General features: G+C 45.4%; 2 protein-coding genes and 1 pseudogene across 3 annotated transcripts; 1 reads left to right on the forward strand and 2 right to left on the reverse strand.

Annotated features, from left to right (window-relative positions):
• Positions 1-18,313: 18,313 nt before the first annotated feature.
• LOC133892472 (uncharacterized) lies at positions 18,314-23,677 on the reverse strand. Of its 2 annotated transcripts, none has more exons than XM_062333282.1 (4): positions 23,484-23,677; positions 20,626-22,136; positions 20,167-20,382; positions 18,314-19,088 (listed from the first exon to the last, which is right to left on the reverse strand). In XM_062333282.1, the coding sequence occupies exons 2-4, from the start codon at positions 22,134-22,136 to the stop codon at positions 18,950-18,952; spliced, it is 1,866 nt and encodes a 621-aa protein (XP_062189266.1). In that variant the 5' UTR covers positions 23,484-23,677; the 3' UTR covers positions 18,314-18,949. The 2 variants fall into 2 exon arrangements, with proteins under 2 accessions (XP_062189266.1, XP_062189265.1); XM_062333281.1 differs by having other exon boundaries at positions 20,167-20,385.
• A 13,725-nt stretch (positions 23,678-37,402) lies between these two features.
• LOC133892119 (pavine N-methyltransferase-like) lies at positions 37,403-39,467 on the reverse strand (annotated as a pseudogene).
• Positions 39,468-40,221: 754 nt separating this feature from the next.
• Positions 40,222-42,812, forward strand: LOC133893612 (reactive Intermediate Deaminase A, chloroplastic-like). Its single transcript, XM_062334680.1, has 6 exons — positions 40,222-40,552; positions 41,394-41,509; positions 41,628-41,672; positions 42,077-42,150; positions 42,236-42,285; positions 42,446-42,812. The coding sequence occupies exons 1-6, from the start codon at positions 40,384-40,386 to the stop codon at positions 42,538-42,540; spliced, it is 549 nt and encodes a 182-aa protein (XP_062190664.1). The 5' UTR covers positions 40,222-40,383; the 3' UTR covers positions 42,541-42,812.
• Positions 42,813-72,089: the final 29,277 nt, after the last annotated feature.

Genomic DNA, 72,089 nt, shown 5'->3' on the forward strand with positions numbered 1-72,089 from the left:
TCTTTCATGAAATATTGTGACACATATTGCCTTGGAAGCATATGGTGCTCCGTGCACGCAGCTATGACGTATGTACAAGGTTTGTGGAGTAATTGTAGCTTCTGACAACTGCATATGCATGTCCCACTCCTTAGCACACACTCTTGAACATGCCGCTCACGTCTACCCCCCCCCTCCGACCCTTATCCCGACACAGGACACTGAACCTGTGCTCTGCTGTGCCCTCTTGATTTGCGCGATGCATGTGGGCCTTCCTATTTGCCTTCTTCATGTACTCACATAGCATCCGGCCATGAAGCATATGATTGTCCTCCATTACAACCTTAGCAGCTGCAAACCGATCAATGAAGTACTTGCAGGTGCCATGCAAAATGCCTTCTACAATTCCAACTAGTGGTAGGGACCTCATTCCTCGCATGACCCAGTTATAAATCTCTGCAAGGTTTGTAGTCATTACTCCATACCTGGCACCACCACTGTCGTACAGCAGAGCCCATTTTTCATTCGGCTCATTGCGTATCCACTGTGAAAAGCTCCTAATAGATGAGCCCGATCTCCTTACAATCTGCGGAGTATCGGGTGGGAGTCGACCGAGAGCTATTGGTTCCTCACGGTTAGGTGCGGCCTCCGCAGTTTGTTTAAGAGTCAGTTCATCAAGTCTTGCCCATAATGCATTGAACTTACGTTGCTGGTTCTGACTGCACAACTTCTTGAAGAGCTTCATTAACTCTCTGTTTTTAAACTGTCTGTAGAAGTTCGCACCCATATGGCGCATGCACCACCTGCTTTTGAGATCTGGCCACTGTACTGGTACACCCCGTCGCACGCTACCGTGTTGCATATCCAGCAAAGCCTGCAACAATCCTACATGTCTATCATGAATGAGACACACATCTGGTCGGTCAAGAACAATTGCATGCTTCACCCGCTCTAGGAACCAATACCAGCTGTCCCCATTCTCACTCTCCACGAACGCAAACCCTAGTGGCAGGACTTGGTTGTTACCGTCGACCCCTATTGCAGACAATATCTGCCCTTTGTACTTCCCAGTTAGGAATGTTCCATCTAGGCATATGATGGGTCGGCAATATCTAAATGCTTTGATAGTTGCACCGAATGCAAAGAAAGCACGTTGCAACACTCTTTTTCCGCTGTACTCCACATCAGTAGAGGGGTAATGCTTGATATCATAGTAGTTGCCTGGATTTCTTGCACAAATTGTGGCTAATTGACGAGATAGATTGTGATACGAATCTTCATATGTACTGAACCTAATCTCAATAGCCTTTTGTTTCGCTCTCCATGCCTTCGCATAATTAATTGTGTACTGGAACCTTTGCTCAATAGCACGGATTATTGATCGTGGCTCATACCTTAGGTTGTCCACAATCTCTCCGTACATAACATTTGCAATGAAAGCAGAAGACAGGTTCCGGTGGGCGAACTCTATTTCCTCAATATGACAATTATGTTCCTTAACTATTGAGCATTGCCAGTAGTCTGCCCATTTCCCTCTAAATGCGTGCACCCGCCAAGGGCACTGAGGAACCAAGCACTTCACATCGTACTCTCTTTTACTTGATTTAACAACCTTGAATTTCCTACGAAGAGACAACGACTAGAATTTCACAGCATCAATAACTGCCTCTTTTGTAGGGTACATAGCACCCTGTGACATCTCATTCTCATGGTATGGCCACGGTGTCTGGTCAACCTCGCTAACCACCAACTTCGAAAATTCTTGATCCCGCCACTCTGCAGGAACTGCAGCATTACCCTCCTCATCAGAAGAATCCCCATCGGCAAGGCCTTCCTCCAACTCTTCATCCTCCAAATCCATATCTTCAATGATGCTAGGGATGTGCTCCCCTTCATCAGCTACACCCATCGACTGCAGGTCTGGAATATCACCAACCTCCTCTCTGGACCCTACATTAGCCGCCTCTGACTCATCTTCCACTGCCTCACTTGGTCCTGCTACTGCTTCTGCAGAGTTCACCTCATTTTGATCTTTTAGGTACGCCGCAGCTAATAAAACAAGCGGCATGCCACGTTCACAGCATATATCTACGTACTGCCTCCAAGTTGATGTGGCTTCGATGGGAACAAGCTCACCAAAGTATCCATGACTAGCACGGCTCAGAACACCTTTCAACTTCAGCTCATATTGCTGCGAATCCAGTTGGAAAAACCGCATGAGCCATTTGCACACCCCCACAATAGTACTCTCATTAGCCTTACTAAGCCCCTTCATAACATGGCGAAATCCAGAGAGATCTACACCGTTGGGACCGTACATAATTTCACCCTCACCATAATATATCTGAAAAATTAATTTATCTACCATTCCTGGAAACACCCGCAAATATAACACATGTTAAGACAACAAACTATATTTCTGATTATCGGATAAAATAGTTTTTAAATGCTACCCTAGGTTCGTAAATTATCATCTACTGTTGACTCATACGTCCGCATGTACAAGTAATATACTATAAACTATATACTACAAACAACATACTGAAAATAATATACTAAAAATAATATACTACAGGTAACAAATTGAAAATAATATACTAAAAATAATATTCTATATTCAACTATTATCGTGCAATTTTCTAACTAAATTTTACAATTTTCTAAACCCTAGATCTAAATATCTAAAATCTATGTCATATACTACTACTGCACTAATTAACAACAATAAAAAGGATAAAAAGATTTACCTGAAATTTTTTTCCAAATCCGCAGCCCAAATGCAGCAGGGCTTCGCCGATCTCTCTTCCTCCCCTCTCCTCTCCTCTCTTCTCCTCTCTCTTCTCAACTTTTCTTTTTTTCCGAATTTTATGGTTTTTTCTCCATTTTTCGAGGTTTTTATAGACTCCAGGGCGCAGGGGGCCGGCGAGGGGCGGCGGGCGGGAGGAGCCCTTACCGCCCCCTGAGAGGGCGGTAAGGACCTCTACCCGCCCCCTTAGGGGGCGGTAAGGACCTCTACCCGCCCCCTCAGGGGGCGGTAAGCTGTGGGGCCCAGGCGGGAAGGCCTACCGCCCTCTCAGGGGGCGGTTAGCACCCGTACCCGCCCTCTCAGAGGGCTGCAACCCTCTGAGAGGGCGGTGGGCACCTACTTTTGTAAATCTTTTCGTCGGAAATCTATTTATTTAAATTTAAACTAAAAAAATATAAAAAAAAACTCCCAACCAGACTACGCTGCTAGTTGGGTTGTGCCCCAGTCGATCTTCTCTACTTGATGCACACCACAATCCACTGCCCAAGCCACTTGACTCACGTTTCATAGATGTGCCATCTTCAACCAATTCATGATTTCACAATCTCCCTATTGATGAAAACATTGGCAACTCTTATGTGAATATAGCCAATACCTTTTCAAACATGCTTTTAAAAAAATCAAGAAACAAAGTGACAGAATGGATCAATAAAAAGATCCAAGAATTCTCTCCCTTTCTTAAAAACAAAATTCTTCATAATGAGCATCATAAATCACCCATATATGTAGCAAATACTTGACCAAGTTGTTCTATAAAAAATAATTACACTAACCTGTCTACACATGTAAAAATATAGTGTAAGCACAACTTGTCAAGTATAATTAATAATTTATTTGCAAGACATTATCTCCTAATCTTAACTATTTTAATTTAAAAAACATTAAAACTTTACAACTTTATTGTGCTTGAAAAATTGATTGATTGCTTGAATGCAAATAAGATAAAAATCATTTGTAAGAAATGATATGCACTATCTTGCCTTACTTTCCAACCAAGTCAAGCCTATATAAAATAGACAATCTAAAGCTTAAGGTCAATGGTTTTGGTCATATATAATTTTTTTCAAGTTCATATTAAAGTGTAATGATAATCAGTCTCGTAAAGAGGAAGTATAAAATGCATATTTCCTTAATCTTTTATCTATCAAATAATACTCTGCATTTAGCACATGACTTTGATACTTCAAATTTAGCACTTCTAGAAAAGATCAAAGTAGTAAAAAAAAGTTGAACAATGAACAATATTTAATTTAAGTTCTTATTCGAATTATATAGCCATGATAAAAACTACACCATACATGCATAGATATGAAGATGCAAAAAAACTTGTAGCATTAACATGGCTTCACATGTCATATATGTATAAAGTACAATGATCATTACCTTTATTATTGTTTTCTATTTTTTTTTTGTTTTTTCCTTTTGAAACACACAAAAAAAAACATTGTATATCTGTGAATATAAAAATATGAGTGTATAGAATAACTCACAAAGTAAGTGGAGATGCTATCATGTCCAACAAGCCTCTTGAAGACCTTCATAAGGGCATGGAAAACCATCCAAGTCTCAATCACGTCAAGAAAAGAATCGAGATCCATCAAACTTTTTTTCTCCATCACTCGTTCTAAAAACCTACATAGCACTAGAGAATGTCAATGCCTTAGTATTATTGTTAGTAATAAAACATTTAGGAATCCAGTACTAAGACGCCCGACCAAACGTAGGCACAACACGAGTATTCTTATGAGCAAAATCAATTTTAGCTTTTCTAGTAGCAAAAGGTGATAAAGTTACTCGAAGCATAAAATAAGATGTCACAGCCTCACGACGAATAAAACGTGCCCTTCTCAAATTAGATCTAGCCTTAAGGCTTTCTTTCCTTTTGTTGTTTAGCTAGTCCAAGGCAAAAATATACTAAATGTCTATCTCTACCACAACAAGTGCAAGTGTATTTAACATGATGCTTAGACTAAGAAGAAGCAATATTTGTATTCATTGTAGAAAATCAAAGACAACCTTCTTAGGTTCAACAAGTGTTTCAAATTTACCACTAATGGTGGGTGCATTTGTCTTAGAACGAGCATATGCATAAAAACCTAAACCTTCCTTACATGTATTTGACTTAGATGAATCTAAAATATGGTTTAGATTTTTTTTCTTCCCTTAGAAAAGTTTTCTAAAGTTTCTTTTAAGTAATCAACTTGTTTAGAAAGAACTGGACACTTGTCATAAGCAATATTCATGAGTTTCTTTTTATTACGATAATTAGAGCATGAAAAAACCTCATGAGTAACTATGTTATTAGCTATATGAGAAACTCTAGTATTAGCATCATGCAACTTTAATTCAAGAAATAAGGAAGTAGAAAAGGAAGTTTGTCGAGGGTTAATCCCTGACAGTGATTTCAGGGTGTATCGAACGATGGGTGCGAGATCTGTGTTCTAGGGGATGTGCCTGTGTTAATCTAAGAACACCAGAGTTTATCCAGGTTCAGGCCCCCCTTGGGGTAATAGCCCTACGTCCTGTGTATTCTTCTCATTGATTATGGTTTCTCCTTTGCCTCTTTTTTCGATGGGTTTCCCCAAGACGGACTCCCTTCCCCTTATAGCCCAGGAGGAAAGGACTCTTACATGTGGGTCTATCAAATAGACCCATGCCTACCTAGACGATCTAAATGGGCTATCATTACAGGATACGTATACGATGTGCCAACCCTGGAGTGCTGCAATGTTTGTCCCATCCATCGGACACGTCTTCGCTTGTCACACCCGGGTCATCTGGCCTCCACAGTACCATCGTCGGTTTCCCACACGCACCTGCCACACCCCCTGTTGTGCTTGCGAGCCCATCTCGCAACAATTAATGTTGTGGGATGGGACACGGTAGCCCTGCGTTGGTCATGCCGCCTTAGCCAGGGTGAATTGCCTGGGGAAGGAAAACGACATGAGTAGCGATATTAAATGAGGTTTGACTAGCTTAGACGAGTACCTGCCTTGCGACCATCAAGGGCTAGTCGTGGGAAATCCTGTGAAGGCTAGTGCTGTGGTCGCACTAGCGTCGACTGGCCGTGCGGTGGGCCTAGGCTGGAGAACGAAAGCGGATAATGACAAAAACGTTCGTCACGGGCCATCTCGGTGGGGGACCCCTATACTCTTTACATCGACAGTAGCCTCCAAGCTCCCTCGCGGATATGGTGATCCAAGCTACTTTTTATAAGGGCATGGTCAGACCTAGTCGTACCACTGGGTCCCTGGTGAAGAAGAGCTTTATCCAGGGAGTGGTTGGCGACATGGTCCACCACCGTGGCTGGCTTAGGAAACCGCATCCTGAGGGGAGATTAACCATCCATAGAGAGGATCGTGGGAGAGAGAAAACTTGAAGGCCGCCAGACTTCGAGGGAATTTTGGTTCCCCAAAAGGCACTCGAAATCCGAGGCAGCAGAATCAAGTCGATCTTATAAATCGAAAGACGGAACCCCCCAAAAATCCCTTCGCACTCTAAAGCCCTTGTGCCAAAGCCCATTGCTCCCAATCTCCTCCCGTCTTTCTTGTCCAAACCACCGTTGTGCTCCCATGGCACAGTGCACCGGAAAGGAGCCTAACTTCCCCAAGTCCAAGTGCACCGCTGCGAAGCTGAAGTAGATGTACGAGAATTGTCTTCTTCTGCGTCGTCTGTCTTCGAGATATTTCCCTGGGGGGAGGTCCTTGCTCCCCACCATGGAGAGATCATAATCTTCACCTCGTTCTTCCTGGCGAGTCTCGTCCCCTCCTTTTCCTAGTTCTTCTGCATTGTCATCTCATTCTATGATATCTGCCACCTCCATATCAACCACAACTCCATCATCATATTGAGCATATTCGCTCATATGTGTGAAAACTTCATTGGGATCAAGTCGTGCCTTGATCTCTTCTGATTTTTCTATACGGCCAGGGTGCAGCCCGGGTCGGTCACTGGGAGCTGCAGCTTTCGTCTCTGTGATGGTGTCGTTAGCTCATATATGGAGATGAATCTCAAATCGTCGTGGTCGGGCTGGAGGGAGGAGTGGTTCTACTTCACGACCGACGACTCTTTTGACAACCTTCGCATGCCGGAAGCCCCAGCGTGCCTCGCAGATAGCTGGGGAAGCTCTCCCACGCCATCCGCTGAACTATTGTCCCTTGCCGGATGGGTTAGAATGCTTGCGGAAGCTGGCCTGTCGGGGTCGGATGTCATCCTCGACTTCATCAAGCACTGGCTGTGTCCCCTACGGTGGAGAGCACACCCGGTATATCTGTACATCATGAATGATGATGACATGTGGGAGAGATCCACAAGTAACATCACAGCCATCCCCCTGTCACCAGGTGTTGGCCGAGCGGTGTCTTATTCCCTTTGATCAGATCTTCTCGATAAGGTCATCGACTTGCGGGTCAGGTCGCTGATGGCGGTGGCTGCCAGGAAGGGTGGTCCTCCGTGTGTCCTCTTGTGTGAGCTCCTTTGTCAGAGAGGGCTCGAGTTAGACTGGTATGTTTAGCATTTTTCTAGAGTTTCCTACTCAAGCCTTTTCCTAGGTCAGGGTCTTATGGCTCAAGTCATTTTCAGGTCTTCCCGAGGTAGATGTCTTGCGACCGATAGTTGACGAGGTCGAGGAGGTCTTCCGGGAGATTGAATGTGAGGGCCGTCAACCCTCACCGTCACCTATTGCTACCCCCGACACCCACCGACCTAGTCGTGACATCAACCTATTGGGTCGTGGAGGCGACCAGTCTACTCAGGGTCATGCGGTGATTGCGTGCAGCAACTCTACGAGCGGTGCTGGCTAGTAGGAGGCCGACCTGCAGCGCCCCAACCACACTCGCCATGATTCGGCACCCCGCGACCAGACCCAACCAGGCCAGGCATGCCCCGACTAGGTTAGGTCCGACCCGAGGCCTCACGACTAGGCCTGCGCCAACCAGAAGTGCTCCGACCAGACCGTTGTGGACCAAGCATCTACGCAGTGTGGGAAGAGGCTGGCGGGGGACTCGTCCACCACGAAGTCATCCAAACACGCTTGCGGGACCCCGATTACTGGCCACCCCATAACGGGGTTGTCCTCCCCAACCAGTCGGTCCGGTGGCTTCATGAGGAATAGACTTGTGCTTAGCTCCCCGTCATCGCGGTAAGTTTCTTTGACAGGTATTGATACCTTGAATTTCCTTTCCTTCCTGATTCAGTAACTCTGTTGTTTGCCGCAGGCCCGTGGTAGCAACTGTGGCTCCCATCATGACTCCTCCGGCTAGTTTTGTCCTTTGGAGCGTCGGTGGCAGCTCCAGTCCCCATGGCCCCAGTCAAAGAGCTCGTGCTGGCCCCTGACTTGCTTGCTCTGGTCAGCTGTATCCCCTCTTCTATTTGTAGACTGGTCAAGGAGAAGGAAGCAGTGGCCAGTAGGTGTGCCAAGCTAGAAAAATAGCTGGCTGAAGAAAGGGAGGTCAGGTGCTTGCTGTAGCAAAGTTGGGGCGAGATCCAATGGGAGAAGGCTGCACTTTTCGCTGAGCACTCCGCGCTTTCCGCTGAGCACTCCCAGCCCAAGGAGGACAAATCCACAACCCTCAGCATTCTCCAGAACGCCTTCAAGGTGCTGGCAGATCCCCTGGGAAGCCTCAAGCTGGGAGCCACTGAGCCGAAGGACAGTCGCACCGCTTGGGCCTAGGCCTACGCCATTAGGGTCCTAGCGAAAAACTTATCTAAGCTCCCTACTACCCTAACACTGAGTGGTGTAGAGGACATGGCGCAAGCAGTGAGGTCGACTGCGGAGTACATTTTCTGGTGCTACCGCAGCTGTGACCCAAACTTCAACCTGGACCTTGTCCGGGAGGGAGTCGTCGTCGCTGGACCTGAAGTTGAGGAGAGACTAAAGCGGGAGTGTCAAGGGGCGGTGGACCACACGACATCTGTCTTCCGGGTGGAAGGCATCGAGGAGTAAAAACTCTGATTGTAACTTTTGTTCTGTAATATATTTGAATGAAGCCCCCCTGTCCTGCTTTTTTGCTGTCTAATGAGTTTGTGTTATTTGTGGTCGTAGAGTTCCTGGAGTGTCTTGAACCATCCACTTGTATTGAGCCCCCATTTGCGCCGACTAGCCCCTAAGCTCTCGGCGGACCCCCGATCATCCCACCAACAATCCCACCGATCGGCGTATTTTGGGGGCGATGGCCGAATGTGAGCTAGGGTTTGCGGTCGAGCGAGAGAGTATACCGAGCGATCTTCAAGTTGTGTTATTCCAACCACCTAAGCCACATGCTGGTCCCAAGTTACCCATGCAGGACTCAACCAGCTAACTCTTGTGTGACTTACGACTTGTTTCTTGACCAGCCTGCCGGGAGGAGCTACTCGTGGCGCAGAGGGATCTAGAGCGGGTGACCAGGGAAAGCGTCCTAAAAAGAGAGGAATTCTACGACCACCTTTGCCATTGTCGGAAGGATCTGTTCGTAGCCAGGAAGGACCTAGAGCAGATGACCAAGGAGAGTGACGAGCGGTGAGTGACATTCTATAACCAACTCAGCCGGGCCTTTACCCCCTTTGACTCAGTGCTTCGGTCCGCCGGTGTTCAGGTTCGCCTGACACCTGGGAACATCGTGACTGGTCATATTGAGTGGTTTATGGTGGCCTCTGAGGAGACATGTGGCCTTGAGCGGAGGATTCGCGAGACCGTCGGTGACCACCTTTTTGAGGTCGGAGTTTTTAGCGCCTACCTTTCCCTTGCTTGTGTCCGCGACCACTTTCCCGACCTAGACATCTTGCTGGTAGTCGGTGCCAGTTTTGAAGGTACTCAAATGAGCATGAGGAGCTCAGCGCCTATGCCGACTCATTTTTGTATGCTATTCGTTCATGCCTTTAGACTATCCGGTTCGACCCGCTTAGTGGTATTTTTGAGTCCTAGGAGGAATGTCCTGAGGTCGTTTGGAAATAGCCCCCGGGCTTTATCTAAGTGGTCGCTTTGTAATGAAGGGTGCTTGTCTTTATGTGGATTTTTTCTATGATCGGGCGGTGAGTAGCCTCGGAGTGCTCGTAGTGCCCAGGGAGGATCGCGTCGACCTGCTCACTTAGCAAGGTTCCCGACACTAAGGATGACCTTTAACACAATAAGCCTTTTGGTGGCGACCAGCGCTCGTCTCGAGCTAGGGCCTGCGGCATCTTGGTTGTTAACCCTCGACCGTCTTTTCCCTGGCAGCGTGCAAGCGATCAATTTTGGATCATGTCCCATAGATATGAACGAGTGGTCTAAACAGACCTCAAACCTAGCTGCAAGAAGACAAATCACATATCCTAGTAGTTTTAGCCCCCGACTGTATGGTCGGTGGAAGAAACGGCCGACCAGGCAGTCAAGTTATTGAAACGAAAACGCTTACAATTTGGTGCGATATCGTGCTTGTATGTTAAGTCCTTCAACACAGAAATCTTAGTTTTTTGGATTTAAAATACTTACAAGTCATGTTCCACGCTCGTTCAGAAGGTCCTACAAAATAGACAAACAAACTTGTCGTCGAGCAGCCTTATACACAGAACTGACGCTTCGTGAGTTGTGTAATTTGCGGTCGACCCCCTGGCAAAATCTGACCCCATGAGGTCAGGAAACTGAAGGTCGCCGATGACCTGCATTTAGCCTCACGCTTGGTGGTCGCAGCCGCGCCTCAGGCCCAGTTAGGACCTAGATGCTCGTGCCATAGAGCACGCTCGCAGAACTGTTCGCTCGAGTTTTCATTGTTGTCTTCGCTAGGTCATCTGGTCGGGCCCAAGTAGCTAACCATCCAAGACAACCACGTGCGACCACCGACTGGCGAATTGGGTTCCGTTGTCTGTATCTGTGCCAAGCCGCACTACCAGCGCTTGTATGGACTTTAATCGCTACTGTGATGGTGATCTCCCTAACGGCCTCGGTTTCGATCCACTTCGTGCATTTTGTTGATTGCCACGCGTAGGAATTTAGAATCAACTAAGGCTTCAGGGAATGGTCCCACGATGTCGATCCCTCAAACAGCGAAAGGCCGAGAGAGTGGTATGGGTTGCAGTGCCTAGGCTAGTAGGTATTTCAGTTGTGGTACTAGCACGACTTGCACCGTTTCATCTGCTTGCAAGCATCTTGGATGGCAGCGCAAGGTTCGGCCTCTACGCGTGCTTCCAGGGATTTTGGGGAATGCTATTTTCCCCCCATCCTGAACGATGTATTTCAGTAAAGAGTCATCGCTCCCTTTGGTAGAGGCATCCCTCTACCAAAGAGAATTCTCGTGGTCTGCTCGTATGACCCTTTCTGCTGACACATCGTCGCTAGGGGTTGCTTGATTCTGAAGGTAGTCCGAGATTTGATTTATCCGGGTCGTACCCGAATCGAGCAGGGCAACCACATGATGGCCACCCAAGGTCGACAGCACCAAGGGAGGCGTTGCCTCCAAAGGTGTTGCCTATGGTGTTCCGTTTCTAAGCGGAGCATCCCTTCCACATTGGCTTGAGACCGCGGTGGGTGGTTGTGTGAATCTTTTTTCAAAGACTCCAATCGGGGCGGATTCGCAAGAAGAGGCTAGATGAACCAGCCCATCGACCAAGGAGGTAGACCTTGCGAGGGACATGCGTGACTTCCTGGTCGATGGCACGTCGCTCTAGCTTTCTCACTTCGGAGTGGTATGTCACCATCATCTGGTCTGAGCACTGAAAACCCCTTGGTATCAGGGTTACACCTAGTAGCGAGTCCCTCATCGCTAGTAAGCATTTTTTTCCCCGCGTGGGTGATGCTCGTGTTCTAGTTAAGAGGCCCTCATACTCCGCTACACATTTAATAATTGGAAAACATAATTGAACCATGTACCTGACTATGCAAGATCTTGTGCTCGTTCGTTCTTGGTCGGAGGAAGCGTGCCTCGCTTAGCGACCAGTACCGTTTTGAAATTCTGCAAGGTAGGACAAGGATTCCCCCTTCCTATCGATGGGTGGTGAGTGCCTGGGGAGAAGAGGGTTACCTTTCTGAGATCCTTGTATTCAACAAGAAGTGGTTGTTACCCATGTCCGAAGTGCAAAGTGTGGACCCTTCTGTTCGTCCTCGGGTTGAACCTGCTTGAAGAAACAACACACCCGATTAATTTTTGGGTACTTTTTTACCTGATCGGATCATACCTGGCCGATGGTTTTGGTTTGCACCACAGGGATGGGTTGTTGGTCGTCCCGACGTGGTGAGCGTTCTTCCGAGTGGGGCTGTCATTGATGAGGCTGGTCCCCCGGGGCTTATGGTCCGTGAGCCCCCGTCAGCGCTGAGAACATGGATGTTTCTGCTGCTCTTCGTCGAATCCCAAAGCCTTCGAATCCTAATCCAATATCCTGAATCTGGAACATATTAGGTTTGTCTGGGTCATATCCCATGAATAGCACCTTGTAGCAACTCGGATCCTTAGAGCGGGACTCGCCGATCATCGGGGATTCGAACATGGGTAGCCTAAAATGAATTAACATCACTTACCAGAACTCAAAAATGCGTCCCCTACCTAGCGCGCCAAATGTCAAAGGTTAATCCCTGACAGTGATTCTAGGGTGTATCGGACGACAGGTGCATGATCTGTGTTCTGGGGGATGTGCCTGTGCTAATCTAAGAACACCAGAGTTTATCTAGATTCAGACCCCCCTAGGGTAATATCCCTACGTCCTGTGTATTCTTCTCATTGAGTATGGTTTCTCATTTGCCTCTTTTTTTGGGGGGGGGCGGGGGGGGGGGGGGGTTCCCCAAGGCGGACTCCCTTCCCCTTATAGCCCAGGAGGAAAAGGAATCTTATGCGTGGGCCCATCAAATAGACCCATGCCTACCTAGATGGTCTACATGGGCTATAATTACAAGATGCGTATGCGCTGTGCCTGCCCTGGAGCGATGCAATGCCTGTCTCATCCATCGGACACATCTTCGCTTATCGCGCCCGAGTCATCCGGCCTGCACAGTCCCATCGCCGGTTTCCCACGTGCGCCTGTCACGCCTCCTGTTGCATCTGCGAGCCCGTCCCATAATAATTAATGTTATGGGACGGGACACGGTAGCCCTGCGCCGTCCATGCCGCCTTAGCCAGGGTGAACTGCCTTGGGAAGGAAAACGACATGAGTAGCGATATTAAATGAGGTTTGATTGGCTTAGACGAGTACCTGCTCTGCGACCAGCAAGGGCTGGTCACAGGAAATCCTGCTAAGGCCAGTGTCGTGGTCGCACGGTGGGCTTGGGCTGGAGAACGAAAGCGGATAATGACAAAAATGGTCATCGCGAGCCATCCCAGTGGGGGACCCCTATACTCTTTACATCGACAAAGTTGAATCGAGCAAATCAGAAGTTGAACACTAGTGTCTTTAGTTTGTTTGCTATTCAACCCAACAAGTTTCTCTCTCTTCGCATTTTCATCTTTAAGTTTCTCAACAGTTGAAGTCACATGATTTGCATGCATCATTGTCGAGAATAAAAAGTTTTAAGTCTTGTAATTTTAGACTTAAGAGATTCAATCAAAACATCATATTTCTTAATTTTCTTGTTACGCTTCTCTAAGAATGTACAAAGATAAATAACATTACATAAATCATCATAAATAGTAGTACTTCATTACCATCGTTGTCAAGTTTATTCTCAGTGAAGCTTTCTTTGTTGCTTACCATGAGACACAACCTTGTCAAAATATATACTGTTTTGCCCTTAGATGTTGTGTCATATTCACTACTCTCATAATCAATATCACTCAAATTGACTTGCTCAATTGCCAAAAGAACTCATGCATGATTGTTTCACTGGAGTAGTCTTCACATGATTGTTTTACTGGAGTAGTCTTCACATGATTGTTTTTTGCTGCTGAGAGTGGGATCTTTGGAAGTTGTATTGTATTAGGGGCTTCTCTCTCAAAGTAAAAGTCATACAAAAATTTTCCCATGCCACCTTCCACAACAGCAACCACCTTAGTAACATCTGTGCACCAACGAGCAACCTCTCATAATCATGTTTGAAAACACTAGCACGATCTAGTTGCATAGTCAACCCAACTAGAGAGCCAATGTATTATAAATTCTCATCTGATCTGGCATCACGAAGAACACCTCTGACTCTAAACCCGGCTTCCTGTAACTGCCCCTTTGAACCTATAGTAGGATTCCAGAGACCTACATTAATTTTGGCATCAACCTGAAATGTGACCACTCAATACGCTTAGCATTAGGAAACCTCATTCTGAAGACTTTTCATCCCATTGCTTGGCCTGGCATCTCCAAGAGGAACCAAAGATACACTGGAATTCCTGCTCAATCTGTGTAGCAGTTGCATTACACTCCACCACAATAATTAAAGCAGCATTGGCTCTATCTCACTAGGAGTATTCTCAATGTAAAAGAAACCTTGCCTCTCACTCTGAAAACCACACATAGGAGCAATGAACTCCCAAGGCTTCCTATCAGTACATTTCTTGGCTACATGCCCATCTCTACCACATCTGATGCATCTCACGGATAGAGGGTAGGCAAAGAGAATATGATCTACAGACCCACAACCATCACAAGTATTACCACCTCATGCAATACCCCCATGATTTTGATTCCTACCAGCAACTTGATTGTACCTTTGGTGAATTGGTGCATGTTGATTGAAATGTTGACTGCCTCTGAACCCTTGGTTAAACTTCTGATGACCTTATTCGTGGAAGGAAAGGTTAGGAAATGTCTTATCGTTGAAATTGTTCCTGTTCTGCCTGAAACCCTATGAGCTGGAACTCTGACCACCTTGAAAGAATCTACTTGCTCCCAAAGATTGATTCCCCTGATTGAGGCTAACATGTTTGCCATGAGGCAGGTCAGTCTGAAATGTATTGCCTCTGTTGATGTATGATTCCCACACCACCCTGAAGGTCGTGTGTAACTGCAGCAAATTGATCCGGGTTACGCTCCGACCTCATCTCCTCTCTATGATCCCATCGCCATCCTTGCTCATCCCCCACAGCAGCTGTGATCTCCAAAGATTCCCCCACTTCGGTGTTCTTGTCTTCGTTCGGAGATGATGCCCCAAATCCAACAAGAGCCCCGGCACGACCCTGCTCTCTCCCAAATCGGGAAGAACCAAACCCCTCCTTGCGATTGGTATGCTTCCAATCTGATTCTCTTCCGGTCAAGACTACGGGTGCGACTTGCTGAATCTTTCATGGCGACAGCGCAACAACACGAGCGAAGATACCTTTTGATGATGTGGATTCTTATAGACAGCTGATGTGTGCTCTACCACACAAATACATACCTTAATTTTCACCTAGTCATGAAAATCACGTTACAACCTTTTGCCGAGGGCAGTCACTATGGTCAGAAGTTGGTAGAGTGGTTATGTCCATCCATGTGTGTTATCATGGTTGTTCCTAGTGGGAGAAGAGACGTTTTGAAGTGCCCTACTGCCCTGTAAATAAACAAAGTTATTTAGATTGAGGGATTAGAGATTTGGTCAATTGTTAGGCCCCATGAGATGAAATAAATTGATGATTTGCCACTCAAAGACTTTTGGCGTCCCCAACAGACCCAGCTGAATTTATTTAAGTGCAACTACACCCGCCCATCAAGGCGCATAGAACTAGAAATAAATAATTATTGATGTATCATTTTCATATGTATTGTCCCGATAAATTATATCCACCCTTGTTCTTAGTACGGCACAATGTGATTGTGATGGTACTAAAAATTGACATCGCCCACTAATTTTGTACTCTCTATGGGCATGTACAACTGTGTCAAAATTGACATAGTTCTCCAATAGATATCGTTTTAGGGTATGTGGAATAAAAATTGTATTAACGGATTTGTTATGACAAAAATACTTTCACGTCATTATATTTCCAACAATGTTTACTAATAAATACTTATTAAAAAATAACATTCAAACATGTGTTCTGAAGACCATGTCAATGTACTAAACTGAAGTAGAAAAAAAAAGATAGTACATTATATTTGTAACAACTATAGCATCATATATTAGGCGCACGTATTTTCTTTGACAGCAAACGTTATTATGATCAGGCCAAAGTATTTTTCAAGTAATTTGTGAGCATCCGGTAATTAAGAAGTCAATACATTGTTTGTTTTTGGGACCAATTTGTTGATGATGCTTTACATTGTGTTAAGTTGTTATTGTGAAACCTATTAGGCTTGCAGGTATCCAGAGGTAGAGGACCTCTGGAGGGTCCCACCCGCCTAGGCTGGAACCTAGACGCCCACCTTCTTCTTGATAAAAACTGGAGCTCCTCTCACTATTTTTTTTTTTAAGTTGGAATTCTATCTCCAAAAGATAACTCGAACAATGCATAACACTAGTGGGAATGTAACTAATAAGGATATCTCGACGAAAACATCAAGATAAAAACAAAAAAAGTAAGTATCTGCACGCTAAATCCAAGTCACTGGAATGAAACCATGTCTACGTTGAGCTGGAGCAAGCGTTACTTGATCGTTGTTCGAGTTCTTCGATTCCTTTTGTTCGGTTCTCATATTTAGATAAAAGTACTGACGAGCGACCTGAGAGGCATCAAGTTCGAGTTCTCCGATTCCTTTTGTGAATGCAAATCTATCAACCGCTGATTCTAAACAAACGACGATACCTTGATCCCATGGTTTGCACACACGTCGCTCGTTAAATGTCTGATTATAAGGCACCTAAAGATGTATGGATATAAGAACCACAATTCTTCGATTATCTATACTAATATAAAAAAAAATTGTGGACACCAAATAATCAAACTCTCCTACACAGGAAGAAAGGTAGTCGAAGCATGGTATCCACGCCCCACCTCCACCTAGGGGCTAGGGTAGTGACGACCCATGTGCAAAAAATTGCCCTGTAAGATCATCTCAACCATGTTTCTTTTATTTTATTCTCTATCCTTTTTTCAGCTCATATTCTCTTTATTTTCTCTCTTATTTAACAACTTCCCCTAAAAAAAATTGTAAAGGAAAAAGAGAATCATATTTTAAAAGTAATAATTTTAAGAATCTCTTCGTGAAAGAAAACCGTTAAAGAACTGAGAAAAAAATACCTTTATAAAGAGAATCAGTTGAGCTTGATCTAACAAGCTGGTTTTTAGAGATGGTCGGTATGGGTAATACCCGCATCATCTTGAAGAACAGCATCGCCATATGTGACTAAGGTTCAGCTTACCGATCGGAGCTCGGTAGTCAAAAAGTTGCGGTTACCACGGTAATCGGTCAAAATTTCAAAAAAAATTAGACTAAATTTATTTTGGAAAATTTGAAATTTGGGGGAAAAATCGCGATTTAGCCGCTTGTTAACCGGTCGAATTGGACGGGTTACCGAGCGGTTTTTGCGATTTATCAAACAGTTTTCTTGAATTTTTCGTATTGTCGGTAACCGCTCGGTTTTCTCGATTTATCGAGCGGTTTTCTCGATTTTCAGTAAAGTTCAACAAAAACCCAAAAATTATCTCAATCTTGTAAAATCAATAACTAATTCATCTGAGCTTCAAATGAAGTGAAACAAATTTTGTTGGTTTTCTTGTAATATGATCTACATGTTAAAAGTATTTATACACGTAAAAAAGTTCAAAAATTTATGTGAGAAAATGTATTTTTTAAACCAAGTTGAATGCATAGTTTACTCTTTGCTAATCCAAAAATCATGAAACTAATTTTATTAGTCTTCTTATATGATCCTATGTCTTTTAAAAATACATGAACTCATGAATTAGTTATTGTAACATACAGAATTATGTAAATATGTTGCGACTAGATTAATTCATAACTGACCCATCACACCTCAAAAATTAGTGAAACCACTTTTATTAGTTTATTTATATTATGATTTACGTAGGAAAAATAATAGTAGACATGAAAAAATTAATTACAGTGTTGTTTCTTAACGTATTCACTTTATGCTTGTGAACTTTATAAAAATCATAGAGAAATTAATAAAACTCTAAATAAAGTGAAATCAGTTTTAAAGATCCTCTTAAGATACGTTCTACACAAGAAAAATATGTGTTTGTATGTTAAACTTTTACTTAACCTGAGTTAATAACTGAGCCGCACGCTTTAATTTTTTGCAAACTTCCTCCGTATAGAATAAGATGCAAATGACATTATTTTTGAAAACAAATTTCACAGAGGTCTTAGAATTGTGTCTAGTTTTTTTAAGAGTTTTTTGAATTTTTTATTTTTTCAAATTTTTTAAATTCAAATTCGATTACTATTCGATTTTTGAAACTGAGCCGGACCGAGATGGCTAGTTATTATGATTTTTGCTCGGTTACTGTCGGTTTTTTAACCCTGCATGTGACCAGAGATCGCAAAAGATTTTTGGACCTTCAAGATCGAGTCGTCGCAAAAAGATTTGGGCCTTGGAGACCGAGCTGTCGTCGTTGAGAAAAGCATCCTTAGTGTATCAACCACCGTGACGACGTTAACACCATAAACTGAATACGACCTTGACAGTTCCACTTCCACCCAAGCACACAAACACTGGCATCAAAGCTCCATTTCGATCTCAGTAATGTCGCACGGATAGATAGCTCGGAATTCAGGTACAGGCAGAAAACCATGTCAACATTAAAAGAAAATGCAACATAGGGGTATTAATGTAGCACCATATTCAACATAAAGCATCTTGAATTCAAAACACAAAATACTGGACTCTACGTCAAACCCCTCACTAAGAGGATGCAAACATATAAAACCTATATATAAATGATTAAACTACTAACTTAATTGTTTAATAGCAACAGCCTCACGAGCTTGAATTTTTTCCTGTATCCCTTTGGGCCGTCAGAGAACCACTTGTTCATCCATGTCTACCAGTGATGAAGGTGAAGAAGAGTACTGATAGTTCATGGACATCAGGCAACAGTATCATAGTGCATGTGTAGAGGTTGCAGGCACTAAAAGGTACCATTAAATCTCGCTTATCAGCAGCAGGGCCCTGAAACAAGCTAAGGTGTGACGTTACATCTTATTCTTTATAACTGTCAGCAAGGTAGCCAAAGGAAGTGCATTATTACTCTTAATCCTAGTACTGCATCAAGAGCTGGGTTTGGGTGAATTTCCCACATGTACCGAGTATGTCATACCGATAATAGGATAATTTTTGAACGGTAAATCTGTGCAAAATGAAGCAACGAGTTCCCTCTTGACAATGGTGTGCGGAGCTCCAATGTTGAAGATTCACCATGTAGGCGCCTTTGACTTCTCCACAAGAATGATCCTTCCATTCCACTCTGTCTCGTCACAAGCACGAATTGCTGCATCAGCATCCTCATCCTTCTCCAAGGATAAGAATCCAAAGCCTCGAGAATCTCCAGATCTATCAAGAATGTAAAAGGTGTTGAGTAACTTCATTCTAACGAAGTAGCGAATGAAGGTGTAAAAGAACAGCACAGCTCCCCCAAGTTATAACACATATTGGGAATTTGGCAAAGGTTAAAAAGTACTTCTCATGTATCATAGTTAAAATAATAATGTGTATCAATCTCATCGATGCAATAGAAGCTTTCTTATGGTTAATCAGTAAAAGGGTAAGCCAGGTCACCTCAAATGATTGACTGCTTCAAGTTTATAGTAGATTTGGCAGGATAAAATTTACCAATTATGCTCCTGCATGCTGAGTTGTAAGTATAATAATCATCAACGGAATACTTAAGCAGGAATGGATATAACCAGCCAAATAATTTCAATTTTCTCTCCACACCTAAGTTGATCATTTCCACACTACTTTTCATTGTTTTCAATTCCATATAACAAGATTATTCTATCGCAATTTGCTCCAATGTAGACTTAAAGGTCCGATGTTTTGTATGATTTCACAAAAAAGAAGAAGAAGAAGAAGAAGAAACCATGGTTGTGTCTTAAGCTATACATTTAGTCAAGAGAAAAAAAAATTGCTCCCATCAAGCTTCAGGTTTTTAGATGTCAACCTGCCGAACATTAGGTATATGAGTATAGGAACAACATAGATCTGCCTACCAAATGTACGAGCTTCTTATTCTAGACTTCTTTGAAAATATAGAACCAAAACTAGAAGAATGCGGTCTAAATAACACACTTTAATTCCGCAACAGCTTCACAAATCACCCAAAAGAATTTATTCAATTTTGAAACAGTTTCAACTTCACAAATCACACAGTAGGCCTCCCCAATTCCCAGGTGTGAGCTATCCATTATTTTTTTTTTTAGCAAGGTGCAATTATCTAAACTTGCGAAAGAAAAGTTAATAAAATTACATATGAGTTTGAGTTGCACAGAAAAAGGAGCGTTTCATCTGATGATGACATTACACCATGAAGCAATAATATATTAATGTGCTAAAATCAGGAGTATTGCCATAAAGATTGCGGATAACATTAAACTGAGAAGCACAAATAACCCAATATGGAAGTAATTACCGTTTATCCCGAACAACACGCGCACTTGTAACACGTCCAAACTTAGAAAATTTCTTCTCCAAATCTTCCTCGGTGGTGGCATAGCTAAAACCTGCAACAAAGAGATTCCGTCCAGGCTTACCCAAACCAGTCTTCCTGTTGGCAGGCGGTGACCAATGTCTTCTTGGAGAATGATGGCGATGACTTGATGGGGATGATCTGCGCCTTGGTGAATGCCTTCTACAATATCAAAACAAGCAAAAGAATAAACTAGCAGTAAGACAACATAATGAAGTGAATGCATGATAAGTACTTCTACAATCGAACTAAGAACGGCAGGGAAATTAACCTATTCAATGATGCATGGCCAGACAATATCTAATCATAAATATTGTTGGATCAAAAACATGAACATGGTGCAGTCATTTAAAGGAATTCATAATTTCAGAAGCCAGTAAGTTATTCATAGCAAGGAATCACCTTGGAGATCGTCTGTGGTGATCCCTAGAGTGGGGAGACCTTGACCGGGATCTATCACGTTCCCTTCTATGTCTGGAGGCATCAGTTTTCCTTGAAGGTGACCTTGATTTTGACCTATCCCTCCGCATTGGGGAGTCCCTCCTCCGTGGGGAGTCCCTCCTCCGTGGGGAGTCTCTCCTCCTTGGCGAGTCTCTCTTCCTCAGTGAATCCCTCCTCCTCGGTGAGTCCCTCTTCCTAGGTGAATCTCTCCTCCTTGGTGAGTCCCTCCTCTTGCGTGAGGATCTTCGAGGGGATGACGATCTTCTTCGAGGGGGTGTAGATCTTCTTTGGGGAGAAGCAGATCTTCGTAGAGGTGACCCATCACCATGTCGAGACTCTCTTCGTCTTTTCCTTTCTACAGGAGATTTCTGTCGTGCATGCGGAGATTCCCTTGAAGAAGCTCTTTTGCGGTTGGTATCACGCTTTTCAGGAGACCGGGGCCGATGTCTTGCTGGTGGGCTTTCAGAACGAGTTAAATCATAAACATCTTTGGCAGGACGTTCTGACTCCATCTTCTCAGAATGATGGGCATGCGGACTTTCAACTGGAGGTGATACCCTCCCATCTGGAGATGGCGTGTCCCTTTCCAGTCTTGCAAACCTTTCAGGAGATACCCTCCTGTCTGGAGATGGTGTGTCCCTTTCCAGTCTTGCAAACCTTTCAGGAGAATCAAATCGATTGTCTGGAGTTGAACTTTCATTTCTTGTACCACGATTTTCTTGCTCTGCCTGTTCCCAAGAGGAAGGTGCAGCTGAAGCATTGAAGTTCTCCTTGTCCCAACCATCAATGGGGCTAGATTTCCTACCATTCATTCGATCATCCTCTGACCCATTCTTTTCATTGTGAGAAGTCTCGTGTAACTTTTCAATGTCCTCATTTTCCATCTGAAGCACTGGAGAGTTTGGAATTTCGTTATCATCAGCACCACTAATGTTAAGTTGGCAATCTCTACTATTATTTTCATTTAACAAAGAGTCACCATGATAGGCATCAGAATGTGCAGTTTCTGGTTGAAAGTTTGATTTCTCATTACCGCTGCTTTCAGGAAGCTCTGGAGGCAGCACTGCATCAATCACTTCTGTGTTCTGATGTACATCACAATCCACAGAAGTGCCCTGTGATTCACTGTTACTACTGTGAACATTCTGTTTGGCTGCATCATTCTGAATACCAGGTTCTATATTAAGAGGTTCTTGAGCTTGCTTCAGCGAAGATTGTGGACTAGTTGAAGCAGATTTCATAGTGTTGCACGTGATTTGATCGTTCATGAATGGTAGAGAATCTGCAGACAAATATGGAATTGTATCGGCTGGATCAACTAAAAGTCCTTCATCCAGTGCTGAAGATCCATGTTGTGGAACTCCTCCCTGAGAATCCAAGTGGTCCAACAGGCTACCATCTTGTTCTGAAAATAGCGGCCCAGGATCTCCACAAGTTCCCTCCAGATTTCTCTCAGGGGATATGTATTCCATCTGAAAGACAAATTTGAAAAACATAAGCATACAACATAACTGGCTCAGTTATACAGCTGAATAACTCATTAAACCCTAAATTAGCAAGAAAAAAAATAATAGATACAAAACTAACATAACCGGAAGCAGCAAAATTATGACCTTGATGTGCTATGTTCGGGATTGCCGTATAGCAACTAATATAACAAAGCCTACCTCCCTCTTTGCATTTCAACGTTTTGCTGTTATTTTGAAAATGATGCTGATTTTCTGTTGCAGCCAATTTGTGGAGATATAGCCAATCACTTACTGCCTCAGGAGGAGGCATTTTTTTCTAGCTTCAAATTACCCAGGTTTGCATTATGCTTCAAGAAAGAGCATACCTTAATTAAACTACAGAGGACAGTAGCCAAAGAGTAAAGACACTACGGATTAATTATGAAGTGGAAAAAGGAAAAGGCAATATTGTGTGTTGTGTTGATTTCTCAAAGCCAAACAACAAACCTAACCAGGACACTCAAGAGGCTTGTTAGGTTTGTGCCCAAACCGACCTTGCCACAATTCAGCTAGCCCCAAGAATATGGCACCCATCTGGATCTTTACCATGTTTTGGCAAGCCAAAATTTGACAGGGTAAGTTTGGACCTAACAAGCCATTTACTGCTCTTTGCGGCGATCCCACACAAAATTCTACATATTAAAGAGTTCAGCTTCATACTGAAAAAAACTAACAAGTTCCACGATGGTCAAGGTATGACTATGGTTCCATACTTTCATGGTTATAAGACTCTAGTTCCACTTCTAGGCCTTCAAGTTATTCGTAACAGAAGCAATGTGACAAGTTACAGAGAAAACAACAATTTGGACACTTCAAAGAAACACCCAGTTACTGGTCAACAACAGATGATTTATGGTGAACCTCAGCTTTTATTTGAGAAAATCTTAAATTCATTGTAACAATTACAGCACATTAATACCGTTCCCACGCTTAGACATGAGAATGACTAGGACCCAGCACCCTAGCATCCTCCCTAAGATAGAATCCCAAGTGAAAATTAACGGCGCCGAGTGCCAGAGATTTCAATGAGAAGAACTGGATAACCTCCAATCGGTAAATTCTGACGTGATCCCTCACCCAGATCCCCACTCCCCGTTCGCCACACATCAACCAAGCGCAACAATGCGACAATTTACCACGCCTACAACTACCCAAAAAAACTAATCACAGTATATAATCCGGGTACCAGCCAATCCAGCACGAAAACAGCACAGGCCGGATCGAAACCGCTACCGCATCTAGCCCCCTCCCCCCCTTTCCGGATCCCAATTCCAAGCGAGCGAGCCCGATCGGAAAGAGCGGAGCCCTCACCTCGGACGGCCACGGCGGGAGCCACCTCCTCCGGCCGAGATCCTTCGCCTCCTCCGGTCCCTCTCGCCCCCGCGAGGTTTTCTTCCCCCCTCTCCTCTTCCTTGCGAGCGACAGAGAGAGAGAGAGAGAGAGAGACGGGCTGAGATTTTTGGAAGGCCGTACAAAACGGAGGGATCGGGATAGTTTGGAGATGCCGCTGCGGTGAGGGCGTGCGGCGTGAGTGATATATATGGGCACGGTGGGTCCGCTCACCCCCTTCTTCGCGGGCTCCACCGACAGCGTGGCGCGATTAGTTGCGGCGTGGGTGACCTACCCGCACGGTGACTGTAACGGTGGAGTTTTTTATTTTTATATTTTTATTAAAAAATTAAATAAATAGATTTTCTGGAGAAATTGTAGAACTAGGCGCTGCAGCCCTCTCAGGGGACTTAACCACCCTAGAGCCTTTTTTTCCTCTAAAAATGTAATTTTTGTGTAATTCAAGAATAAAAAGGAAGGGCTTTAAGGAAATTTAGAATTTAAATTTGGAGTAGGTTATGTAATAGTCGGAGAACAAAAATAGTATTAAACATAGGGTGAAAATATTATAATATATTGTAACCGCGACCACACGATGAGGAAATAAAGGTGGCATGTACAGTTCGCATTAAGACCTACTTATTAGTGCGCCGATCCTAATCATAACATGCCTTAGGGAGGAAAAGTATGTTGGGTTACATTAGATATTCTCTACCGAGTGCATCTAGGATACTTTCCCTTTTGGAGGGTATCGGGACCTGCCGCCTTAGCACGACGGGCTCTCTCCCGCTTCCTTTCCTTCTCAGCCTCCCGAGCCTGAGCCACGGTATGGTCGTGCGCCGTCTTCCTCATGCGCTCTTCTTCCTCCCGCTTGAGGCGAAGTTCCTCTTGATGTTGCTCGTACTCCCGATGTGCATACGCTTCCCTTCTCCACCGCATGTTCATGTCGACCCACTGCTTCTGTGCGTCATTTTGCTCATTGTCGAGCCATTAAATAAAATCACAGAGCGGTGGAGGGGACTGAACAAATGGAACAAGATGAGCGGTTAGTAAAAGAGAGTGCGAAATCGGAAGAGATGAGGCTGATATCTGTTGTCGTACCGGTCGATAACCAGTTGTTGCATGTTGAGGCTTGTCATACTCGTAGTTGGCACATATGAAGAAGTGCAGCTCATAGGTGTATGAGATGTCCTGCGACTCGCGGGGCTTACAAAGGTCACCACAGAAGCACATTGGTGGTTCGAGACCTTCAGGTATGATAGTCCCCCAATGTTTCTTTGGTGGGCTTAATGGAGCTGAGGAAGACATTGCACTTGAGAGATATGAGAAATGAGTGATGCATCAACGTAAAGAGGTTTGGCTATTTATAGTTGTGGGAGGCAAGAGCATTGGATTCGCTCTTGAAGAAAGAAGTGAGTGCAGGGGCGTAGCTGGTGGCAGGAGTATCGGATTCCATCTTGAAGAATGGGAAAGTTGTATCATTGATCATGGTCAAAGATTCCACATTTATTGGCACCCGTGTTGTCATTTATTGTTTGGAAAAAGCTGGGTAGTGTTGTCACTTCTTGTTTAAAGCCTGCGCAATGAAGCATGTGTTGTCAAGTCATGGTTAAAGTTCAGTAGTGTGGTCACTTCTTCATTAAACGTGTCTGAATACAAAATGCAATTACGACATGCTAAGTCGACCATACAAAGTAAATGTGTCTGAATACATAGGAGTACATCACGAAGCGAATATGTATATGTAAGTTACATAAAATGTAAAATTCTACTGCTGCCTCCCTCGTTGCCATCGCCCGTGCACCCCATCGTGGTCTTGATGCCGCTGGTTAACCCTCACGTGACCCCTAGAGTAGGTGAAGGGGTCGGGTGGACCGACGTGTCTGGTAGGCCTAGTAGGGAGCACTGGTGTCGAGGCCTCGTCCTGCGTGGGTTGTGTCCGAAGGGGAGCACTGGGTACTTGGGACCGCTGGAGGACGTCGTAGTCAGGTGTGCCCCCGAAGAAGTCACGAACGAGGTCGTATGCGGCGTCCGGGCCAGTCTCATCCTCCTGACTAGGGTAGGAGGATTATGAAGGCTCCGCTGGCGTCCATGTGTACTGGCTGGAGGGGCCTATGAACAAATAATTACGTTAGATACGAACAATGTGGTATTAGAAGTAGTAGTAAAAATTGTATAATTGTACCTGCGTGGTATGACGGTGCAGCAGAAGAAGGTCAGGCTGTCGTGCCGTAGTATGGCTCGAACATTGCGGGTGGGGTCGGGCGTGGGGCTGCCGAAGACGGACCGGCCTCATCACTAAAGTAACCTGAGCACAATATTAACTTAATTTGCTGAAAGTATTAAAAACTAGGATGAAAGGTGCCGCCAGTACCTGAGGGTGCACGCACAAGGCTTGATCTACGAGGCTGCATCGAGACTTGTGTAGGTGGACCTAATGAAAGTTTAATAATCAATGCAGTAGTAAGTAAAGGATATTGTTCAATATTATTCAAAAGTAAAATTCGTACCAAGTTGCTCCGAGCCTCCATGACGCGGTAAAAGGGGTCGTGTGGGTGCCGACACGGATAAACGACGATGCACGTCTAACCACCAAGATGACTCGGCGTGGACACCACTGGACTTTGGAGGCGCCCCTTCTACATCTGTGGTAGATCGGCAGGAGGTTAGCTTTAAGGCATGCGCTGTCTTGTCGAAAACCCGCTTGATGAAGCTCGCAACATCCGACGCACTGAGGTGCTACCCTTGCCGGAGGCGGTCCATGGCACCAGCTGCATCCCTATGTACATCATAAATATTTGCCTGCGGATACGAACAGAAGTAAACAATTACAGTATACGGTTTTGTTCATTGAGTATAGACTACTGACTTCAAAAAATAACTTACCGCTAATGCAGCGTCCTCGTCCCAATGCACCGAGTATGCCTCCGTTGTCGACGCGATGTGGGGCCGGACACCCTCTGGGGTGTAGGTGACACGTGTGTGTGTGTGTGCGTGGAACGTACCATCGTAGGTATTCGTTGAAGTTTCGCTCGGTGTGGGGACGAGCCTCCTCCACGACATCCTGTAGCGCTTGGGCCCATGTTGCCACCTAAGGGGCCAAGCGCTCTGCCCAGAGGTTGCCAGCTGGCTGGCCTTTCCGTATGTACCTGCATTTGAACCACGGTAAATGTAAGTCATAGTAAAACGAGAGTTACGAAAACTGTAATTTTGCATATGTACCTGTGGACTTGCACGGGAATGGTACGGATGTGGACGAGAGGGAATGCCTGGTGACGGCCAAACTGCCGCATGACGCGGTGTGGTGAGTACTCTTTGACGTAGATGTTGAAGACAAGCGGCACCTTCGTGAGCCAGTACTCCTCGTCATGGGTACACAACGATGACAAACCCAATCCTGCACACCCTTGCACGGCCAAGATGTTGTATGGCTCTCATACCACGTCGTCCGGACGTAGCCTGTCGAATTGGGTACAAAAATGCTCGTAAGCGCTGCGAGGCTGCTCATGCGTCCAGTGTGGCTGCGTGACAAACATCGTTACAAATCGTTAGAGGGAAAAAGAACACGAAGCAAAGTGTTAATATAAAATACGTACCCGACGATGGCACCACATTGAGGCCATAGTAGGCGCGTCCTCGTCCGGCTCGTCGTACCATCATCTGGGTACGGGGAGCGGTCCACCACCGGCCTCCCTATGGCGAAATACTCGTATGACCTCATTCCTCGCATGATCCAGTTATAAACCTCTGCAAGATTTGTAGTCATTACTCCATACCTTGCACCACCACTGTCGTACAACAGAGCCTATTTTTCATTTGGCTCATTATGTATCTACTGTGAGAAGCTCCGAATAGATGAGCCTGATCTCCTTACAATCTGCGGAATATCGGTTGGAAGAGGTCCGAGAGCTATTGGTTCATCACCGTTAGGTGCAGCCTCCGCAGTTTGTTTTAGAGTCAGTTCATCAAGTCTTGCCCATAGAGCATTGAACTTCCGTTGCTGGTTTTGACTGCACAACTTCTTGAAAAGCTTCATTAACTCTTTGTTTTTAAACTGTCTGTAGAAGTTTGTACCCATATGGCGCATGCACCACCTGCTTTTGAGGTCGGGCCACTATGCTGCTACACTCCGTCGAACGCTACCATGTTGCATATCCAGCAAAGCCTGCAACAATCTTGCATGTCTATCATGAATGAGACACACATCTGGTCGGTCAAGAACAATTGCATGTTTAACCCGCTCTAAGAACCAATACCAGCTGTCCCCGTTCTCACTCTCCACGAAAGCAAACCCTAGTGGCAGGACTTGGTTGTTACCGTCGACCCCAATTGCAGACAATATTTGCCCTTTGTACTTCCCAGTCAGGAATGTTCCATCTAGGCATATGATGGGTCGGCAATATCGAAATGCTTTGATAGTTACAGCGAATGCAAAGAAAGCACACTGCAACACTCTTTTTCCGCTGTACTCCACATTAGTAGAGGGGTAATGCTTGATATCATAGTAGCTGCCTGGGTTTCTTCCACAAATTGTGGCTAATTGACGAGGTAGATTGTGATATGAATCTTCATATGTTCCGAACCTCATCTCAATAGCCTTTTGTTTCGCCCTCCATACCTTCGCATAGTTTATTGTGTACTGGAACCTTTGGTCAATAGCACAGATTATTGATCATGGCTCATACCTTAGGTTGTCCATAATCTCCCCATACATAACATTTGCAATGAAAGCAGAAGACAGGTTCCGGTGGACGAACTCTATTTCCTCAACGTGACAATTATGTTCCTTAACTATTGAGCACTGCCAGTAGTCTACCCATTTATCTCTGAATGCGTGCACCCGCCAAGGACATTGTGGCACCAAACACTTCACATCGTACTCCCTTTTACTGGATTTAATAACCTTGAATTGCCTCCGAAGAGACAACGACCAGAATTTCACTGCATCAATAACTGCCTCTTTTGTATGGTACATAGCACCCTGTGACACCTCGTTCTCATGGTACTACCATGGTGTCCGGTCAGCCTCGCTAACCACCAGCTTCAAAAATTCATGATCCCTCCACTCTGCAGGAACTGGAGCATTACCCTCCTCGTCAGACGAATCCCCATCGGCAAGGCCTTCCTCTAACTCTTCATCCTCCAAATCCATATCTTCAATGATACTAGGGATGTGCTCCCCTTCATTAGCTGCACCCATCGGTTGCAGCTCTGGAATATCACCAACATCCTCCCTGGACCCGACATTAGCCGCCTCTGATTCATCTTCCACTGCCTCACTTGGTCCTGCTACTGCTTCCGCAGAGTTCACCTCCGTTTGATCTTTCAGGTACGCCTCAGCTAACAAAACAAGCGGCAGGCCACGTTCACAACATATATCTATATACTGCCTCCAAGTTGATGTAGCTTCAATGGGAACAAGCTCACCAAAGTATCCATGACTAGCACGGCTGAGGACAGCTTTCAACTTCAGCTCATGTTGCTGCGGATCCAGTTGGAAAAACCGCATGAGCCATTTGCACACACCCACAATGGTCCTCTCATTAGCTTTACTAAGACCCTTCATGACATGACGAAATCCAAATAGATCTACACCGTTAGGACTGTACCTAATTTCACCCTCACCATAATATATCTGAAAAATTAATTTATCTGCCATCCCTGGAAACACCCGCAAACATAACCAATGTTAAGACAATAAACTATATTTCTAATTATCGGATAAAATTATTTCTAAATGCTACATCCTAGGTTCGCAAATTATCATATACTGCGACCTCTACGTCTACAGGTACAACCCCAATATAGTAAAAATAATATACTAAAAATAATATTCTACATTGCACTGCTATCGTACAATTTTCTAAGTAAATTTGACAATTTTCTAAACCCTAGGTCATACATGTCTAAAACCTATGTCATATACTACTACTGCACTAATTAACAACAACAAAAAGGAAAAAAAAGACTTACCCAAAATTAATCTTCAAATCCGCGGCTCAAATACAGCAGGGCTTCGCCGACCTCTCTTCCTCCCCTCTCCTCTCCTCTCTTCTCCTCCCTCTTCTCAACTTTTTCTTTTATCTGAATAAAATGACATTTTGGGCTATTTTTGGCCCCTTTTATAGGAGAGGCCGGGTGGGGGGGGGGGGGCGGCAGCCGAGTGCGGCGGGCGGGGAGGCCCCTTACCGCCCCCTGAGAGGGCGGTAAGGACCACTACCCGTCCCCTTAGGGAGCGGTAAGGGAAGTGGCTCGGGCGGGCATGCCGTACCCGCCCTCTGAGGGGGCGGTTAGGCCTGCCGCCCTCTCAGAGAGCTGCAAGCGCCTAGTTTTGCAATTTCTCCTGCGGAGAATCTATTTATTTAATTTTTTAATCAAAAAAATAAAAAAAATAAAAAAAACTCGTAATGGTGTACCCAGTGGGGGAGCGTGTGGCTGGGCCAGAGAAGCGCGCAGTTCATGGGCCAGACGAGGGAGCAGTCCATCGTCCCCGGTTGGGCGCAACGTGTCTCGACCGGAGGGTGCGCCTGCATGGGCTTAGACTCCGTCTCGCCAGGTGGAAAGAAGAAGAAATATTTGTAAAAATATATACCTATTTCAAAAAATAGTATGAATACCTTATCGTTGCCTGCTGGATGGGCGACACCTTAACTTGGCAGGCTAGTATGGCAACACGTCAAGATGTCGCTCGTTTGATGGCTGAAACCTTCCTGCTGCCCTACCAACGGGTGACATCTTGCGGAATTAGGATTTTTGCCTCATATAGCTTTGGTTTTTGGCAGAATAAGTGTCATTCGTATATCGTCATTCGTTGTTGTCGATGTATTTTAAAGTCCATTGCCATTCAATATTTTTAAGATATTTTTTATACGTGGAATTCACAGAAAATGAAGGTTGAATATGATGATTTTAATTGGGCTGCAACATATATAGTGGTATGTGCAGTGCACGATCATTCAACCTATCCATGTACTGCTTCAAAACCTAACATACTTTAGGGAATGTAAACAACATGAGTACAATATCTAGTCTACTGAGTGCAATATGGGTACTTTCCCTTCTTCGCTGCTTCTGATCCTGCCTCACATGCCCAACATGCCCTCTCGCACTTCCTCTCCATCTCCGCCTCGCGAGTCTCCTCCATCATGCGGTTATGTTCCATCCATCATCTTCTGTTGGTCCTCCTGAATATGTTTGCATGTAGCCTCCATCCTCTCGTCAGCTTTCATTTTATAGAAGCGTCTCTAAGTGGCTTGGTGCTAAGTGTGTAGGAGAAACACATCTGCTTGTGACTACTCAGTATCCAACTATTGTAAGAAGTCACAAGTCACATAGTGGTGGCGAAACTACAACATAGACTAAATGTTCAATGGTAAATCTTAGTTGTACTTGGAGTAGTTTGGCCAGAAGTGTTTACCTAGCAGCGGTAACCAACATTGGTGCTTCCCTGAGGTGAATCATACTTTGTAGTTCTGGCACATGAAGAATCATCTTTTGTATGTGTCAGAGAACTCAAAAGACTTCATCACCATATAAATATCTCCACACCAGCATATGGGCACTTTGACCCCAATAGGCATAGTATTTGGTAAGTATTTCTTGAGGAAAGGATCGGACACTATTGTAGTAGGAGTTATGGAGCTTGAGGCTAGTGGTTGGTTCTATATGTGGCCAGGAGATCATCTATTTACATTGTGGTTTCGTGCTGGTGCATGGACTAAGTCCATGAGAATTGAACCTGGAAAAGCAACTGATTCCACTGTAAGAAGTGGTCATGTGAACTGAAAATGCTAATTTTTGAAAAAACTACTTCTGAAAAGGTTAGGTTTGAAAAGGTTACTTCTAAAAAGGCTAGTTCTGAAAAGGCTGAGTTTAAAAAGGCTACTTCTAAATGGGCTAGTTCTAAAAAGGCTAGATCTGAAAAGATTGTGCTTGAATCGAGTACAAGTTTATTAATGTGATGAGTTCTAGTACAAGCCATCAATTTTATTAGCACTGTTAGATGTCTATGGGTAATACAAAGTTCACGATAATATTACATTGATGCTTATAGAAAAAGGCTTCTACTGGGTGGACCAGGGATGCCTCCCCCTTCTTTGACGTTCTGCTTTGCACTCAGCCTCTTCTTTTTGACGTAAGAGCACTTCTCACCTTTGTAGTTCTTCCTCACGGCGTTGAAGCTCGGCTTCCTAACTCCTTAGAATTTCATGTCAGAGACGATGTTCCTCCTCACATCTATGAAGTTCCTCGGCATGTCGCTTGTGTTCTTGTTCTCGATATTGATGTTCTTGTTGGCGCTTGTGCCATGTCTCCTGCCGCAGCCATGCTTTCTCCATCCTAATCTCATATTCACGTTTAATTTCAGTCTCTCTGATGTAGCCCCATTATATGGTGTCCTAACAAGGTCGATCCATTCCTTAAAATGATATGGCTTAGGATAATAAACCTGACTCCTTAGAATTTCATGTTAGAGACGGTGTTCCTCCTCACGCCTATGAAGTTCCTTGGCATGTTGCTTGTGTTCTTGTTCTCGGTGTTGATGTTCTTGTTGGCGCTCATGCCGTGTCTCCTTTCACAGCCGTGCTTCCTCCATCCTAATCTCATATTCACGTTTGATTTCAGTCTCTATGATGTAGCCCCCATTATATGGTGTCCTGACAAGGTCAATCCATTCCTTAAAATGACATGGCTTAGGATAATAAACTTGGCGTTAGAAGTGTTATGCGCAATATATAGTTTAGAGGTGTGAACATAGGGCAAAAGAGGGACGCGCCATGAAATCGTCATCAAGCTCCGGACTCATGAAGAACCTCCTACCAAAAGTCTTGACCTTGAAGAACATTGACATTCGAGCTCAGTCGCTACACCTGCACAATGGACGCTCATGCCATTATTGAACTCCCATGGGGTGGTTCCTCCAGGAATCCATGACGACATGTTTTGAGATGGCACAAGTAACCAATTAGCATGCGAAAGGAAGGAATGTGCAATAGAAAAATAGTTGCAGATTTATGCATATTTCTTATGTCATTTTTATGTTGCTTTGAGGATTCATTTCGGTTGGACAAGTAATTTTACATGGTGTCATATATTCATGAGAAGCATAGCGATATGCCAAATCCTTTCATATGAAAAGACAATTCCTATGACGCAACAAAAACAATTACTGTGCTGTAAAAGGAGCTATGTTGGTAGCACGTATCTATAAAAAGCTCATGTATCTTCAAACTGAACCTATAGCGATCAATAGAGCTAGGGTGTGCGGTACCGTTTATATACTACAAAGGTGTTGCTCATTCAATGGACGATACCTTTACAGTGGGCCCGCGGGGGCGTGCATCGATGCTCATATCGCCCGTTGGATGGCTGACATGCAAGGTATCGCCCATCCAATGGGCCACACCTTGAAGTGGCACCCAGGTCTATATGAGTATTTAATTTCCTCCCGTTTGACCATGGGGCCCACAAGGTGTCGCTCATCCAATTGACGACACCTTGCTGTCGCCCATCTAACGTGTGGCGTAGGCTATTCGTGTCATTTTTTTTTTTGAAATGGGCATGTATTTTTGCAAATATTGAAAATATATAAAAAAAAATCGAAAGACGAAAGATGTCGCTATGAGTCTGCATAGAAAAAGGGAAATTCAAATATATGTCATTATAAATATCACAGTTTTGAAATACGCCATTACAAATATAGCATTTGGAAACATGCCATTTTAAATGTCTTGAAATTAGATCTATGCCATTACGAATCTCCTGAAATTAGATCTATGCCATTATAAATCTCCTAAAATTGGATCCATGCCATTACAAATCTCCTAAAATTGGATTCATGCCATATGAAATGTGCCTAGAGACTAAGGTGATGGCATGGATCCGATTTAAATAGATTTGTAATTGTATATTTAAAACAATGATATTTATAATGACATATATCTAAATCTCCCTAGAAAAAGACGAGAGCACGCTGAGATGTGATGACCTTTGACTGCCGCTGCGGTGGCTGACCAGAGACAAATGCGAGATCAGGGTCAACAACTACTCCGTGTGCTCTCCTCCTTGGACCCTCCCTCGATGCTCCAATCCACCCCTGCACGCACGCTGCACCGCTGGTGAGTTGCTTCCACACCATCGCAACCACATCGTTATGCTAGTCTTAAGGGCCAGTGTTAGTTAATCCCCATCCGCAGCTGTGTTGGGCACTTGGTTCTCTATCAGCTTTCTCCATTCGTGGCATTTTGGATGCTTGTTTCGCTATGAAAAGTTGTTTCTTTACCCAGAGGGGTGAATTTGTGGATGTCTTTGGGATTCCTACAAAGGTATTTGCTATGATAATATGATTCCTTATCATATGAAATTGTTGGATTGATCTCAGTTGTTGAATCCTAACTAATTTCAAGTCTAAGGGGCTAGGCCCACACCCATACGCACCCTAATCGGGGGTGCAACAAACTTTGGGTTACGTCCTGTTCCGTGCAGCACAACAGATAAAAGGGGGGAGCCGACACCTCATGCGATTAAGATTCCCATGAGGTTTGCCTCGCCCCAACATCCCACTAAACCCTAATCGATCATCAAGTGCATTGTTAACAGAGTGAATGCCGCCGCCATGACTACATTGAGCTCACCACCGCCCCGGTGACCACGTCCACACCATCGACCCCTACGCACTGCACCAATACTGCAACGACTAGAAGCCGACGATCATCTTCACCAACCAAACTGATGATCATTGATTTGATGACTTCTTGTAGCTCGGGTACGCACAAATGCTTCCGTATTATGGGTATTCAACTTCAGGGCTAGGCTATTAGATCTAACATTTGGTAACAGAGCCTATCTAGTGTAGATTGAATCCAATTTGGATTATTTTGTCTTGGGTCAAAACCATTAGCGCCATATAGTGATGTATTAAGCTTAACCAGTTCATGTTTTAGTGTTGATTATTAGTGATTAGCCTTAATTGGTTTCTAATCAATGGTAATTAGCCTCAACTCACATTAATCAGGCCCAAATTAGTTATGGTTTAGCGCTTTTGTTGTAAATTAAGCATGTTTGGGCTCCAATTGATTCTTGTTAAGGTTCATTCATCTCAAATTGGACAATTTTTTTACTTATGTTCATGATTTATGATCAGTCAGTTCAATTGAGGCATAATAGGTCTTGCATTAGGCCTAACATGTGCATATTCATGTTGACCTTAGCTCAGGTTTTAGGGTTTTTTTTGTCTTGAATAAGGACAACTCGACTCGGTTTTTGCAATTTGGGACTTAGATGGGGTTAATCTAGCTCGGTTAACACATAGGAAAGGATTCATGTAAAATTCAAAACCCTAAAGCAAACCCTAAGTTCTCTAGCACCTGCATGTTCATGGTCATTGAGCATTCTTAGCTCAGGTTGTTGTAGTTTGTTAGTAGTTCTCAGCACAAAGTGCTCCTGTAATAGGCCATAAATTTCTTTGAACGATAGCAATACATGTGTGAGTTCAATCGCAATCCTCTTTTAGTAAAGGATCTAGTTATGTTAAACTGTCTAGTGCCGCCAAGTACTACTTATATATACCTGAGACACATTGCATAATGGAATACATCTCAGGACAAACAACAACACGGGGAATAAACCCGGTTCTTTCTGATACTACAGCTACACTTGCTGCTTTTGCGCTGCATGCCTAGCTCAGGCACATGATGTAACGCCCTACTCTACGACTAACATATATTTTAGTCAAAAATTCAAAATATCGGTGGGACCTCCTCTGTATATTGAGGTATAACTGACTCAACAACATAGGCAATGACAATAAATATAATACATGAACATAAAATAAGTAGCAACAATGCTCCTTACGACTCGACCAAGCCGCACAACTCTTTACAACACATATGAAATTAAAAACTCCTTTACACCAGGAGCTTATCTCAAGCAGAGGCGTCAAATTCTTAGCTAAATTCGTAGTGATCTAGATTACAAACAGTGTGGGTCGTGTAATCTTCTAACCCCAAGTCTATTATGCTTGTCAAAACGACCTAAGCATACCTGTAAAAAAATAACAGGGTAAGATAAACTCAGCAAGTAACGGCTATAAGTATATACATATCTCACCTATAGTTTAAATAAAAACTGACTTGAAAGCAAAATGTTACTCTCGAAGATGGGCCAAGACATGGGAAATTAAAAAGTATTCTTCCACGTAGTACAATATCTGCTAATACAATCTCCCGTAATGTCTTAAAACAAAGACAATTCACAATGGTATAAAAAACATAATCAAATAAGGGTGTACAACCTTTTGACACAACGATTGCCAAATGAACACCCAAAATGCCCATATATCATAGTACCAATTCTCTAGGGTTTCATATTCTTCAAATGGTATGGGAATATATGAATGCCACGATGCAACTCCATTTGAGAGTTTAATCATGCAACTCCATGTACCTGTACGAGTTACGGCATGATGGCGGTGACTAGCCTTTATCTCCATATGATATGCATTTGTATGCATACGATAACGAAATTTAAAAGCCATTCCCATAACGCCATGATCATCACAAATTTGAGGTTTATGCGAAAAGCATGAATAATGCTTATGAGATGGTATGGTTGCAACATGATGCATATGATTAATCAATTATCATACACCAATAAGCGAGTGCATCATATATTCTAAAATAAAACATAGGTAAATATCAGTCGACACACTTCAACTTACTACGATAATTTATATAACAGAATAGATAAAGATTAGCGCCATCATAAATGCATTCTCATGAGCTACAAAACACCGATACGCCCCTGATCGAGCGTATCCATATCGGATACGGTATCCGATATGGATATGGCTTTGATATGGCTAGGATACGTATCTGTCGCATATCAGGAAAAAAAGAAAAAAGAAAAATTGGATACGTGCTGGATACTTGGGCGATACATCTTCGATACAGCACAGCCCAAGTCGTCAGGGTCCCTTTTGTCCTCCGGCCATCTTCGCATTCGGTACCAGGGCCACTACGGTGGCATGCAGTGGGGCTAATCCCCTCTTGTCTCCAGCAGCAACCACCTCCTCTGATGTGGTCCCACCACCCGACTTCACCCCTGCAACAGGTCGCCTCACGAACCCTTCCTTCGCATCGACCACGCCGGTAGCGCCGCCAGTGATGGCGGCGGCCTCCTCCTCTTCCACCAAAGAGGACCTCATGGAGGTCGCTTCGGCCACTCCATCGCCGACGCCGCCTCGCTGCCTCAACCGCACGGCGACGCTAGTAGCCAATCGACACCCCGACCTTCGTCGGCTCCATTGGATCCTGGAGGCCCTCGGCCTCCCTGCGGGCTTCATCTAGGCGCGCCTCCGCGCGCGTGGGAGGGCAGCAGCCCTCCCTCTCCTGGCACCGATGGCGTCCCTCTCCGATGCCGCTCCTCGGAGCGACGGATCGCCAACAGCGGCAGCGGTGGTTGTGGGTGCGGCGGTTAGGGCCCCAAACCCTAACCGTCCCCACTCTCTCCCTTTATATGGTGTGGGGAGGGAGAGCGGGCCCAAAGGCCGCCTAGGCCTTAGCCCAGGTTGGCTTGGCCTGTTTAGGCCAGAAAAGAAAAAAAAACAAAAAAATTTGAAAGCATTGGATTTTATTTAGCCTTGACTGTTGACTACTTGGATCATTGGATTGGCTGTTGGAAAAGGGAGAAGAAATAGCACAAGACCAAGGTAACTTGTTCATGCTATTATAGTTTATGTGCACTATATTACTTTTTTTTTTAAAAGTAAAATGTATCAGCGTATTGGGTTTTTTTTTAGAAAATAGCGTATCTGCGTATCCATATCGGTGCTACATAGCTCATGAGTAAATTATCGACCACCGAATAGTACCAAAGGCACCTACAAATGCAAACTAAGTTATTTCTCTTAATAAATGTACACTCCATTTTAATTAATTTAAAAGAATGTAAGACATGAATTTAAATAAAGCATTAGTCACATCTCCATGTTACTTGCCTTGTTTCAATGGCGGTGGAGGGGGCCTGTCTAAACACTATAGGAGATATCACCACCTCATAGTCCAGGAAATCATTCAATCTTTTACCGGGATGAGACGTTGGATGACTTTGATTATATAAGCTGAGAAGTACAAAAACTTGGGAGGGCCTTTATACATGGTGAAAAAAGAGCACACTGCTAGTTCTTGCATAATGTGTGCCATTGACAAGCCAATCATTGGGCGCCACATATACATCTTCCTGAAAGTAGAGAAGAAGGTTTTGCTGATGGCATTGTTCCTCCAGTGAAGAAATACCTTGTGATCCAATCCAATCATCATCATTGTTGTCCTCAAAGTGATATGCAAATGTCTTGTGGCCGAAGTAGTGACCAAATAATTAGCTGTCCTCTTTCATCTACCAGGATATCTTCTTAAGAAGCGCCTTGTAGTTTTTCATGTACTCAAACATCTATATGGATATGATCCTGTCAAAAGAACGCTCCATCTCAAACTTGCTGATGTCTGCCACAATTATCTCAACGTTTGACAACTCATTGTCCCTACACTGCTCTTCGATAAAAGCCTTTTGTGCAGTTGAGTTGCATATCCCTGTAATACTGCAGTTCCTGTATTTCTTTGCTATGTGCAGAGAAAGGGATCCCCATCCGCATCCAACGTCAAGGATGCTTTGGCCATCTTGTAGTTTTGTCCTCTCACAATACAGCTCCATCATTGCAACCTCGTCGTCTTCTAGGGTGCTTGAGTCATCAGGGAAGTAGCACGAACTGCATTTGAGATTTCTTCCAAGCACTAATTTGAAAAACGTGGTCGGCAACTCAGAGTGTTGGGCTTTCACTTTGTCCGTTTCAATCGCAATTGGCATATCTTCCAGGGAGTGGGCGAAGAGCAGCTGGTGGAGCTGGAGCGGTGCGGAGGGGAGGTAGCTTTGGCGGAGGCGCTGCGCGAGCAGGAGCCGCGTCAGGCGCCGGGTGACCACGTCCGGGAGGAGGTTGTGCTCCAACGCCGCTAGCGCGGACCGTACCGCTACCTCGTACGCCTGCGCGGTCACGGCCGGGCAGCACGGCGCGACAGTCAGTCGGCCCGAGGGCGAGCGGCGCAGTCAAGCAGGGGCAGGCAGTGGGGTGGCACGACGGCGGCACGGCCGGGCGGCGGTGGCCAGCGGCTTACGTTCGGTCAGACGAGCGATGACCGGGTGGTGGAGAGTGGCGAGCGGCAGCGGTGAACGGCGGGCGATAGCCGCCGAGCTGGGTGGCGGATGGCAACGGCGACACCAAGCAACGGCAGCCGAGCGACACGGCGGCTGGCCGACGGTGACAGCGACAGCCAGCGGCCGGGAGGTGCGGGGCAACGGCGGCGACGCGGCAGGAGCACGCCGGGCGGATGCGACGACGGCTGCGCACGGCCGCCGGCGGGGGCGGCACCTCAGCGGTTGGTCGGCAGCGGTGGCGGCGGGCCTTCTTTGGATAAAGAAGGCAGAGATGTCGAGCGGGGTCTGGATAGGTTCGTCCTGGCCGACTCCCTGTAACCACGACGTCGTCCGAAGTCGTAGCCGAGTTGGTCGCTGCTGACTCGGTTAAGACTCCCTTTAACCACGACGTTGCAGGAGATGTCGTCCTTGCTACCTCCGTGGAGCGCCTCGTTGACGAGCTTCATCGTTGCCTTCCGGGCCGTGCCGTCGCCGCCGTCGACCCGCCTCGCCAGCGCCGCCTTCCACCGCCCTCACTGTCATCGTCGCGCGCCTTCTTATTGAGCACCTTCCGGTCCGTCCAGTGGTATGCGCGCGGATCGCCTCCATCATGTCCGTCCAGAAGTCCGTCTCGTCGAGGATGTTGTCGAAGAGGAGCTCGCGAAGGCACATAGCAACGTCGGAGCCAGAGTGGCCGTCGAAGACAGCGAAGAGGCCGACCTCGTTGCCACCGTCCAACTCCCGGAACTCAACGACGTGGTAATCCTCCATGTCGTGCGGCATCCGGCCCTCCACCAAGTAGAACCCGTACGTTACCTTCCAGGTGCCGGACGATGCTCTGGCCTGCTGGTCGTCGTCGCTCTCCTCTTCCCCAACCAAACAATTGAACGGTACACGAGCAGTTTTATGATCAAATTAAGGCCTTTTTTTCATACAGCTTATAGGCCAACTTCTTTAAAATAAGGGCTTGTGATTCCAAAAAGCCCACTTTTTGGTAACTTTTCTCCAATACACTAGAAACGAAAAGCTATCTGCTTCTTCGACAAGTCATGATTTTTCATAGCCTAAAATAGAATTACCCTTAGTTTGGAGGGAATTACATGCAAATACCATTGCTATATCCCGTCGCTCAGCCCGCCTTCACTCTTCGACTCGTGTTGCACCCAAGCTCTAGCGTTTAGGATTTTGCCCCTCTTCACTGCATTGTCGCCAGCCCTCATCGAATGCATTATCGCCCCTCTCACTTTGTCGCCTTCTCCCTACTCCATGAAGCCAACCACGCCATCGTTCTACTCCTCGATAGTCATCATGTTGCCAGTCTCCTCGTGGATCCTGACTACCGCCTCCTGCTCCGTCATCCCACCAAAGCGGAGATCTCGACACCCATGCTGCGGCCACGAGGTCACAACTCGATCTGCCCAGCTCAGGGCCAGAAAAACTCATGAGTCATGAGTCATGACGCCAACTCAGGCCGGCAGGCCCAGTCAGGATTATGCTTTACGTAACCGTGCCTCGAAGGCGGAACTCCACCTCACCCTCACCCACAGACTCAGGAGGCCACTACTGGTAGGCAGTAACACAAACCAGGCAGACGGGCTCGGATCATCTCGCGACAAAACCCCCCGCTGTCTCCAGACCCGTGACCGCCGCCGTCTCGAAGCTCCCGCCCGTGCTCGAGGTAGTAGGGTTTCTTCCAGCCATGGCCTGGAGAGCCGCCGCCGTCTCCAGGTTCGCCGCCGCTGCCTCCCCGGCCAAGGCGCCCCTTCCCGCCGGGCTCGGCGCCGCTGTCGCCGTTTCCTCCATATCATTCACCGGGCGACGCCACCACCTGGGCCCCGTCGCCGCGTCCCTCTCCACCTCCGCCACCGGTACGCGTCCCATCCCGCCTGCCCTTCCCCTCCGTTGGCAGCGTCTCTCTCATCTACGGGAGCTCTTCTGGTCTCGTTCATACCGCCGACTAACGCGGGGATTACCGGTAATCTGCTTGGATTGTCTTGGTTTCTCGTGAGATTCGTGCGCCGTTTAGTTGCGGTGTGCCAAGTGCCTGGTAATCTGATGACTAGCTCTTGGTTGGTTACCTCTTCAGATAGAAGGAAAAAAGGGATTTTTAAGTGAATTTGGTACAGGAAAAAAGATTGAAATGCTGTTGCAATTAGACTTCAGTAGCTGTAAATTGATAGCAATAAGCAGCCACCTATGCAAATATGCAATGCTAATTGGCATTTCCTCTCGGCATCAAAAGTGATAAAAGTTTGGTTGATGGGATGAAGTGCAAGCCTAGTCATCGTTAGCCACAGAAAAAGCTATAGGATCTCCAATCGTTGATTTGGCCGAGTGGGCAGTGTGTCTGACAGAAGCATCACCCAATAAGTATAAATAAATAATGATTCTGCATTCCAAAAGAATAATGAAAAGAAACTGGGAGGTAAGTGATTCTCAAATGCAACATTACTTAAAAAACAGCCACATGAGCAAAAGTAAGGCCGAGTGAGACTAAAGGTCAACTAAAAGCCCCAAAAGTTTGTTAAAATGCTTCTTAAATTGATGTTGTTGGACCAACAACCAAAATTGCCTATTCTCCTACTCATGGCCGTACTGCTTGGCCCATCTTTTTTTTAGAACTAAGACACGTAAAAGAATTTGAAGTGTTAAAAGTTTAAACCATGCTGATATGCTAGTGTATTGACTATTTTTTACAATTTTAATTAGTTATCAAGGAGGCTGTTCAGACAGAGAAGGCACCAGCAGCACTAGGACCTTATTCTCAGGCCATCAAAGCAAACAATCTTGTGTTTGTGTCTGGAGTTCTTGGCCTAAATCCTGTGGTTTGCACTTGAACTTTTGCTGTTTGGTCTTTATGGTTTCTCTGGATTGCTCACACCTGCCAGTTTACTGGTTTCCCCGATGCAACTAAATCTAAATGAGGATACCTTTTGTTTTTAGACTGGGAAGTTTGTTTCTGAAAGCGTTGAGGAGCAAACTGAGCAGGTGAAAATCTTTACATTCTTGAATCTTGCTTACAATTTTGAGCCACCAGGAAGCTCATGCTCGACATGGATGGAGCAGTGTGTGAAATGTAAATACTTTGCAGCTTAGTTTCTTAGTTGTTCCTTGTGCCACAGTAGATTGATCATGCATCAAACAAACTGTTATGTGTTTCAGAGGTCTCTGTGGAAATTATTAACATATTTATCTTGTGCTATATGAAAGTATATGCTATACTGTTGAACTTGGATACTGAATCTGTATCTGGAAAACACCCTTTTCCCTTACGACATTCCATAGGACCATATATGCCTTTGCAAGTTTGCATTTCAGTGAACAGCCATATACTGTATCTGCTGCAAGGTGCACTTTTCTGACATCTTTGTTTTTCTCCTGTTCTGTCACAGGTTATGAAGAACATGGGCGAAATACTGAAAACAAGTGGTGCTAGCTACTCTTCAGTTGTGAAGACGACAATCATGTAAGTACATAGTCTTTTCATGCCACTTTCTTCTGCTCTAAGAAATCGTGAATCTCCAGGGGTAATTATGTTCTTCAATCTGCAGGTTGGCTGATCTAGCGGACTTCAAGAAAGTGAATGAAATTTATGCCAAATGTAAGTTTGAAATTTGTGCCCCCTTCTAAGCGTAGTTATTCCAGTCATTTAACAATGGAGCTGTGAGGACGTTGTTAGCTCAGATCGCCTGATGGTATCAGAACTTTGGATGTATTATAATGATAATCTTTTTCTGAAGATATTCACGTTCTTCCTGCAGATTTTCCAGCCCCTGCGCCTGCACGCTCAACATACCAAGTGGCGGCTCTGCCATTGAATGCCAGAATTGAGATCGAGTGCATTGCTGCTCTCTAGTTTGATTGAGTGCGAGCTATCAATAAGCATTTCAACCGTGTCAATGTAGTTGTTCACTGTCCTGGAATGCACTACCCTTAGGAATTCATAGTAGGAAGTGTCACTCCGATGAGGTCGTGTCCCGATTAAGGTCTTGAACTTCCTGTAATAAAGCATGGCGTCCAGGATAGCTGGCATGTGTTAAGTTTCAGCAAAGGGTTATTGGATGGTTGTTACTTTGGATTTTGCTTTTAAACAGATCACCATGGTATCTTAGCATGATTTAAACAGAAGCCCTTGCTCATAACTATATATATACAAAATTGATGGTACAATATCTATCCCAAATATATGTCCATTTAGGATTTTCTTAAGTAAAATATTTTGAGCTTTGATCATCAATTTCTATAAAATCATATAGATTGGCAACATAAAATTGGTGATATTAGATTTATCATGAAAAATACTTTTATATTATGACACTTTTTATTTAAAATTATATAGAAAACATGTGGCTTCGCCACTGTTTTTAAAGCTGCCACTGGATGCCTATGATCTCATCATCTCTTCCCAGTTAACAGCGACTCCCCATAGTTTATCCAAAACCAATCAGTTGATGCCACTAGATGGCTGTTGTTCGAAAAAAGAACAATTAAAAACCGCTTGTCTGCTCTGCTAACACCAACGCTCCGCCCTCTCTCTCCTCCAAATACGACGCCACCAACCCGCATTACGCCGATCCACCAAGTCATATTTTTTCATATTATTCATTTAGTCTTAACCCTTTGCTGAATATGGTTCATTTTGCAGCTCAAGTCATATTTTTTCAACTCTTCTGTATGGTTTGCCAGTTTGTTGTGCCATTTTTCTCTACAGTCCAAATTTGTCAATACATGGTTTGAAGCTTCAACCGAACTCCTAGACATGCAAATATAAAAGAATCTGAAGGTGAAGCTCCCTGACTGATATTCTCTGAACCTCTTAGATAGAATTCACTGATTTCACTTACCATAAAGAAATTGGAAAAGTCATTAGAAAAGATGATTACGGATGTACTTGCTTTTTAAATCACAATAACATTGCCTTCAAATAATTTGAACCAATGCGTGTGGCAGGGTATGAGAACAATAATTTAATTCCTTTTTCTTTCATTGACCTATCACTTCAGCGGAAACGGTTCCAATTAAGAGATTATGGTTGCTCTTCCGTATGAGAACAATATAGAAATGACCAATAGATGGAGTGTATTGAAGGAAGAGCTCACATTTTCAGGAGTAATTCCGTTCTTCTGCCTGCAGGTTAGCTGATCTACAGGTTTTCAGAATGGGATCTATGACAAATGCAACCACGTAGCCGTGAGGCTGCTATTACCTCAGATAGCCAGGGCCTTGGACCTGTGTCCATCAGAATTACACAGGTTAGAAGTTCGAATTTTTAATTTCACTTCCTAATTCTCAGTTTTTCTAAAGATCTCAAATCCTAAATCGAAGTTTGTAGAATTCCTGGTTGAGTGTGCCTACTTGTGATTCTGAAGTCGGCTGGGGAAACTTGTTCATTACACGGTTGGATTGGGCCTGGATTTACCCTTTCCCAGTCCCAACCAAACGAGTTTTCAGGCGGGCCCTGGATTTCTCCTATGGTTGGGCCAGAAGGAGGCCCTGCGTGTGTAGCATTCTAATAAGACAACCAGGGGTGGATCAGAAGGTGCTGTGGGTGCCTCTAAGCTGCTTCCATTGGTTGCCAAGCAGTAGGGGCTGCCCAGACAGCGCTAATTCGAGCGTGCCCGCCAGGAAGCCCGCTCGCACCATTTCCGACACGAAAACGATAAGGCCGGCACGATTTGCCCGTCAGCGCGGCGGCGGGAGTTGCGAGCGAGCACTCGAGCTAGCGAAGCAACAGTTGTGCGGGTGTGTGCGCGTGTCAGACTCAAACGTCGGGCTGCCACATCGAAGCAACAGCGAAGCAAAAGTTTTGAGGGAAAAAATTTGAGAAAAAAGTTTAGCTCGAAAGTTTTGAGAAAAAATTTGGCTCAAAAATTTTGAGAAAAAAGTTTGGTGAAAAAGTTTTTAGAAAAAAGTTTGGCTCAAAAGTTTTAGAAAAAATATTTTGAGCAAAAGTTTGACTCAAAAGCTTTGATAAAAAGTTCATGAGAAAAAAATACGGAGAAAAAGTTTGGAGAGAAAGTTATTAAGAAAAGGTTATCGAGAAAAGTTACCGGGCCACCTCCCCGCGCTCCGCTGGGCCACACCACACATTGCGTGCCAGGCCGGCCTTGTTCGTGCTCTTGGGCTGCCATCCTTTGCACGCTGGGCTGAGCCCCCTTCCATATCGAGGTCGTGCGCCCTAGTCAGCCGAGCCACAAACCAGCATAAGTCGGGACAAAAAAAAGAGAAACATGAGTGCATGGACTTGGTCGACCAACTCGAGGCCGACCGAGGTGCGAGGCAGGCCGCTCGGACAGTGTCATCCGTGACTTGGTCGCTATCGGGTGTGTTCAGAAAAGTTCTTTCGTGCTGCCCTCCTATTTTTTTTTGTTATGGATGAGGAAGAGGAAGAAGAAAAGAAAGAGTAGAAGAAGAGCAAAAGAAAGTACAAGGAAGGAGAGGTGAATGAGCATGAACGAGAGAACGAGTTGTTGTGATCGTGATCGCAACACGGTAAACAGTGTAATAACTGTTGATGTAATAAATATTAATTTCTCTCTCTCTACATTAGGTTAGTGAGAGTATTTATAGACATACATCAACTACTCCCATTATCATTATATCTTCACCCCTTATTCACTGGAATATTCTTGCTAACACTAAAAAATATTTTAGAATATCTTAGAGGCATTATGGCCATTGTTTACCTACATTGCCCTAGGCAACCAAATCTCGACATGTGTCTTGGGGACCCGCACTGGACCCTTCGTCAGAGTTGCTAACGATCTCCCTTCAGCCATTTCATTATCAGGTTCCAGCTAACTTGTTGATCCCTCTTTAGGTTAGCCTTCGCTTTATCACCAAAGGTCCTCACGTTGCCTTGTTCGGCTTCAGAGATTCTCTGAACCATTTTTCCTTTAGGTTTCATCGCACCCATTCAACCTCAGGGCTTCGCTACACTCTTCGTCCTTCGGGCTTCGTCGCACCCCTTCGGCTTTCGAGCTTCGCCTCTGAGCTTCGTTCCTTGAGTTTTACTACACCTTCTCAAGCTTAAGTCCTGCATAATATAAAGGGAATTATACCTACCTTGACGTTAGCCTCTCTGTTCGGTTTTTGGGATTTGACCATTATGGCCAATTCAACGAAGAGGGCCACGTGATACCATTCCCATATCAGTGGCCCCTTCATGGTTTGGGTCCTGACTTTAGGGGGCTGAAGCTGAGAATTTTTAGACAATAGGGTGATACCCTTGCCTCGGTCTCCTTATTCAACCGACCGAAGTCAATTCCCAAAAATGACAAAACTAACTTGTTATATAACAGAGGACATGAAAAATAAATGTATATATATATATATATTAAATAAGGGTGTAGCAATCCACTGTCATGCGGTGATGACAAAACAATGTACATTCGTTGCACAATGACATCAACTTCTCGATTACTTGCTAATAGTATTCAAAATATAGTCCATGTGCGGCCTATACAACATATATATGCGTTGTGCGAAGGGTAAATGCTTCTCCTTTAGCGAGGCAGCCTACTCCAAACTTGGCACGAACCAAGTGCCCAACGCCCAATGATGTGCTACAGGGACAGCCTTCCCGATAGATGGGACATTCACTGCAACGTCCCACTGCCAGATGTAATATTGGGCTCCACTGCGGCCAACGAGCTAATTGAGGAACTGGATGCAGCCGTTGCGAAGGCCCATGAGGTCTCTATCCCTTGAGAGGATGTACCATGTGTTATCCCAGCTTTGCAGTATGATCTTCTCATGGAGCTCTACGATCGCAACCTAGTTTACGTGACCTATGAAGTTTTGGTGCCCGTCGTTGAGCACATTCTGTTCTTCGAAGCTATGTGGCGCCTTCCGGAGTGAAGTCCATCGGATGCCATCCGGTGGTGGAACCCAGAGCGTCTCACTTTGGAGGAGGATTACATGACCCCCTGCCTGAATGTTTCACGCAGGTTCTCCCCCTTTGGGCCATATTTGTGCTCATAGATCCTCCACCAGCTCCAATGTCCAGCCATCCATGCTACCGACTTGCCACCATGATGCATCCTCAAAACTCTCTCCAAATGTGATATAGTGGTTGCAGTACGCATAGACTATGATAGTTCTTTCTGATTTGACCCTCAACTTCGGGCGTATGAAGAAACCCTTCGGGTTATGATAGCGGACCAATTCTGGTAGTTGGGGTAGCACAAACACATGTTCGGTCAGCAGGTTTACAACTCTAACAGAGTCATCATCGTAGTCGAACCCTATCAAGTCCCTTCGAAAGTCCTAACTCGCATTTTGCGTCCTGCAAACGAAGGGACTTACATGACGAAAGTTCGCTCTTTGGTCAGTGAGTAGAATGACACCTCATTTGACTCATGGACTTCGTCTATCCGGAGGACCCAGGGGGTGAACTATGAGTGCTCTTCGTGATGGATGTTGTTGTGCCACCACGAGCAAATCGCCCTGAAGGACACAAAGTCCCTCCGCTCGTCGGCACATGTTAGTCTCAAAATAACAACCTATAGGATATACTCCTCATAAATGTGTACAGACAAGTGTTGAATACTTGTGAGATTTATGCACTCGTTATTGATAACAATGGGGAATTTATCCTCTAGATTAAACTCATGGCACACAAAGGATATCAATTGTAAAACTAGTGCCATGACAATAGTCTACCACTAATAAGCCATGTAGATTGCTCATGTAAGACCCCTCGTTACCGGGGTCTCCTGTGCCTCCTGTATCAGTCCCTGGATTAAGTAGCTGATACACACAGTACAACAGTTGTAATATCACAGTCAAGCTTCGTATGTAAATAATAAGATTATGGGTACAAAAGGCTTACAAACCATACTGAATATTACACACCTGGCCTAGCGGCCAGCAAAACACACAACGGAAGCAAAAGCCCAAGCCACAAGCAGCGAGGGAGCAAACGCGGCCTCAGAGACTATTCTTCATCTCCGGCTTCACCTCCGGTGGTCAGCATTGGGTTCTTCATCTTGATAATAGCAAGAGTGAGTATGGAAGGTACTCAGTAAGCTCTATACTACTTCAAAGTGTTGATAGATGTAAAAAGGGGTTTATCCAAGGATAGGCTCTATGGTTTAGATTTAAGCGTAAAGCGGTTTATGCAGATTATCAATTGTATCAACTATGATCGAATTCTAGATATTTTAAATAATTCAAAAACCAGTGATGGGCTATGTCTAGAGTTTCTCGGTCCTGGGAGGGACTACACATCGCTCCGCAGTCCCTTTTTATCATTTCTGGTGTACCTCTAGTACCACACAGCTTCTGGCGGTGTGAGCCAGGAACCATCTCACACGGACATCTAGTCCACACACTCACTCATCAAAACTCACGCACCCGGAGTCTAGTCAAAAAGGTTCTGCCTTCTCATGTCCATGATCGTGGATACGGCTATTCGAATAAATTTACACTCTGCAGAGGTTGTACAGCTTTACCCATACGATATGCTCAGCCTCCAACCGTTGCAAATGGAGGAGCGAATCATACCGAGACTCTCCAAGCACCTTTCCTGCCGAGCTTTTTCACAAGACACACCAAGTCCCAGAGCTGCATGTTCCAAAGGCTAACCTCCTTTTTTAAGCCTAAGCCGGTCCCTGAAACCTCCAAACAGCGGGACAGATAGACCCTTGGGTGCTTGTTGTTCTCAGCCTCCTGGTATAATGCCTAACTCAGTCCGGTGAAGGAAAAGTCAAGTCCTACCCATACAGGACGCATGGTTGCACGGGGTTGCTAGGGCATGGCGGAGAAATGACTCGATCCTTAAGCGGCCAGACCAGACATCTTCATGGGCAATGAATACCATCATGTAACTCAAGCCCCCAAGAGCATCCTCCCTAGAGGACTACTCTACCTGCCCGCGTCAAAACAGTTTTCACCCATTTTTACACATCACCATCCATGTCCCACATCATCAAGGATTTCCTGACCATCACGAAATTCACAACTATCAAGGAGGCATGGTATATGAGTTATCATTGATAACAGTAAATCTTATCTCCGAGGAGAAGTGTTCTTAAAAGCAACATCTCCGAAGAGACGTATTCCATCCTAAGAATACTAGATATCAAGGCGTAACCCATCGTTAATATATTTAACAATAGGTATTCCTATGGTGATATGTATTCTGGATGATGACATGTAAGGCATGACAGTGTTGATAGGATTAACTACTACAAGTAGTTTAAAAGAAAACGCAATATATAGTGCATGCGATAATAAGTCCGGTTTTAGTTGATCATGTATATTATTTGAAAACATAGGTTCAATATGATCAAGGAGATAGGACTTGCCTTCTTTGAAATTTTCTTCAAAGTCTTGATTGTAATCGGGATCCTCCTCACTCTATATACTTCTGGCGCAGCACTCGCAGAACTCAGGTTGCCCTGAAATCGTGACTACGATCAATAACGATGATATTAAAGAAGAATCAATTAAACACCAAATGGAAAACCAAATGAGTCCTAATGGAAACTACAATGTGACATATGTGTAGATCTCGATTTTAGATGAATTTCGGTGAAAGAATCGCCAAAATCGGAGTCAGAACGGAGAAGTTACTGCACTCGGAAGATTTAATCAAAATTTAAATCAAGAAATTAATAAATAGTACTGTTCATAGGTGGGCCCACATGCACAGTAACTCGGGCCCACATGAACATTATGATTTTGACCGAATGGGCTTGGATGGGCCGGATCCGGGCCTAGATGGGCCTAGGCCGGGTTTGGTACGGGTCGGGCTGCACACTGTTGGCCTGTTCGGGTTTGGGTTGCCTGGCTAATGGGCTGCGGAGGCAGGCCGGCCTACCATGCGGCCCGTCTGGCGACTTGGTCAGCGAGGCCAGTGGCTGGGCTGAGCCAGACGGAGTCGCGGCCTGGTTTTGCGCGCGCGCGAGCGTGTGGCGAAGAAGAGGGGAAAAGTTCGGTCGACGGCGAGAAATCTCGGCGGGCATCGCCGGAAAGGTCTCCAGGGTTGGATTTTCGCCGGAGCTTCACGACGACGAGCAGACATCGGCCTTCTACATGAGACGGCGGACTCAACAGGGGGCATCTCGTCGTCGGCCGGCGGCGAAGATGACACCAGCACATCGCCGAAGAGGAAACAGTGGTGTGGCACGACTGGACAGCACATCTCCCGCACGGGAGAGGGGTCAATCCGGCACGGGAAAGGGGCCTAATGCCTCTAGAGCACATGGCACTACGGTCAGTGACCACACAGAGCATACAAGCACGTCGACGGTGACGTTTGCACGGCGGTGCGCGGCGATCGGGCGGAGGCACACGACGATAAGAAATAAGGAGTTCAGGAGACACCTACATGCTATCTAGGGTGGAGGGGGTTGTTAGGGGAACCAGGAAGCTCCCCGATCTCAAGAATGAGGAGAAGCGGGTCGGCGGCTGGGGACTTGTCGAAGTAGCGGCAGCGGTGATGCTCGGCTATCGACGCAGATGATTTCCCGTCGGGTTCTCGGTTATTGGACGGTGGCACGAGGTCGGTGATGGCTCACCGGTGATCCCTGGTAGCACGTCATCGGCAGATGGTCGGCGAAAGGGGTGCAGCGGCGATAATGGCGATAACGGCTGTGTTGTGGCGGGGCAGAAAGAGAAGAAGAAGAGAGAGAGAGATGCGGGCCTGCTATTTATAGAGAGGTAGAGAGAGCACGGAGGCGGTGCATGCGGGTTGGCATCACGGGGACGTCGGCGGCGAGGTGGCGGCCAGTGCCCACCTTTTTCTCTGGGGCATGGGCCGACTGCGCCGGCCAAGCATGGGCAGTTGCAAAAGTCGCGCATGCAGGGCGTGGGAGGAGAGAGGGGCGCAAAGGAGAGAGGCGAGGAAACGAAGGCTGGTCGGCGCACGCAGGATATTTCCTGGAGGAACGACGGCGGCGAAGTCGTTGTCGCACTGGAAGGGAGAAGGAAGGAGGAGGGGGAGGAATTGAGCCGTTGGATCGGCAACACGTGGACAGCCAGCCAAGGCAGGGCGCGGGCGCACGCGTGAATGCGCGGCTAGGCCGGCAGCGCGGTGTCTTGGGCCGAATCCGCGGGCGTGCGCGCGAATGGGCTGAAGGCGCGGGAGAAACGGGGGAAGGAAGTGGGCCGGTCCCGTGGGCTGGAAAAGAAGGAGGAGGAGGAAAATCAGCCAGGGGTGAAAACGAGAAAGGGAAAAAAGAAAAGAGAGAGAGGGAGGGATTTCGGGAAATAATTTAAAATGGAATATTTTGAATTTGAATTTGACTTGGGGTTAAGATCAATTCCATTTGGAATATTTGATCTTTGATTTGAATTTGGAATACAATCTTTGTGGGAAGGATTTGAAACAAAGGATTTGAATTTAAATTGGATTGGAGCCGAACAGAATCTAAGAGTAGGTTTGAAATTGAGAGACATTAAATTTCAAACCTCCACATAAGAATCAAAAATCTCAACTAATGCATACAAACCAACTTAATGCAGAGACTATTTTAAAATTGATTCTAGAGCACTTCTAATTACCTAAGGAACTTATAGACATGAATGTACATGTATACTGGTATATATACATCCACTTACCTATTATCTTAACCCATAGTTAGCCTAATTAACCCTAAAAAGTTTTAATTTAGAGTGAAATTTTCTAACTTGTTAACATGCTCAATTCCTGATGTTACAGCTCATGGGTTAGAGAGAAACACAAGTAACCTACCAAAACATAAACCTACATTAGGTATTGCAATAAATTGAAATAAGCATATACAACCCTAGACAATGCAAGTGAATTCATCAATTTAGATGATTTAACATCTAGTACATTTGCCTTGTTTATCTTTAGATAGGAATTTGGGTATACGATAATTATGATCTTCATTAATATGTCCAATCTTGTATACATAGCTTCTTTATTTGAACCTACACCTCATCTTGTGACCAAGTCTCCAAATCCTCATAGCCGCATCGGGCTTCAAGTTTTCTTTAGAACCCAAACCGATTGGGGCCCCTTTATGTTGGTGATGATTTTCTTTGGCACCCAAATGGGTTGGTTCCACCCCTGGACCTTTCTCCCAACCATCTGTGCAACCACCTTGCTCTAATCCTTTTTCTTGAGCTTGTAGTGGTTGATCTTGGCCTTGGTCTTGTAGTTGGGATTGGTGTAGATGTTTGAAATCTTGTTGGAGATGTTCATCGCCTTCTTCTTCTCTTTGATCTCCTTCTTGACTTGCTTGTATTAGAAGGACTTGTGCCCTTCTTGATGGCACTTGAAGCATATCATGGTTGACTCCTCCACAAGCTTCTTCACCATGATAGCACGGCTATCTTGAGGAAGTTGGACATATCCCTTGCCCTTTAATCTTATCAAGTCCTTCTTGAGTTTCTCCACTTCTTGCTTGAGCTCATCATTCTCTTGTGCAATGAGGTTGTTAGATAGTTCTACAATAATATTCTCAACACAAATCTCATTACAAAAAGGTGAGCTAGATATATCAATCAAATCATCACAAGAAATGTAAGCATATACCTTAGGATTGAAATAAAAGAAATATGTCGATTGCCTCAAAGGGAGCTTAGTTTGAGATTCAATGCTCTCAAGTTTTGCCTTAAGTTCTTCATGCTCCTTGTTTAGTAATTCAAATTTGCTAACTAATTATAGATAATTAGAAACAAAAGTATCATGAATGTCATTAAGGACATTGAATTTCTTTAGTTCTTTTGCTTGTTTGTTTAAGGCCCATTGTTGCTCGATCAGAATCTTTGAAAAAGATTCACATGACCACCGGTTATGGTCTTGAGCCAACATGAAAGGGATGCTCCGCTTGGAAACGGAGTACCAGAAGCAACACCTTTGGAGGCAATGCCTCCTTCGGTGCCGTCGACCTCGGGTGGCCATCATGTGGTCGCCTTGCTTGATTCGAGTATAACATGGATGGATCAGATATTGGACTACCTTCAGAATCGTGCAACCCTTCACGATAATGGGTCAACAGAAAGGATCATGTGGTAGGACAACAAATACTCCTGGGTAGAGGGACGCCTGTACCGCCACAAGAGCGATGACCTTTTACTGAGATACATCACTCAAGAAGGGGGAGCACAGCGGTCCCCGACATCCTCGGAGGCATATGTGGTGGCCGTGCTTCATACCGCACTCTGGTCAGGAAAGCATTTGGTAAGAATTCTATTAGCCCACGACCCTCCAGGATGCTTACGTGCCGGTGAAACAGTTCGGGCCATGTCAGAATCATGGCCAACATACGAAACTACCAGCCCAAGCATAGCAAATTGTACCGCTCTATTGTCCTTTCGCTATTCAGGGGCTTGTTATCATGGGACCATTTCCTAAAAGCCCTAGGTAGTTTTGAATTCATGTTCATAGCAGTTGGCAAATTCTCTAAGGGGATCAAGGCCAAGCCTGTCAGAAAATTCGCCACCACGGTAGTGATTAAGTTCACACGAGCAGTGGTAGTGTTATTTGGCCATCCAAACTGCATAATTACGAACAAACGAGACTCAATTCGCTAGTCGGAGGGCGCACATCGCCTCATATGACCAACTACTCGTGCAGCGACCAGGAGTCGCAGCGGGAGGACAATACAAACCCAAGCTAAGAGTACTGCGAACGTGCTCAAAATTCGGGCAGCCAATACTAGCAGAGCCTCATGTGCTACCACAGCCACAAGGTGCAAAAGTGGACACTGGCCATAGGCAACCTCGACCTCGGACGAGTCCAGGAATAGGGCAGGCTGTAACAGGCTCCTCCCCAATAGGGAGGGGTCCTACAAAGTGGTATGCTTTTCCTGACCTGGCATAGTTGACTTGGCCAAAGCCTGGCTACAAATTACACAAACTCATGAAACACGAGTTCTATGTGTAGGATGGCTCGAAGGTGAGCCTGTTTTTCTATTTTGCAGGATCTTTCAGACGAGCGTGGAACATGGCTTGTAAGTTTTTTCAAATTCAAAACACGGACTCTATTTTGCAGGATAACCTAGGTATGCACGGTCTCACCAAATGGTAAGTTTTTTCGATTTGTAAGCTTGACCGCCTGGTCGACAATTTTCCGACCGACCAGATGGTTGGGGGCTAGAGCTTTTAGGATATGTAGTTTGTTTTTGTGTAGCATACATTTTTTGCTCTACCCGATCGATCTTATTGTTAGTGTGGGAGTCAAAATTGTTGCTCGCACATTGTCGAAGGTATGGGTGTCCGAGGGATGACAGTTGCGAGGCCACAAGTCCTAGATCATCATACTTAGAGTCATCCTAAGCGTCAAAAACCTTGCTAGCGAGCACCCCGAACCTACTCGCTACTCGAATACATGAACCTTGCTACTCGTGCAATGTCAAAGGTATGGGCATCCGAGGGATGACGACCACGAGACCACAAGTCCTAGATTGGGTCGAGCGCTGGTCAACCCCGAAGGGTTAATCATGCTAAGGGACATCCTAAGAGTTAGGAACCTTGCTAGAGAGCACCCCAAACCTACTCGCCACTCGAACACAGGAAAAATTTACATGAAGAACGATCCTTTCATTAGAAAGCGACCACCCGGACAGCTCCTGTGGGCTAGTTCTAAATAGTCTATTCAATACATGCGAGACCCAAAAATATGTGGCAGTGGATCAAACCGGACAAACCAAAGAAGGGAGCAGACAACGGACAAATATGAGTCTACGAGTTCATGGAGCTCCTCGGTGGTCTTCGTGACGCTAACAAAACCTTCGGAGAATGCCAGGATGAGGTTTGTATCTGAAAGGTGCTAGTGGACACAAGCTAGGGCGAGACAGGCGTTGGTGGTCTCACATCTAGCAAGTGATCGCCCACCGTCACATGCATCCTATCCTCAAGGCCACTCGTCTCCTCGGAGGCTACCAAAAACCAGTCAACGTGACCAATCACGGTGTCTCTTGGTGTTGAGCGAACCTGAACATTGGTGGACCACAGCAGCGAGTCAAAGGGTGTAAAAGCTTGGTTTAGGTGATCATAGAAATATTCTCATCGCTGGTCGCTTTCTCTGTCCATCTTCTCCAGGTGTCTCCGTGCCACGAGCAGCTCCTCCTGATAAGCTGGTCAATGAAACATGTCACAAATCACACAGAAGCCAGCCGATCGGGTCTCACTCGGCTAGCCTAATACTAACACGTGGCTAAGTGGTGGTAGGACTGAGGCACCTGAAGATCACCCTGCAGGTTCTCTCGCTCAACCGCAAATACTAGCTCACAGTTGGCCACCACTTCTTGGATACACTGGTCAACAGAATCTTCAATAAGCTTTGTCAGGGGTTCGGTGCGAGTAGGTGAGTCGACCAATTCTGGTCGTGCCACTTCTAGGCGGCACTGGTCATGGGCATTGTCGGTAGGTGCGGTTAGGGGCTCGAAGCGGGAGGGGGAGGCTCAGTCATTTCAGGGATTCTACAACCATAACGGCAACAACAAAACTCATCAGAGAAATCAAAAGGTTTCTTCCAAATATAATACAGAACCTAAATTACAGTTTGATATTTACTCCTCGGTGGCCTCCACCCGGAAGATGGATCCCATGTAGTCCACCGTCTCTTGGCACTCCTCATGTAGCCTCTCCTCGGCAACGGCCCGGTGACCGCAACCCCCTCCCGGATGAGGTCGAGGTTGAAGTTGGGATCACGGTTGCAGTAGCACCGAAGGATGAACCCTGCCGCATCCCTCACTACATGTGACACATCCTAAGCCGTCCTCATTGCCAGAATACTCGGGAGCTCGGAAAACTTCTCTGAGAGAACGTTGGTAGCATAGGACTAAGCTTCGGTTGTGTGCGGGTCCTTTGGTGCAATGATCTCCAGCCTGAGGCTCCCCAAGGGCTCCTCGAGTGCCTTAAAAGCATCTTGGAGAATGCTACGAGTGGTACTCTCATCCTCCCTAAGCTGGTGTGTTCAGCGGTGAGAACATCTTTTTCTCATTGCAGCTCACCACACTTCTGCTGAAGCACTAGCAGTGCATTCTTTTCTTTGACTAGCTACCTCTCTAGTTCAGCACACCTACTGACAGCCGCTTCCTTATCTTAAATCAGCTTGCAGAGAGGCCAAGAAGCGGGTGGCCAGGGAGAGCGGGTCGAAGGCCGGAACTGGCTCCACAACCGGCTCAGTAGGCGTGATAGCCATGATCAATGCTTCCAAGGTCTGGGCTGCTGCAAGCTAGGGTACTAGAACATGTTGCTGAGGTACTAGTGGAGGAGTTACAACCGGGGTTGTGAGCGGGGTCGAGGACCTGAGGCAACAACAGATTTACAAAATCAAAAAAAGAAAGAAAACTCGAGGTATATGCGCCTAACCGGAAACCTTACCGCGGCAGCGGAGTGTTGAGCATATGCCTGGACCTCGTAAAGCCGCTGGGTCAGCTGGTCGGGGGATAGTCCAGCAGTCAAGCCGCCGATGCTCGGGGTCTCACAAGTACGTTTGGATGACTCCGTGATAGATGGTCCCTCTGCTAATCTCTTCCCCTCTTGCATAGGCGCTTGGTCGGCGACAGCCTGACCACTCCTGGTCTAGTTGGGGCACGTCTGTTCGGAGCAAGACTGGTCAGGGCATGCCTGGTTGGGTTGAGTCTGGTAGGGGCGATGCTTGTCGACCCTCTACTGACTGATGCTGCTCACAAAACCGCCGCCCGTGGTCGCTACCCAATTCTGAGAAGTCAGGTCACCACCTCAACCTGCTAGGACAACATCGCGACTAGATGGGTGGCCGACCGGGACGGGCTAGGCTGCGGAGAAGGCATACTAGCAGCAAGATCAACTTCTTGGGTGGTCTCCATGATCTCATCGATTATCGGACGTAAGACATCAACTTTGGGAAGACCCTACGACGACGTAAACCATGAAACCCTAACCCAGGAGAAGGCTTGAAGATGACAGTTCTAAGAAAAGGTCAAACTTACCAATCTGAGCTGAGCCCTCTCCGACAGGGAGAGGTCGCACAATCGAGGAGTGCCTCATGGGAGGCCATCCTTCCTCGGGGCTGCCGCTGTGAGGAATTTTTAACTCGTGACTCGACAGCCTCATCAGAGAGATCTGCATAAGAGGGATACTTAAGACACCACATGAATAAACAAAGAGCACCATGGAAACGGTTACGATATTTCCTAAAGAGCTCTCCCTAGAGACGTCATCACTACCGGTGTACATATATGTTGGATGTGCTATTTTTCACAAAGGGCACAACCGACGCTTGATGAAGTCACAGGCAACATCTCATCCCGCCAGCTCGACATTCACAAGGTTGTTGACTCAGGTAGCGAGGCTCAACAGCTCCAGAGTGGTCATGGAGGAGTTCCACCAGCTCTTGAAGACATGTGCTGGTCTGTTCGGCACACGGATGTTGTCCAAGGAATCCTCTGTCCTGAGGTAAGACCATTCTTCCCTCTAGACCGACCACGACAACTTAAGGCCCATCTCAAGGTATGAGCATGCGATGCCATCGCGAAGGCGAAATTCGTAGCTCCCGTGTCACACCCGGTTTTAACGGCCAAAACCAGATGCGGCTTATGTGTGCCCATGATGTTCAACACACATAAGGACGTCACAGGTGAAGTAACAAAAGCAATACTTTATTAAATAACGTTAAACTCTTACAGCAATTGACATATATTGTCTTCTATAAAGATATCTGCAGCGGAACAGAAGCACTGGTGCCCAACAACACCGCAGGCAACTGACCGGGAGACACGCGCCTAGAACACCACAACCTCGTCTTGATAGTCTTCAACATCTTCACTCATTGAGCAGCAGCATACATATAGCATGGTATAGGGAAAATAGCAAGTGTGAGCACATAGAGTACTCAGCAAGTGGGGGAAAATAATGATATGCAGGCTTATATCAAGAATAGGCTAACAAATGGTATTTTTGCGTAAATGCGAGTAATGAAAACATATTTGGACTCAAAAGCATTAAGTAATTATTAAGTGAATGTAACCCATACAATCCAACCGCAGCATACAAGGCTCCCCACCTTGCATACCATAACCTTCTAGTACTCCCTGTACTATTACCAAAACCATCTAGTACTCCCTGTACCAGAACCATAACCACAACCATCTAGTACTCCCTGTACCAGAACCATAACCACAACCAAACTCATAACCACAACCATCTAATCATGTGAGGATCCAAGTCTCTCATAACCGTGAGCACGGCTGTTATAATAGTTTTACACTCTGCAGAGGTTGTCCAACTTTACCCACGAGTCAGTGAATTCCATGTTGCCGTGTTTGCAAGACACTTAACACACGCCAGTGGTGTGCCGCCAAGAATCACTGTATGACACTTTCCACTAACCAGAGACTAATCCAGTGCATGTCTGCCCACTAGGTTTCACCGCCAGGCTTTACGCAAGCAACAGCTCCTACCCAGAAGCCCCCTTTTGTGCTGACCCAACGCACACTGGACAGACTCTAATCAGTATGTCACACTTTACCCATATCAGCCTCGTGGTTGGTACGTTACTTCTTGGGTTGTCGCTCCACGAACCGGTCCTTACTTAGGTTACTTGAGCAAACACTAATCCAACATCATAACCATGACAACCATCAAAACCACTTTGCTCAAGGCCTAAGGTTCCATGTTGCTAGACCATTAAAACATTAACGACTATTGTCGCATATGCTCATTAGTCAAGTATATGACACTTCCCAATATCCCAAAAGCATGGCTAAGCAATCTACCCATAAAAGACACCTAACCATAAACCATCTAGGTTCCAAGGGATGATAAGGGAAAATCTAGGGAAAACCCTAACATAGGTGACTACCCATCATATTGACAGATATTGCATGCAATTTTGTAAAACAAAACATTTAAAAACATAGGTTCAAGATGATCAAGGACACTTGCCTTTTTCCCAATGCTGCTCAGTGTTGTCGAAATCTTGGTCTTGAAGTCCCTCGAACTGCTCCGAAACGTTATCGACTAATCGCGAGAAATTGCTTTGGTGGTGGAAGAAGGAGATTTCGCGGAGAAGACGACGTAGCGCATCACGGGCGGCGGCAGCGACGGCTCCGGCGAACGGCGGCGCTCCGACGACGTACGGACAGGGCAACAGCGACTTCTAGGCCTTAGGGACGTGGATTAGGGGTGGGAGAGGTCGTGCAACTCATATATATAGGGCTAGGGACGGCTAGATGAGGTAGAGTCCAAACCGAACACGAGTTGGATTCGAGTCCGAGTCGGTTACGATTTCCTTTTTCGCAGCTCTGTATTGCGAGGATGATATCTCCATCGTCCGGACTCCAAATTGGACGTTTCTTGATTCTAAATTGTAGTACTCGAAAAGATCTACAACTTTGGTAGTCATTGTAACTTCTGAAAACGTTATCTTGATTTCCAAAAATGCACCACAAGATAAACTATTTGAACTCGGACTTCTCTGCGCAGCACTGATTTCGGGGGCCATAACTCCCAGCTCCATTATCCAAAAGGTGACTTCCATAGGTTCAAATCGAAGCTCTCGACGAGACCTACAACTTTGGTAAGATTTGCATTTGAGGCCGTTTTGAACTCCAAAACGTCATGAGAAGATGAGGCTGTCCAGGACTCCGCGAAAATTTACAGATTTCGTGGATCCTTTGTTGGGCCATCTAGAAGACTTGGCTAATGGTTTGGACTTGAGCAAGATTAAGCCCAAAGATAATTTAGGTATATCTAGGGTTTAGAAAAGAAACTTTTGCAGAGAAATTTGAATATGATTTGAATTTGAATTGAGTTTGGAGTGAATTTGAGAGAAACCAAAAGATAAGGTTGAACAAGAATAGGAGTAGATAAAAAATTTGAATTTGGATTTGGGTAGAAATTGATAAAGAGGAGTGATTGGCTTTAAACAAGAATTTGGATAAGATTTGAATTGAACTAGAGAAGGATCAGGTATGATCAAGTATTGAATAGATGATGAATTCAAAGATTTTGAATTCCAACCATTAAGATCCTTAACTTATTCACTACTGAGTTTTGTAAAAACCTTTTCAAAAATCTTTTTCACTCAAAACACCAAACAGAGAAAAGAAAAAGAACTCTAATGCATTTACCTGGCTCCTAGCAAAACTCAGCATGCAATGCACAGAAAATAATAACCTATATTAATTGATTGATTAAGAAAATAGGTTTTAAACCTATACTACTAGTGAAGCTATTCAATACTCTTGGAAAATTTTAGAAATTTGAGAAATCTGAAAATCAGGGTGTTACATCCCGGTGGCTGGCCTGGTCTGCAACCTGGCCATGTAAAACTACCTGAAGAGATCGAGGCATGGCTCGAACCTATTGAAGTTCTCATACATATGAGCAAAGACGCTCAAGCATGATGATAGAATTAGGATTGAGGTGGAGGTAGCTGATATCATAGAAGAAGATGACGGTGGTGAAGAATTTAGAAAAGAAAGGCATGAGGCTGGCCAAAAGGAGATACCGTGACTAGCCTTCGCTGGTCGCGGGACAGGTACTCACCAAACCAGTCTATTCTCATTAAATGCTTTCCACTCAAGTGTTTTTCCTTTTCTAGGCACTCCTCCCAAGTGGACTGGCTGTGGCCAGCGCAGAGGTGTCAGGCTCCATCCTGTAGCACTAAACGCTATGGGACGGGCGCACAGGTGTGCCGAGCTGCTTCACAGGTGCACGTGCGAGACCGATGATGGGACAGGGCAGACTGGATGACCGGGGTTAGGTAAGCATGGAGGTGTCCAATAGATGGGTCGGGCTTGGCAGCTTCATTAAGGCAGAAGGGTAGAAGGTTTTAGAGGGGATGGGTTGACTGCTTTTGGGCCCATTTGTAAGTTCTCCCTCTCTTGTGTATAAAGAGGAGAACGGGTCTAGCATAGGGGACTCTCATCTATAATTAGTTCACGAACACTGATAACAAAATACATAGGACGTAGGTCTATTATCCGTTGGGAGGCCTGAACATGGATAACCCCTATGTTCTTGAGTTCATCACAAACACATACATACCTCAAATGGTGTTCACGCACCCATCGACCAGTACACCCCGGAATCATTATCAAGGACTAACTCTCGACATACATGGTGGCTCAGCTTGATGAGGACAGGTCCCGGCGCTACCGTGCAAAAGAGGAGGTTAAGGACCTCAGAACTACAATAGAGGATGAGCGTCAAGCATGGCTTTCCTCAGAAGGAGCCCTTGAAGAAGAAAAGAGAAAATAGTGCACCTCTGACAATGGCCTCGAACGGGAGAAGAAATAGTAGTGCACTTTGGACTCTGCTTAGGAAGAGGAGAAACTGTGGAGGCTCAATCTTGAGGCCGCCCTCGAAAGGGAGCGAGGATAGGTGCTTGAATCTTCTGCAGCCCTTGAGCGTGAGGAGGCAAAGTGAGAAGAGCTAACCGCCTCCTTCGAGCAGGAGAAAGCGACACGAGAAAAACTCACCGCCACCCTCGAGCATGAGAAGGCAGCGCTCGAGCATCACAAGGCAACTCTATAAAATGAATTGCTTGATCACACAAATACTTCTTGCATCATTTCTAATGTAATGTATAAGTTATTCAGTGAGTTGGGATTGGCAGACACCCCCTTGCAGTCAGTTCCGGACACCGAGGTGCCCTCGAGTGGATTGGTTAGGTGACATCTTTCTTAAAGACTGGCGTGCACTATTTTGGTGACTTCTACTCTGGGGTGTCTATCAAGGAAACCTTGGCCCCTCTAAGGGCTACTGGTTGTTCTCATGTTGAGATCCTCAGCACGCTAAATTACAAGCTCCCAACGAGAGTCGACTTGAAGTTTGCAGGTCACGAAGTGAAGACAGCCGCTCGTGCTTTCTTCAATAAGTACTGGCGTACCAGCGGGCAATCTGAAGCCCTCGCTAGCGTCCGAGACGTTGGTTCCTGCACTTCGACCTCAGTTGTTACCAGAACAAATGGAGCTCACGGCGGGGATGCATAGGAGGGAGGCCAAGGCAAAGGAATTAATATCGGTAAAGCCCACATGCAACTTTCTAATCCTGGCTCCACCAATATGTTTCATTAGGTCATAGGATAGGTCGTAGGCCAGGGCCTCTGCTATGATTTTGTAAGGACTGGGATCTTTGTCAGTCTTCTGTAAGGCAAACCTTTTGGTAATGGAACAACCCTTCGTTAGCTTTGCTTATTTGTTCTCTTCATGTCTTTCAACATTTCAAACGCACTGCCGAACGTGGCCCTTGTCCTATTTATAAGCAGGAGAAAATGTTGTCATCAGGCCTCGGCTCGAAGAGGGTTGTTTTCCATGAAATTCCTTTGGCGATGGAGTACGAAGATCTCTACAGGCGCTGTGTGACATGGCGAACATTTCTGAGCCATTATCCGCAAGGGGCATTCGAAGACTATTGTTGTTGGCGAAGGGCCACTCAGGATGCCTCTGATGCTCAAACCCGTGCATTTTGGAGGAGCATTGATAGGTCAGTTTTAAAGGCTCGACAAAAACACAGGGGAGCTTAACCTTTTTCTGCACCGAGCTCCTCACACCAAAAGAGGAGCCTATTGAGGAAGACGAGGTTATGATGATCGAAGGCTTCACTTTGACTTCATCATCAGTGTCCCCTTATTCTGGGAGCCCGTCTGATCGAGAAATAGATCTAGAAGCTCCTTTTGACACTCAGCACGACCTCGCCATTTACTCGGCACGTAGCCAAAGGTATAAGGAGATTTTCTCCCTTGATCCTTTAGGATCTTTGGTCGGCCCCCAGCCTCTTCGTGATGTTGTAATAATTTTTGTTAAATAATGCGTTGGCAACCGGTTGGCAACCATTGTGCAATTTCATGTTCTTACGTAAGTTCCAAGCTATTAAGCATTTGTAACACTTGGGTCTGATCGGTATTTTAGGAAAAATCGAGCCCATGTGTGAGTGTCAACCCTCTGTTTGTTATGGGAGAGTCCTTAGACTTTAGCCCCTCATGACCCTTAGGCTCGGTCGACTTTTCATAAGGATCAACCCCATTTGAGTGGGTATGGACCCTCCTATTATCATTGGTGAATACATAGACTTCAGCCCTTTGGAACCCTTGAGTCCGACTAGATTATCAAAAGGGTCAACCCTATTCAAGTGGGTATTGACCCTTCGATTATCACGGATGAGTCCTTCATCCCTTTGAAACCTTAGGTCCAGCCAGCTTATCAAAAGGATCGACACCATTCGAGTGGGTATCGACCCTCCGATTATCATGGGCAAGTCCTTAGACTTCACCCCTCAGGGGAGCCCTTTAGATTGCTACCATATTTTGTTATGGGTGAGTCCCTTATGGATCAACCCTCCAGGACCCTCGGGCTCGTCCGGCTTTTTAAATGACGCTTCCTTGGACTTCAGCCATAGGTGAGCCCTTGGACTATCACATTTTATTACACGAAGCATAAATGCATATTCTTCTTCGGGGAATTAATTTTCATTCCTCTAGGGATTGCATAAGGAGGTTGCCTCGTTAAAAACCTTGCACCCCAGAATAGGGCTTCCTCTACAAGGAAAAGAGTACAGCTCTAGTGTTACTTATATATTTTATAGAAAAGTAAAGGTCGTAGCTGAACCTACCTATCCTAAGAGGTTGCATGAAGGCTGGTCCTTAGACCCAATACTTGAGGAGTGAATCCGCATTCCACATCTGAGTTAGTGTTTCGTCATCTAAAGTGGCTAGGTGGTCGTCGTGACTCCATTATGACGAACGGGCCATCCCACTTGGACTGTAACTTCCCTACCATTTTGTGGTAGTGCGCACTAGAGTACTAGGTCTCCAGGCCGATAGGTTACTCCCATAATTTTCTTATCAACCCAATGCCTAGTCTCCTCCTGGTACTTCACCAAGCTATGGCAGCAACGAGGTGAGTCTCCTCCACGAGATCCTTCGACACCTCCTCATCACCGGTGTTAGTCGACAAAACCCTTAAGTACTTAACCTGAGCCTCCTCTGGGGTCATCGTTTCATATCCGAACAGCAGGCGAAACAGTGTGAAGCCCGTTGGCTTGGTAAGCATTGTGTTGAGGGACCACAAAAACTTCGGCAACTCCTCTACCCATTTTCCCTTAGGTAATCCCACCAGTTGTTTTGCTACTGCCATTGAGATGCCCCTATTAGGCCTCTCAACTACTCCGTTAGACTGCGGGTGGCCTACTAATGCGAAGCATAACTTAGTTCTCAAGTTATCGCAAAAGTGCTTGAATAGTGTTGAGTTGAATTGTGTCCCATTATCAAGGGTTACTTCTCGGGGGACCCCAAATCTGCATACGATGTTCTGACAAAAGAAATGCTGAATCTTTTTCGTCGTGATGTGGGCCAGTGGTATGGCTTAGGGCCCCTTTGAAAAGTAGTCCATAGCTACTATAAGATAGAGAAGGTCTCCTGGCGCTCGAGGGAAAGGGCCAGTAATATCTATCCCCCATCACACCCGCGGCCACACCGGAGGAATTAGTTGAAGAGTACATTTTTGGGTGTGCGTCTACCATCCCATCCATTGACATCCCGGACAAGAGCTGACCAGGGTCTTTGCATTTACATTCGATGTTGGCCAGTAAAAGCCTTAGCAGAAGGCCTTTGCTACTAGGGCCCTTGGTCATGAGTGAGATCAATAAAATCCTTGATGTATTTCTTTCAGGAGGTCCATGCCTTCAGTCTTCAACACACACTGAAGCAACGATGCACATACTCCCCTTTGTAGAGTACTATGTCGATGATCTCGTAATTCTAGGCCCTACAGGCGATCCTTTTTCCTGCTACATCATCTTTTAGGAGTGCATGCCTTCGCAATATATGATACCAAAGGCTTCAGCCAATCCTGTCATATTATCACAATGACGTTAGATGGCCCTTCATCATGTCCTGCCATTGAGGACTCAAGGACTTCAAAGAAGACTTCTGATGGTAACAGAGTGCCCTAAGTTGCGGCCTTCGCAAGGGCATTTGCCTCCTGGTTCTCCCCCATTGGTATGGACTTTAGCATGAACCCTGTGAAATACTTATGTGTCTTGACTACCCTCTAGAAGTATCTGGCCAGCTCCGAGTTCTTTGCTTGGTATGTCTTGTCCACTTGTCATGCAACCAACTGCGAGTCCATCTTCACTACGGCATGCTTCACTCCTAAGGCCTTCACTTTTCGGAGGCCTAAAATAACAGCCCCATACTCCACAATATTGTTGGTGGCTTCGAAGCAAAGCCTGGCCGCATAGAATAGCTTCGACCCTCCAGACGATGTGAGGACTGCCTCCGCTCCTACGTCTGATAGGCCCTAGGCTACATCAGTATGTATGGTTCATATCTTTTCAGGTTGTGGTTCCTCCGACTCCTTTGCTTCTGGTGACCAATCGACATTGAACTCAGCTAATGCTTGTGATTTTATGGTTGTGCGAGCCGCAAAGGTGATGCACAATGGAGAGAGTTGGGATGCCCACTTACTGATGCACCCGGTGGATTCATGATTCGAGAAGACTTCCCTCAGAGGTACGATGTCGGAATCGTGATTTGGTGAGCCATGAAATGAAATAGTGTCTGAGTTTCCTATATGCCATGACCGCTGCATAGGACATCTTCTCAACTTTGAAGCTTTGGGAAGGGTCTCACTGAGTGCTTTAGAGATGAAGTAAACCAGTACTTGCTGAAGCCCTCCTTTGTTCTTCTTTTCCTAAAACAAAGTGACACTCATTGCCGATGGTGACACGGCTACATGCAGCAGTAATCCGCTCCCTGGATTTGGGCTGGACAGGGTGGTCAATTTCACCAAATAGCTTTTTAGAGCTTCGAAGGCTCACTAATGTTCGTCCTTCCATCTAAAGGGGTTTGACCCTCAAAGGAATTGAAGGAAGGGCATGCTCTTTTGTACAAATCTTTTGATGAAACAATTCAGTGAGGTCATTATTCCTACCAAGCATTGTTTGTCCTTTATCGACTTTGGAGCCTTCGTATCGATGATAGCTTGAATTTTCTATGGGTTTGCTTTGATGCCACTGTTGGAAACTAAGCATCCCAGTAATTGGCCTGAGTGGACTCCAAAAACACACTTTTTTGGGTTCAGCCTCGAACATACCTTTCAAAGGTTGGCAAATGTCTCCTCCAGGTCAGCCCCATGGTCCTCTTCACATTGGCTTCAGACCACAATGTCATCCACATATGCAGTTACATTGCGGTCCAGTTATGCTTGGAGTGCTTTGCTTACTAGCCTTGCGAAGGTGGCCCCTAAATTGCATAAGTCGAACCAAACATAGCAATAGGATCTTGTGGGTGTGATGAAGCTAGTATTTGCTTCATCCTCTTTGACCATCTAGACTTGATAATACCCCAAGTAGACATTGAGAAAGCTCATGAGCTCTGATCCAGCAGTGGCATCGACCAGTTGGTCTATTCTAGCCAATGGGAAATTCTCCTTTGAACACACCTTGTTCAGGTATATGAAGTCGACGCACATATGCCATTTGTCCTTATACTTCTTTACTAAAACAAGGTTCACTAGCCACTACGGATGCATGACCTCACGAATCACCCTTGCCTTTAGAAGTTTCCTGACTTCCTCCTTTGTAGTGTCCTGATGATCAGCGGACATCTTCCGAAGCTTATGCTTCCTTTTTTTACTCCCGGGGTGATATTTAGGTGGTATTCTATCAGCTCTCCTGGCACTCGTGGGAGAACCTTCAGTGACCATGCGAATATTTCTTTGTTGGCCCAAAGGGTAGCCAGTAACTTAAGCTCTTGTTTGAACGGTAACTCCGTGCTTATGTGCACATACTTATCCTCATCCTCCGAGCGCAATAGGATCTGCTTGATGTTACCTTCGGGCTTGGCTCTTGGTGGCATGTTGTCATGCCCCTTCGTGTCCACCTCAGGTAGTATGTTCTAGCTTTGATCTTCCTAGATAGATATCACACCCTCCGGACTGAGCTTCTTCATACACATGTAGCCTTGATGCACCATTGTGTTGAACTTGGATAGTAGTCCTCTTCAGAAAATGGCATTGTACTGATAAGGAACATCAACCACATCAATCAAGATATTGTGAGTGAGACCCTTCCCAGAGCTTCGATGGGAATCCCCCCAAAACCTTGCAATGGGGTTTCCCTCCAATCACAGGAGGCTTCTAGGAATTCCTATCTAATCAAATGCCTTGGCAGACAAGAGATTAGTGGAACTTCCTCCGTCGATCAGGACTCGGCGTATCTCCGTGTCGGACACCTCCATAGAAATGACAAAGGCATCCGTATGCAGATAATCGTGAATTTGGAGGTCCTCTTGTGAAAAGGTTATCGGCTGGGTGACCACCGAGACCTGATCATTAGGGAACCAGTTCTCACATGATTAACTCTGCGCATATACTCCCTTTGTTGCCTCTTGGATTCAAAGTCGTAGGTGGCGCCCCTGGAGATGGCCATTATCTTTCTACGATCCACATTCGGGTTGGACTTCACTCTAGTAGGAGGGGTTTCAATAGCCATTCTTGACGGTGGTGGCAATAACTCAGGCATCTGCAATTGATGGACAGGAGGGGCTCCAGTCCATGATGTGGAGTAGTAGGGTGGGTGGGTGTACGCAGGAGTTGACCCAAAACCGGGTCCACCCCTCATCTCCACATGGTGCACTATCCGAGGATTGTGTGAAGACCCAAACCCAAAGGCCCAGATGACTGCCAATTTAGCCCTCCCTTTAGGGCCACGACATGAGGGAATAGCTTGGTTGTGTGATCCGCATCTTCGCCATGTATCGCACAGTACAGTGGCATGGGCCGTCCAGAGCCATGGCCTTGACTCCTCGTCGAGCCTCCACCTCTCTGGTTGCTTCTATCTGAGCTCTCCTCGATGTTATGCACCCCTCGCTTATAGCCCCTTGGATGGTGAGAGTGATGATGATGAGTTATATGCATGTCCAAGGATCTATAGGCTTTCCTCAGATGCTCTTCCTTCTTTGTTCATTGGGGTGTCTTCCCTTCGTTCGCCCTACTGTTCTTGGCCTTTGGGATAGGCATGTCTGCGTGTCTCCGAAGCTTATCCTCCTCAGCCCTTAAATACTTCTCCATCTTGGTGAATAACTCATCCACGTCCCTTATTGGCTTCCGCGCTAGGCGCGAGGCCAGGCGCCCGGATGTAGACCTTATCTTGTAGCATCCATCACGGTATCATCACTAAGACCCTTTCCTTGACACTTTACTCACATGAAGCATTGAGTGAATTCCTTTAGGCTTCCGCCTTCCTTTTGCTTAACTGCGAACAGATCTCCCACAGTGACCGAAGCCGCATAGTTACCCTAAAAATGTGAGAAAAGCGCCTCCCGAAGCTGCTCCCAGGAGAATATCGTTCTCGCTGGGAGGGATGTGTACCATGAGAGGGTGATCCCCCTGATGGCAAGGACAAAAGATTTGGCCACGGTAGCTTCGTCTCCCCCTACGAACTCTATTCTGGCCTCGAACCTCATCACAAACTCCTTCGGGTCAGTTTCACTGTTGTAAAAGTGCAGTCGAGGCATCTTGAACCCCGGAGGCCACAATCTCATTTGCAAACTTGTAGCCAATGGGAAGGCTTGATCTACTGCCTGTAATCGATGGGGTTCTTCCAACACTCGCTGATGAAGTACCTCCAGGTCTCCGTTGCCACTGAGGCCTCCTAGAGGTCCTTGTTGAGATGAGAAGGATTGGCAGAGGGACCTGAGTTCCTCACGCAGCTCTTGAAATTGTTTGTTGGCTTCCTCCACTTGACTTATGTACTGCGCATCATTGCCATCGTGAACTGATCCATGGTCCGTTGGGGCATGCGGGGGAGCTTGATGATGCTCTGAGGCCTCGGGCGTAGCCATCCGACCTCCATAGTCATCCAGCGTGACTGCTCCGGACCCCATGCTCCACCCCCAACACTGATGCCGAATCCGGGTATTTTAACCCTAGGGCCTCAGCCAAAGCCTCGGCCCTCTCGATCATCGTTGCTCCTTCTTGTTGCGAATTGACCTGTGAGCCTCCCTTGTTATCCGTGGATGCTTATACCTTTTCTTTCCTGATCTTCGGTGGCATGGGACCACCACGGACGGCATCAAATGTTGTAATTATGATCGCAACACGGTGAACAATGTAATAATTGTTGATGTAATAACTATTCATCTCTCTCTTTACATTTAGTAAGTGAGGGTATTTATAAGCATACATCAACCACTCCCGTTGTCATTACATTTTTATCCCTTACCTACAGAAATATTTCTACTAACACTAGAGAATATTCTAAAATATCTCAGCGATATTATGGTTATTGTCCACCTACATTACTCTAAGCAACTAAATCTCGACACGTATCTTGGAGGACCTGCACTATACCATTCATTGGAGTTGCTAGTGATCTCCCTTTAGCTATTTCATTATCGGGTTCCAGCTAAGTTGCGGGTTCCTCTTTAAGTTAGCTTTCATTCTATCACCGAAGGTCTTCGTGCCACCTTCTTTCGGTTTCAGGGCTTCTCTGGACCCTTCATCTTTTGAACTTCGTCACACCCCTTTGACCTTATGGCTTCACTACACTCTTCGTCCTTCGAGGTTCGTCGCACCTCTTTGGCTTTCGGGTTTCACCTCCTAGTTTCGTTCATTAGATTTTGTTACGTCTTTTTAAGGCTAACTCCTATAGAATATAAAGAGAATTACTCCTACCTTGATATTAACCTCTCTATTTTAGTTTTTGAGATTTGATTATTACGACCGAATCAACGAACAAAGACCCACACGGTACCATTTCCCTGACACGAGTCTATCATGCTTTTGCTTCATGTACACGACTATCTATAATACAAAGTTACGAGTGACACCATTGAGCTAAACTAATGTTCTTCGTACACTACTAACCTACGGTCCTACGGTGCGTAAAAGAACACGTGACCAACTATGAAGTATACGAAGGTCCTGTGAAGCTTCCTGGGTAATACTGCAAGCGGCTACTGTGCAGGCACAAAACAGTACTATTATCATCTTAATAGCATTTACTAACGCTACGAGCAGTACTACTCCATCGAATTATAAATACATATTATTTAAAAAAGTTATATTAAATTTTTAAAACTTTGATTGATAATAACTTTCAAAATATTTAGTTTAAAAATCTTAAAATTACATGTAAAATTTGTCTTGAAAAATGTTTTCATAATATCATAAATATAATGGATTCTATAAATATATGTTAATAGAAAATAGTGATCAAAGATATGCATTAGAGATTATGTCTTATTCAAAATGATATGTATTTATAACTGGGTAAAGTATTATCATAAGCTTTTCTCCTTGATTGGTTGCAATGTTTCTTTCTGTTTCATGATAGGTAGAGATTTTGTTTAGACCTCTGAGACAGGAAGACTAAACTCACGAAAGATGGTGAATGCATCTGACAGTGGATAGATATGCAGACTTTTTGGCTTGTAAAGTCAAGTTGTTAATTCTATTTGCAGGTCATTTCTAGGGAAACCATATGCCCAAGAAAGTGTACAACCCTTAAAAGTAAAACCATTAGCTTGGAGTCATCAATGTTAAGGCTCTTTTGAGACAGGATTAACAATGGACCTTTTATATACTACTACATAATAGTCATTATATGTCAGTTTATCACTATCAGTTCAGCTAGAATTGACAGTGATAATAATATCACTACCGGTTCATAAGAGAAATGACATCATTGACGGTTGTTAATAAGAACTGGCAGTGATAATATCACTACCGATTGTTATTTTGAACTGGCAGTGAAGGTAAGCTCGGACCTGAATTTTTTTTCCAACTCACTTCACCGCCCGACTGTTCTATTTTTTCTAAGTCACCTCGCACGGCTCCTCGTGAACTACATCAACCTTATCTCTTCCAACCTCTCAACATTCTCTCTCTCTCCTCATTTCTCTCTCTCTCCTCTCTAGTATCTCCTCAAGATCCTGGAGGAAGAAGAGGCCATATGGGGAGGTGGGCGTGAAGGGGTGGGGCGCCATGGGACGACGGCATGGGGAGGCGGAGGGGGCTAGCGTCGACGAGGTGGCGTTAAAGGGGGCAACGGCGAGGCAACACTGCAAGGTTTGTTGATTTCTTCTTCTTTGATTTGAATCCCCTTTCTGTAGGTGTGCAGATTGGTGTAATTCGTAGCTTGCTCACATGCGCGAGTAGCACCAGCGAGTGCGATTGGCATCATGCGCAGGTGGTCGACGGTGAGGGCAACCAAAAGTGGGTGGCAGGGGTGCATCGTCAGCATGCGCGACCTTCCGCGAGTGATGGGCACGAGGCCTAGGACCGGGCAGCAGCAGCTGGTGTCCCCTTCACCGTGACTCACTTCATTTTGTCGTTGACTCATTTTATTTTGCTGTTGATGTATTTGTATATGTAGTAAAGTTTTGGCACTGAGGATATTTAGCATATGTCACAAGTTTCTTCTCCGTAATATATAGTTATTTTTGTTGATTTTGTGTTTTGTTTTGCAGTAAGGGTCCCTTCTTTCTTATTGTAATTTTGTTTTCGACGATGTGAATGTTTGATCTTGCTCACTCATGGATGAAACCGGTGGCGGAGAAGGCACAGGGTCGAGCAGTGATAGCAACTCAACTATTACTACCACTTGCGTACTACCGGTTCCAAATTGACTTTTACTGCTGGTTTTGGAACCGACGATGAACGCATATTCTATAGCAGTGATATTTTAAGTCTCAGCAGCCCCAGCCCTTTTGTTATTTCTGTTGACTTATACGCAGCTAGCGATGTCAGAATAACATGTGCATATACATGCATGTGTGCATATTTCATCAAGGGAAAAAAATACAGAAAATATGCTTGTAGACTGTAGTATGTCAAGCATGACCATGATGTTGCTTGCACAAAGTGAAGCATACCTGTTTCTATCCAAAAGGATCCAGATCGATACCATCATATCCTGCTTTACAGATCCGGCGATATCGCGCATGGAAGCATCAATTATTAGTGAGTAGTGTCACAACTTTACTCCTCAAAGATTGACAAGCACCTTGACTAGATGCAGAATATCAGACCCTAGCTAGATCCATGAATCATGAACCAAATTAAACAACCATAGGGTACGCGATATCCCATTAGAAAAGACGTTGCAAATGCCAAGTAATTAATATCCCTCCTGGGTTTTGTCAGGAAACAACGGTGATTTGGAAACCAGCTTCTAGCGTGGTGGTAGAAGCATGATGGTAAAACTCCACCTATCAACGTTGGAAATCTGGTACACTGTACACAAGTGTTGTCAGCAATTTATTCGTGGGAATGTGATAGAAGACGTACTTATGAATGTGTGTTACACGTGTGTCGTTCTTACAATAAAAAAAAAGAAACAAAAGTGATTTGAATACTCTCCTAGTGGCAGTCCAACCTTGAAGGGATGGGTATAGATATCATCGTGCCTCCATTGTGCCTATTATCTACCTAATAAAGAAAAAAGAAATAGAGAAGGAAGGGAGAAAAAAGAGCCATAACACCGGCGTTG

Source organism: Phragmites australis, chromosome 15 (assembly GCF_958298935.1).
Source record: "Phragmites australis chromosome 15, lpPhrAust1.1, whole genome shotgun sequence".
In the NCBI taxonomy this organism is placed as follows: domain Eukaryota; kingdom Viridiplantae; phylum Streptophyta; class Magnoliopsida; order Poales; family Poaceae; genus Phragmites; species Phragmites australis.

Excerpts from the sequence above, each read along its gene's own strand:
- LOC133893612 (XM_062334680.1), top strand. The coding sequence starts at position 40,384 with ATGGCCTGGAGAGCCGCCGCCGTCTCCAGGTTCGCCGCCGCTGCCTCC. Across the intron at positions 42,151-42,235 it reads GTTGTGAAGACGACAATCAT|GTTGGCTGATCTAGCGGACT; the intron begins GTAAGTACATAG and ends TTCAATCTGCAG. Across the intron at positions 42,286-42,445 it reads GAATGAAATTTATGCCAAAT|ATTTTCCAGCCCCTGCGCCT; the intron begins GTAAGTTTGAAA and ends TTCTTCCTGCAG.
- LOC133892472 (XM_062333281.1), bottom strand. The coding sequence starts at position 22,136 with ATGGAATACATATCCCCTGAGAGAAATCTGGAGGGAACTTGTGGAGAT. Across the intron at positions 20,386-20,625 it reads CACCACAGACGATCTCCAAG|AAGGCATTCACCAAGGCGCA; the intron begins GTGATTCCTTGC and ends TTGATATTGTAG. Across the intron at positions 19,089-20,166 it reads CGTGTTGTTCGGGATAAACG|ATCTGGAGATTCTCGAGGCT; the intron begins GTAATTACTTCC and ends CATTCTTGATAG.